Below are 72,089 nucleotides of genomic sequence, written 5' to 3' on the forward strand. Positions count from 1 at the left end.
CTCCACATGTAACCCGCCCCTCTAACTTATATAAGGAGGGGCAGGGCTCCCCAAAGAGGGACAAGACAAGAAACAATCTCTAGGGCAAAACGCTGAGAGCCGGTTCCCGGCGACTCTCACGTGATCATAATGAGACCTAGCTTCAAACAGCATGTAGGGTTGTTGCCGGATGATGTTTCCTGGGGCCCGAAGCTGTCTAAATCCTCGTCTTGTGTTGCGTTTCTCGATTCCGCTCAACCCCTCTCAAGCTACCACATAGATGCGTTGTCCTCGCGACTAAGTCCTGACACTAAGGACATCTGACGTGTTAATTCCACGACAGGAGGGGTGTGGCGTACCGCAAAACGGAGGAAACAGACTTGTGTTGGAGCGCTACGGTCAAAACGGGGGTCCTGTTCATTGCGAGGGGTGTGGTGTACCGTAAAACGGGACTCCACAGGATACTGTTCATCTCCACCATCGACTGCCTCCACGGGCTATTGTTCATCCACCGTCGACTGCCTTCACGGGCTCATGTTCATCCACCGTCGACCTCCTCCAGCCTCCACCTGTGACTGTTCATCCACGGGCTCCTGTTCATCCAGCCTCCACCGCTCCTCCACCGGCTACTGTTCAACCAGCCCTCTCCACGGGGTCCTGTTCAACCACCCCTCCACAGGCTAGTGTTCATCCAGCCCTCCATCAGCTACCGTTCAACCAGCCCTCCACCAGCTACTGTTCAACCAGCCCTCCACGGGGTCCTGTTCATGCAGCCCTCCACGAGGTCCTGTTCATCCACCGGCTCAATCGATCGGGGTCCTGTTCATCCAGCGGCAACGGCCTCTACTACCACGGGGTCCTGTTCATCCAACCCCCCACCGGGAACTGTTCATCCAAACCTCCCAACAATGCTCACTGTTCATCCAGAGGCAGCATCGATCGGCTTCAGTTAGCAGCAGTAGCGAAGGAATCACTCGGGTTCAGTTAACAGCAAGGGATCGATCGATCGCTCGGGTTCAGTAACGCGTAGCCTGCAGTGCAATCGCTAGGGTTTAGTTAGAGCCCAACGCCTCGCTCGGGTTCAGTTAGAGCGCAACACCTCGCACACACGCGCGTACGTACGAGAGAAACGCGCATCGCTCAGCCCCCTACCACCCACCGTAACCGGGAACTCCCCCGATATTTTCCTTGCCCTCGCTTCTACCACGGTTTTTTCTGTCATGGACGCCCCAAAGAATGTCATGCCGCCGCTTCTCCGGCCCGCCCAGGACGAAAAGCCCATTTTCTGTCATGATTTTTTGTCATAGAAGTAGGAGCCCACCACATCTATGATGATACCAGGTTTTGTCACAATTATCGTCATAGAAGTGTCATAAGCATGATAGAAAAAAAACGTTCGGCCCAAAATGTCATGGATGTGTCTTTTTTTTGTAGTGGCACCAACTGACAGCTCCACCATTCATTATAAATACGTATCCGCGATCAGATCGTAGGAACTTTATTTTCTTGTTACGATGATTTTCCACTTCACTCTGAAATTCTATGAACCTTTCAAATGTTTCAGACTTGTGTTTCATTAAGTAGATATACCCATATCTCCTCAAATCATTTATGAAGGTCAAAAAATAACAATACCCGCCGCGAGCATCAACACTCATCGGACTGCATACATCAGTATGTATTATTTCCAATAAGTCAGTGGCTCGCTCCATTGTTCTGGAGAACGGAGTCTTAGTCATCTTGCCCATGAGGCATGGTTCGCAAGCATCAAGTGATTCCAAAAGCCCATCCGCATGGAGTTTCTTCATGCGCTTTACACCAATATGACCTAAACGGCAGTGCCACAAATATGTTGCACTATCATTATTAACTTTGCATCTTTTGGCATCAATATTATGAATATGTGTATCACCACGATCGAGATTCAACAAAAATAGACCACTCATCAAGGGTGCATGACCATAAAAGATATTACTCATATAAATAGAACAACCATTATTCTCTGATTTAAATGAATAAACGTCTCGCATCAAACAAGATCCAGATATAATGTTCATGCTCAATGCTGGCACCAAATAACAATTATTCAGGTCTAAAACTAATCCCGAAGGTAGATGTAGAGGTAGTGTGCCGACGGTGATCACATCGACCTTGGAACCATTTCCGACGCGCATCGTCACCTCGTCCTTAGCCAATCTTTGTTTAATCTGTAGCCCCTGTTTCGAGTTGCAAATATGAGCAACAGAACCAGTATCAAATACCCAAGCGCTACTACGAGCATTAGTAAGGTACACATCAATAACATGTATATCAAATATACCTTTCACTTTGCCATCCTTCTTATCCGTCAAATACTTGGGGCAGTTCCACTTCCAGTGACCAGTCCCTTTGCAGTAGAAGCACTCAGTTTCAGGCTTAGGTCCAGACTTGGGCTTCTTCCCGAGAGCAGCAACTTGCTTGCTATTCTTCTTGAAGTTCCCCATCTTTCCTTTGCCCTTTTTCTTGAAACTAGTGGTCTTGTTAACCATCAGCACTTGATGCTCCTTCTTGATTTCTACCTTCGCAGCCTTGAGCATTGCGAAGAGCTCGGGAATCGTCTTGTTCATCCCTTGCATATTATAGTTCATCACAAAGCCTTTATAGCTTGGTGGCAGTGATTGAAGAACTCTGTCAATGACACTATCATCTGGAAGATTAACTCCCAGCTGAGTCAAGTGACTATGGTACCCAGACATTCTGAGTATGTGTTCACTGACAGAACTGTTCTCCTCCATCTTGCGGCTATAGAACTTGTTGGAGACTTCATATCTCTCAACTCGGGCATTTGCTTGAAATATTAACTTCAACTCCTGGAACATCTCATATGCTCCATGACGTTCAAAACGTCTTTGAAGTCCCGATTCTAAGCCGTAAAGCATGGCACACTGAACTATCGAGTAGTCATCAGATTTAGCTTACCAGACGTTTATAACGTCAGGGGTTGCTCCTGCAGCATGCCTTGCAGCTAGCGGTGCATCAAGGATGTAATTCTTCTGTGTGGCAATGAGGATAATCCTCAAGTTACGGACCCAGTCCGTGTAGTTGCTACCATCATCTTTCAACTTAGCTTTCTCTAGGAACGCATTAAAATTCAAGGGAATGGTAGCACGGGCCATTGATCTACAACATAGATATGCAAAAACTATCAGGACTAAGTTCATGATAATTAAATTCAATTAATCATATTACTTAAGAACTCCCACTTAGATAGACATCCCTCAAGTCATCTAAATGATCACGTGATCCATATCAACTAAACCATGTCCGATCATCACGTGAGATGAAGTAGTTTCCAATGGTGAACATCTCTATGTTGATCATATCTACTATATGGTTCATGTTCGACCTTTCGGTCTCAGTGTTCCAAGGCCATGTCTGTACATGCTAGGCTCGTCAAGTTTAACCCGAGTATTCCGCACGCGCAAAACTGTCTTGCACCCGTTGTATGTGAACATAGAGCTTATCACACCCGATCACGTGGTGTCTCGGCACGACGAACTATCACAACGGTGCATACTCAGGGAGAACGCTTATACCTTGAAATTTTAGTGAGGGAACATCTTATAATGCTACCGCCGTACTAAGCAAAATAAGATGCATAAAAGATAAACATCACATGCAATCAAAATATGTGACATGATGGCCATCATCATCTTGTGCCTTTGATCTCCATCTCCAAAGCACCGTCATGATCTCCATCGTCACCGGCTTGACACCTTGATCTCCATTGTAGCGTCGTTGTCGTCTCGCCAACTATTGCTTCTACAACTATCGCTAACGCATAGTGATAAAGTAAAGCAATTACATGGCGATTGCATTTCATACAATAAAGCAACAACCATAAGGCTCCTGCCAGTTGCTGATAACATTTACAAAACATGATCATCTCATACAATAATGTATATCACATCATGTCTTGACCATATCACATCACAACATGCCCTGCAAAAACAAGTTAGACATCCTCTACTTTGTTGTTGCAAGTTTTACGTGGCTGCTACGGGCTTCTAGTAAGAACCGTTCTTACCTACGCATCAAAACTACAATGATGTTTCGTCAAGTGTGATGTTTTAACCTTCATCAAGGACCGGTCGTAGTCAAATTCAATTCAACTAAAGTTGGAGAAACAGACACCCGCCAGCCACCTTTATGCAAAACAAGTGGCATGTCTGTCGGTGGAACCGGTCTCATGAACGTGGTCATGTAAGGTTGGTCCGGGCCGCTTCATCCAACAATACCGCCGAATCAAAATAAGACGTTGGTGGTAAGCAGTATGACTATAATCGCCCACAACTCTATCTGTTCTACTCGTGCATATCATCTATGCATAGACCTGGCTCGGATGCCACTGTTGGGGAACGTAGCATGCAATTTCAAAAAAATTCCTGCGATCACGCAAGATCTATCTAGGAGATGCATAGCAACGAGAGGGGGAGAGTGTGTCCACGTACCCTCATAGACCGAAAGCGGAAGCGTTAGTTTAACGCGGTTGATGTAGTCGAACGTCTTCGCGATCCAACCGGTCAAGTACCGAACGTACGGCACCTCCGAGTTCAGCACACGTTCAGCTCGATAACATCCCTTGAACTCTTGATCCAGCAAAGTGTCGAGGGAGAGTTTCTTCAGCACAACGGTGTGGTGACGGTGATGGTGATGTGATTCGCGCAGGGCTTCGCCTAAGCACTACAACAATATGACCGGAGGAGTAAACGGTGGAGGGGGGCACCGCACACGGCTAGAAAACAATTGATGTGCTTTGGGGTGCCCCCTGCCCCCGTATATAAAGGAGGGAGAGGGAGGGGGCGGCCTAGGGGGCGCGCCAAGTGGGGGGAATCCCACTTGGACTCCTAGTCCTATTCGCCCCCCCCTTCCTTCTTTCGGAGGGGGAAAGGGGGAAGGAGAGGGAGAGGGAGAAGGAAAGGGGGCCGCGCCCCCTCCCCCTGTCCAATTTGGACTCCCCATGGGGGGCGCGTGCCACCTCCTTGTGGGCTGCCCTCTCTCCCCTATGGCCCATGAGGCCCGTTACTTTCCCGGGGTGTTCCGGTAACCCCTCGGTACTCCGATAAATACCCGAAACACTCCGAAACCATTCCGGTGTCCGAATACTATCGTACAATATATCAATCTTTACCTATCGACCATTTCGAGACTCCTCGTCATGTCCGTGATCTCATCCGGGACTCCGAACAATCTTCGGTCACCAAAACACATATCTCACAATACAAAACATCATCGAACGTTAAGCGTGCGGACCCTACGGGTTCGAGAACTATGTAGACATGACCGAGACATATCTCCGATCAATAACCAACAGCGGAACCTGGATGCTCATATTGGTTCCTACATATTCTACGAAGATCTTTATCGGTCAAACTGTAATGACAACATACATCATTCCCTTTGTCATCGGTATGTTACTTGCCCGAGATTCGATCGTCGGTATCCTCATACCTAGTTCAATCTCGTTACCGGCAAGTCTCTTTACTCGTTCCGTAATGCATCATCCCGCAACTAACTCATTAGTCACATTGCTTGCAAGGCTTATCATGATGTGCATTACCGAGAGGGCCCAGAGATACCTCTCCGATACTTGGAGTGACAAATCCTAATCTCGATCTATGCCAACCCAACAAACACCTTCGGAGACACCTGTAGAGCATCTTTATAATCACCCAGTTACATTGTGATGTTTGATAGCACACAAGGTGTTCCTCCGGTATTCGAGAGTTGCATAATCTCATAGTCAAAGGAATATGTATAAGTCATGAAGAAAGCAATAGCAATAAAACTTAACGATCATTATGCTAAGTTAACGGATGGGTCTTGTCCATCACATCATTCTCCTAATGATGTGATCCCGTTCATCAAATGACGACACATGTCTATGGTCAGGAAACTTAACCATCTTTGATTAACGAGCTAGTCAAGTAGAGGCATACTAGGGACACTTTGTTTTGTCAATGTATTCACACATGTATCAAGTTTCATGTTAATACAATTCTAGCATGAATAATAAACATTTATCATGATATAAGGAAATATAAATAACAATTTTATTATTGCCTCTAGGGCATATTTCCTTCATTTTTTACAATTCTGTGACTGGCACACAAAGTTTCTGTTTTTCAACAAGATCAAATCAACTATCACCCAACATGATCCCAAAGGCTTTGCTTGGCACAAACACTAATTTAAACATAAAAAACACAATCATAACAGTAGCATAATTGTGCAAACACTCAAGAACAGAAAGAAAAAGACAAAAATAAATTTTATTCATTGGGTTCCCTCCCAACAAACGCTATTGTTTTATGCCCCTAGCTAGGCATAATGCAAAGGATCAAGTGTTGTCAACTTTGTTCTTATTTTCCTTAGAGGTGTTTTTGTCGGGAGGCTTTGCAAAAACAATGTAAAACATATTATACATAGAAACTTTAGCACTATTAAGTTGCTTATCATCATAACCCCTTTGATTTTCGGCAACAGTCCAAGAATAATGTTGATTAACATTATTGAAAACTTGCTGGATTATATCTAAAACAGGGACTTCCTTTTTAAGATTCTCATCAAAGATTTGATTATCCCCAAGCAAATGTCTTAAGGCATAATCACTATTATAAATAATTTCATCTTTCACACGGGCTTTTCACGATTCATACCATAAAAATCAAAGATTTCCCTAGCTTCCCATATTATGTAGTCAAATTCATTCATGAGAACAAGAGTGGCCAACTTTTTAGCTTTAGGATTCTTTATAATGGGTAACTCAAAAAACAATCTTTGCAAAGTAGGATGGGTATGGATAAATTTATTTTCAAGTTTCAGAACTAAAGCTGAAATAGCTTCCGCATAGGATTTAGTCCTTATAAGTATAGGAGCATCATCAAGACTTAAATTTCCAACACAATTGAAAAATTCTTGGATATGTTCTTTTTCCGTAACATTCCCTTGCCCCAAAACAAAAGTTTTGGCATCCAGACTGCCAGAACATCCAATTTTAGGAGTTAGGCCATCATCTGTTTCTGCCATAGAGAAATCACTCATTGTTGCAAGCAAAAGATAGATCTGACGAGAAAACGGCAAACGAAAAAGAGGGCGAATAAAACGGCAAATTTTTCTGAAGTGGGGGAGATGAAAACGAGAGGCAAATGACAAATAATGTAAATTGCAAGGACATGAGATTTGTGATTAGGAACCTGGTAGATGTTGATGATGTCTCCCCGGCAACGGCGCCAGAAATTCCTTTTGATTGCGGCTAGAACTACGTCGGTATTTCCCCAAAGAGAAAGGGATGATGCAGCACAGCAGCGGTAGGTATTTTCCTCAGTGATGAGACTAAGGTTATCAAACCAGTAGGAGAACCACGCAACACCACGTAAACAGCTCCTGCACACAAATAACAAATACTTGCAACCCGACGTGTTAAAGGGGTTGTCAATCCCTTTCGGATAACAGCGCCAGAAATTGGAACGTGGACGGGAGAAAGTTGTAATAGATCGATAAATGCAAATAAAAGAAAATAAAATTCACCGAGGTATTTTTTTAAATATAGATCTAAAAATAAAAGATGCAAATAAATAAAAGGCGAATAGCAAAATAGATCTGAAAGTATATGATGAGAAAATAGACCCGGGGGCCGTAGATTTCACTAGTGGTTTCTCTCGAGAAAATAGCATACAATGAGTAAACAAATTACTGTTGGGCAATTGATAGAACTTCAAATAATTATGATGATATCCACGCAATGATCATTATATGGGCATCACGTCCAAGATTAGTAGACCAACTCCTGCCTGCATCTACTACTATTACTCCACACATCGACCGCTATCCAACATGCATCTAGCACTACTGGCATTAGCTAATTTGCCGTCTGCCAAGTCTTTGCCGTCCGCTAGCTGATGACAAAGAAGGTCTTTGCCATCCGCTTGCAGAAAACGGACGGCAAAGAGTAGGCAGATGGCAAAGAACGGTCTTTGCCATCTGCCTACTCTTTGCCGTCAGCTAGCGAACGGCAAAGAATCTTTGCCGTCAGCTAGCAGACGGCAAAGAGGGTGGTGGTCCCCACTAACGAGCTGATTAAAAAAACTTAACGTCCCCCCTCTTTGCCGTCAGCTAGCGGACGGCAAAGAAGAAAAAAAGCAGACGGCAAAGGTTTGGCGGACGGCAAAGAACTAACCTACCTAACGGCGAGACCCACCCCGCCCTGGATCCATCTCTCTGTTTCTCTCCTCTCTCCTCCCCGAGCCACCACGCCGCCGCCCCGCCGCCCGCCGCCGCCCTCACCCTGTGCCGCCGCCCCCGCCACCACCACCTGCCGCCGCCCCCGCCACCCGCCGCCACCCCCACCACCCGCCGCCCCCAACACCCGCCGCCGCCCCCACCCCCTGCCGCCACCCCCACCACCTGCCGCCGCCCCCGCCACCCGCCGCCACCCCCACCACCCGCCGCTCCCGCCACCCGCCGCCGCCCCCACCCCGTGTCGTCGCCCCACCACCCCGCCGCCCCACCACCCCGGCGTCGCCGCCGCCCCCGCCACCCGCCACCGCGGTCCGATGAGTTATTGTTTTCTTTTTTTGCTGTTTAATTGTTAGTGTTAGGTTTAGTGCTAGATATATATGTGTTAGTGTTAGATTTAGTGCATGGGTTTTAGATAATTAGTCATATAATTAAAATAAGTAGAAAAAAGATGAAAAAATAAGAAGAAGAGAAGAAGAAGAATATGTAGAAGGGAAAGAAGAAGAAGAAGAAGAAGAAGAAGAGGGGAGAAGAAGAAGAAGAAGAAGAAAGTGTAGGAGAAGAAGAGGAGGGAGAAGAAGAAGAAGAAGAAGAAGAAGAAGAAGAAAGTGTAGGTGTAGGAGAAGAAGAGGAGGGGAGAAGAAGAAGAAGAAGAAGAAGAAGAAGAAGAAGAAGAAAAGAAGAAAAGAAGAATATGTAGAAGGTGCTCTTTGGACCGCCACCCGCCGCCGCCCCCGCCACCAGCCACCCGCCGCCACCCCCACCACCCGCCGCCACCACCCGCCCATCCACCACCTCTCGCCCCGTCGCCCCGACCACCCGCTGCCCCCTTGCCCCGTCGCCCCACCGCCCGCTGCCGCCCCCTCGCCCCGCACCCCTCCCCTGCGGCGCCCCTTCCACGCCGGCCAGCCGCCTCCTCCCCTCCCCTGCGTGGTTGTACACGGCTCCCATCCGTGCCGGCGACCCGCGAGCAGAGGTGGTTGATTTTCCCTGATGGGGAGAGGTAAGTGCATTTAATCCTTTTGTACCTTCTGCATTCACGTTTCTTCAAATATCTAATGCGTTGGCCTTGTCATGTTGTAGGGGTTGGGACCACCATCATAGTGTCCGCCGGCCCAACTCCGTCCTTGGAGTGCTTTGCCGGCAAAACTTCCCGGGGTTTGTCACGTTGCCTGGTGAGGGTCGGCTTCCAGAGCTTGGATTGAGCTGGGAGCACTACTTGGCTACCCCAGCCCCGCCGGGTGAGATTATCGACGGTGTCTTGTGCGACACGAGGGCAGATGTGGTGATCAGAAAGTTCTGGGTAATTTCTCCTTTACACATTTAAAAATCTTCAACTAGCTAGTTATTAATTGTACTAATCAATATTTTCTCATTTGATTGCAGACATTCTACAGGTGTGAGGAGGGATACGAGGAGGAGGCGGCAAATGTTATCGAGAACGTCTGCAAGCGCCTACTACAGAACTTGCGGCACGAGGCTCGGGTGCAGGCTGTTCGAGACTACTACGCCTTGCGTGGTATCAAGAAGCCCAAGCCGGCGTGCCGCGATAAGTTCCTGAGTAAGGAACAGTACATGAAGGTAATTCTTAAGGCCTTGTACTTACTTCCTTCATTTAGTAATTCATAGCCGTAGCGCTCAAGTTTCTATTTGCTAACTTAGGCGCCTCCGAGATGGTGTGCGGATCGGATGGATTGTTGGGAGGTGTTGGTCAATGAGTGGTGCTCAAAAGAATGGCTAGCCGTCCACAACGCGGCCAAGGACAAACGTGCCCAAATGGAAGGTGTGCCACACCATCAAGGCAGCTCCAACTTATATCAGTTCGGGCGGAACTGGGTATGTGGTTTGCTTCATGATTCATGCAATTCATTCATCATGCTAGCTTGAGCCCTTTAATTACTAATTTACTTTGTTTCTCTCTTTCAGGCACGCTACAATAAGGCGGATAAGGTGCCAGAGGTGTACGACCTGTATGCCATGGCCCACACTGCCTCTTTCAAGAAAGTCAAGGCATTCTCTCCGTCTGACCTCGATGATGCAAACAACTTCACCAACATCTCCTCCCACGACAAGCTCGTGAAATATACAGATGAGGGGAAGGCGAGGAAAGGGGAGGACTTTAACCCGAGCCAGGGTCCCATTGATCTAGAGCTGGTGATGATATCTGGTGGCGGGAGGTCCCATGGCTCCATAGCCATTGGAGATGGACTTATCCGTTGTCCTAGCACTCTCCCGGAGATCAAGGCGCGCCAGTCGAGCTCCGCTCCTAAGATAAGGCCTCGTGAACGGCCAGTCCAACTCGCCATCAAGGTTAGTTATACGTACTCAGTTATATTTCTCCATTACATTGTCTGTGCTTCCATCAATGATTACAAATGGTAACGAGGAGTGGTGTTGCAGGCTGCTATACAGAGTGAGTGAGATAGAACGGAGAAACTTCTGGCGGAGGCGGCGGAGAGGCAGCGGGAGTTGGAGGAGAGGACGACAACGATGTTGGAGGAGGAGAGGGCACGGAATGACATGCAGGCAAGGGCCATGTACGAGCTCCTTGTGGTAAGTTTCTTCTGCAGATTAGCCAAAACATTCATGTAGTGTTTGTCTCATTACTAACTAGTATGACTGAGTCATCAAAACCAAATGTGCAGTCTGTGTGCGAGAAGACCGGTCAGACCGCTCCGCCGATGCCAGTGATTGCTCCTGGGACCACGGTGAGTTTAATTTGCATGGACATTACTTGCTAGTCTTAACATTTGAGTGTCATCATGCTAACGAGACATTGGAAATGATCTTTGGTGCAGCGTAACTCTAGACAAGCATCGCACGATCCTTCTCCAGCTACCGGCACGAGCCTGCCCGCTCCTACACTTCCATGATCATGGTACGTTTCTCTAGTGTTTTGCTTAACAAATGCATAAAGACCTAGACTTAGCCTTATTTCCTCCAAAATGCTTACCACAATGACCTAGACTTAGCTTTATTTCCTCCAAAATGACTTAATAAGCTTACTGACCTCCAAAACCATCCATTTTACCTAAGTTAGCTCTAAAACGATCTATACTTAGCTTTGTTTCCTCCAAAATGACCAAAGTTAGCTCTAATATGCTTAGTTAACTAGGTTTGCTCAATAATGACATGTACTTAGCTTACTTATGTCAAAAATGGCATAATTAGCTTAGTTAGCTCATAAACGATCCATTTTACCTAAGTTAGTTCTAAAATGATCCATTTTACCTTAGTTAGCTCATAAACGATCCATTTTACCCAAGTTAGCTCTAAAATGACCCATTTTACCTTACTTAGCTCATAAATGATCCATTTTACCCAATTTAGCTCTAAAATGACCCATTTTACCTTACTTAGCTCATAAATGATCCATCTTACCTAGGTTAGCTCTAAAATGATGCATTTTACCTAAGTTAGCTCATAAGCGATCCATTTCACCTAGGTTAGCTCATAAACGATCCATTTCACCTAAGTTAGCTCACAAACGATCAATTTCACCTAAATTAGCTCATAAATGTCATATATTCTTCTTCTTCTTCATTTTATTCTTCTTCTTCTTCTAATCTTCTTCTTCTAACTTTCTTATTTCCCATTTTGCAGAATTCATTCGCTTCACAGAAGCTAGCATAGATGGAGTGCTTGTTTGGATGAACTATGTTTCTTTTGTATTGATGAACTATGCATGTATGGTAGGATGACACTATTGTAATATGTATGGTTGGATGCATGTATGTGGAACTTGCTATGTATGGTTGATGGAACTATGCATGTATGATGAAATTATATGTGTTGGATATCTCATATGTTTGCTGTGAACTTGCCATGTGAAAAATATATATGTATCATCTATTTGCTGTGAAAATGGTTGGGTATAAGAAAAAACAGAAAAAAAAGAGGCAATGCAGGCTCTTTGCCATCTGCCACCGACGGCAACGGGCTCTTTGCCGTCCATGGTGGACGGCAAATAAGCCACGTGGCAACCACCTGTGCTTCCTGGCAGCTGACCCATTTGGTCAGTTTGCCTACAGTGGCAGACGGCAAAGGCTTGAGGCTCTTTGCCGTCAGCCACGGACGGCAAAGACTGCCGTTAGCCACCTAACAGACTAACAGCGAATTTATTGCCGTTGGCTTCCTTTGCCGTCCGCCGCTGATGGCAAAGGCCCCTTTGCCGTCCGCTTCAAAAAGCAGACAACAAAGAAGCTCTTTACCGTAGCCTACTTTGCCGGAGCCTTTTGCCGTCCGCGGCAGACGGCAAAGGCCTTTGCCGTCCGCCATCCTTGCCTTTGCCGTCTGCCGTGGTAGACGGCAAAGTAGCTGATTCCTGTAGTGTAGTGTATTAAGTTCATGGAGAAACGGAGTAATGCAATAAGAATGATGACATGATGTAGACAAGATCTATTTATGTAGAAATAGACCCCATCTTGTTATCCTTAATAGCAACGATACGTACGTGTCGGTTCCCCTTTTGTCACTGGGATCAAGCACCGTAAGATCGAACCCATCACAAAGCACCTCTTCCCATGGCAAGAAAAATTGATCTAGTTGGCCTAACTAAACCAAAGATTCGAAGATGAAACACGAGGCTATAAGTAATCATACATATAAGACTCAAATAACTTCCATGGATAAAAGCATAGATCTGATCATAAAATCAAAGTTCATCGGATCCCAAAAAACACACCACAAAAAGAGTTACATTAAATAGATCTCCAAGAGACCATTGTATTGAGAATCAAAAGAGAGAGAGGAAGCCCGCATCATCAGAGAGGCACCAATGGGGATGGTGAACCCCTCCGTGATGGTGTCTAGATTGGATCTGGTGGTTCTGGAACTTGCGGCGGCTGAAATTGATTTTCGCCGACTCCCCTAGGGTTTCTGGAATATTGGGGTATTTATAGAGCAAAGAGGCGGTGCGGGAGGCCATCGAGGTGGGCACAGCCCACCTGTGCGCGCCTGGGGGCCCAGGCGCGCCCTGGTGGGTTGTGCTCCCCTCGGAGCCCCCCTCTGGTACTTCTTTGGCCCAACAGGTGTCTTCTGGTCCAGAAAAAATCTCCAAAAAGTTTCGCTGCATTTGGACCCCGTTTGGTATTCATTTTCTGCGAAGTAAAAAACAAGCAAAAAACAGCAACTGGCACTGGGCGCTATGTCAATAGGTTAGTCCCAAAAAATGATATAAATTTGCTATAAAATGATTGTAAAACATCCAAGAATGATAATATAACAGCATGGAACAATAAAAAATTATAGATACGTTGGAGACGTACCATGGACATTTCATGGTGAGTCTGCCCAACGTGCCAGAGCTAAGATGGTTCATCGTCGCACCCACGAGAGCATGGTACCGGGATGGAAGACATGGTGCAAAACTTTCATGATGCTCGGGATTCGTATGATGAGATGGAGAAATCTACAAAGGCCTTCAATGAAATGTTGGAGTCTTCAAAACGTCCTCTCCACGAGCACACTGAGTTTTGTCAGCTGGATGCCATCTCACAAATAATGGCTCTGAAGGCTCAATTCAACTTGGGCAGAGAATGCTACGACGCGATGATGACATATTTGGACGCTTTCTACCCAAAGGCCATGTAATGCCTGCAAACCTGTACCAGTCACACAAAATCCTCAGTGCTCTTAAGATGCCCTATGAGAAGATACATGCCTGTGAGAAAGGATGTGCCTTATTTAGGCTTGAGTATGCAGACTTGAACTATTATCCCATTTGCAAGTCTTTCAGGAATGTTGTGGTAGACAACGGTATGGGTGAGAAGACGCGGACCAAGATCCCCGTTAATGTTCTTCGGTATATGCCAATCATACCAAGACTTCAACGTCTTTTCATGGTTGAGGAGACAGCCAGACAGATGACATGGCACAAAACGGGCAAAAGAACCGAACTAGATGCAGATGGGAATCTGATGATGGTGCACACATCGGATGGTGAAGCGTGGAAGCGCTTCGATGCATTACATGCGCAAAAAGCGGCAGATCCAAGGCATCCTCGAGTCGCCATCAACACGGATGGGTTCAATGTGTTTGGTCTGACGGCAACCCAATACAGTTGTTGGCCTATATTTTTCATTCCACTCAATCCCCCCCGGACAAATTATGCAAAGAAAGAACATTTCCCTGACATTGATATTTCCAGGGCCGAACTATTCGGGGAAGAATATGAATATGTACATGCAGCCGCTTAAGGATGAATTGCAAGAAGCTTGGGATAATGGGTTCAAGACATACGACGCCTTTAGCAAACGGAACTGCATAATGCGTGTCTGGTACATGTACTTGATGCATGACTTGCCGGCGTATGCGCTATTCGTTGGTTGGTGTGTGCATGGAAGGTTCCCGTGCCCCACATGCAAGGCAGCTCTTGAGTTTTGTTGGCTGCAGGCGGTTCGCAAGTTTTCTTGCTTTGACTTGCATAGACAGTTTCCGGATCCTCGCCATAAGTTCAGGAAAGACAAGAAGAACTTCATCAAAGGTAGAGTTGTCAAAAACTCTGCACCACCTCTGATGACAGGCCAAGAGACCCTGGATCAGTTAAACACTCTCGAGCCAGATCCAGAGCGTCCAAGTATTTCAAGGGGTATAATTCGAAACACGCCTGGACTCACAAGACATGCTTGTGGGATCTGCCTTACTTAAAAGACCTCCTTTGCCCACACAACATCGACGTGATGCACACTGAAAACAATATCGCTGAGGCCCTATTTGGTACATTGTTCGACATAGAGGGGAAGTCAAAGGATAATACTAAGGCTAGAGTCAATCAAGAGGCGCTACGTGATAGACGGTTACAAAACATGAAAGAACCAAAAGGAAAGCAGAACTGGATGTAGCCAAAGGCATGGTTCAATCTTGGAAGGCCAGCTATGAGGGAAATTATCTTGTGGGTGAAAATGCAGTTGATGTTCCCCGATGGGTATGCAGCGAATCTAAAGAGGGGAGCGAGTCTTGAAAAATTGAAAATATTTGGTCTCAAGAGTCATGATTGGCACATATGGGTTGAGCGGGTAATGCCGGTGATGTTGCGTGGCTTTATCCCTGAGGATGAATGGCTAGTACTCGCAGAGCTGAGCTATTTCTTCCGTGATCTTTGTGGGAAAGAACTATCGCCTGCTGTGCTAGAAGAAAGGGAAGAGTTGGCGCCGGAGTTGATCTGCAAGTTACAGAAGATCTTTCCGCCAGGCTTCTTTAATCCAATGCAACACTTGATTTTGCATCTCCTGACCGAGGCAAGATTGGGGGGGCCCGTGCAAAATTGTTGGTGCTACACAACTGAGAGGATCCAGAAGACGCTCCGAGCAAAATGTAAAAATAAATGTAGAATTGAAGCATCGATGGCCGAGGCATTCATTACTTAGGAGGCAGCAAATTTCATGACAACACACTACGAAGCCAAAAATCGCCATTTGCATAATCCGAAGCCTCGGTACAATGCTAGCGACCCTTAAAAAGGTGGATCCAACCTCAGCCTATTCAAAGGGAATCTCGCACCAGTCGGTGCTTCTAAACCAATATCGTTGGATGCCGAAGAATGGTAGACCATTTCGTTGTATATCTTCAACAACCTAACAGAAGTGCGGCCATACATCGAGTAAGTTATGGCGGTACATTGTTTCACAACTTCTAATTCCTTTGAAAATCTCTTATTCCCAGATATTTGATATAGTCGATACATCGCCAAATTCATGGATGGAGCGCGAAAAGGAATCCATCAAAGAGTATGAGCTTCTGGCAAAGCAAGGAGGCGGCTTTCCCGGTTTAATCTCTTGGTTCAAACAAACGGTAATTTCCATTAGACCATTCTCATTTCTTCGTCTAATTTGCGGCTAATGCAACAATCCTTCCGTATTAAACTTGGATGCTAATTCAGAGTCTATGGATGCCGAATTGAGACAAGTCGCTAATGGTTTTGACTATAAGGTCCGTTCATTTGACAAATACGACATCAACGGGTATCGCTTTCGTACCTACGGCAAAGAGCTATCTATGGCCGACCGAAAGTCTACAAATTGTTGTGTCTCTGCTATCGGGGATGGAGGTATCGAGTATTATGGGAGAGTTGAAGCAATTTATGAACTTCTATTCTATGGTGAAAACCCACCGAACGTCGTAGTCTTCAAATGTTATTGGTTCCAGCCGAAGGAGACTAGAAAGACTCATGAACATATAGGGCTAGTTGAAATCAAACAAAGCACCCATTTAGATGTTCCCGATGTCTATATTACGGCTCTACAGGCGACCCAAGTTTTCTATCTACCGTGGGCCTGCCAAACTGATCCAAATCTGAATGGGTGGGATGTCGTTTATGAAGTTCCTCCACATGTTAGACCACCTCCGCCCAATGAAGAGGATTATGAACCTCACATTAACCCAGACACATATGAAGGTGAATTCTTCCAAGAAACACGTCTTTCCAAAAAATTCTTCAAGAAACGCTCTACTTCACCCTAGAACATTGAAGTAGACAGCGACAGTGAATCTGACTTCACCCCTGAGCCGGAACAAGAAGAGGTTACTGTTGTGGATGACTTGTCAATGCTTGACCGATTACATAAAGGTGGCCTTCCACATGTTGATGCTGTTGAACCCGATGAGCACTTCATTCATGATAGTGATGATGATGATGCATTTATTGATCCCGGAGCATTTATTGAACCCGACGATCAAGATTGTTCTTAGGTATTCAATTTTTTTATGTTTTACTTGATTTATATAGTTACTTGTATGATTGTATGATTTATATAGTTACTTGTATAATTTTCTTAATTTGTATGATTGTTTGTTATACATAGTGCCATGGTCTTGATACCCGTCCCCGTCGGCCCTCGCCCGGTTTATGATTCGGATGTGGTATATTATCTTTTATAACTATTTGTTGCATTTCGCATTTATGACAATTATGGCCATCAAGTTGACATGGAGATATTTTTATTTAAGAGGTATGTGAACCGAAAATTGCAACCGACCCTCTTGTCGAGAAGTTAAATTTAGTTGAAAAAGAAAAGGAGTATTTGAAAGAAAAAATGAAAAGAATTGAAGAAGAGAAGATGAAATTGGAGTTGTATGTTGCCGATGTCGTCGATGATCACAAGATGAAGATGGATGCAATGCGCTTGAAGATGGATGCAATGTGCTTGAAGATTAAGAAGATTAGAAAATATGCCATTGATAATGAGGCTTGGTATCATTATGCCGTTGGATCAATTGTTACCTTAGTTGCGATCTTGATCGCATTTGTTGTGATGAGGGTAAGTTTTCTCTAGTATTTTGCTTTAACAAATGCATACTTAGCTTCATACATGCTTGTTAGCCCTACTATGCCACATACTTAGCTTATTTCCCCCAAAAAGACGTACTTAGCTAATTATCCTCCAAAATGACATAACTAGCTTATTTAGTTCATTTATGGCATAAGTAGCTTATTCATTTCAAAAATGGCATAATAACCTTGGTTCTCTTGTAGATGTCATATGCTTAGCTTATTTTCCTCCAAAATGGCATAATTACCTAAGTTAGATAAAAAAATGAGCTATACTTATGTAGGTTGGCTCAAAAATGGCATCATCACCTGGGTTAGCACAAAAATGACCTATACTTACCTCATTTTCCTCCAAACTGACATAATAAGCTTAGTTAGCTAAAAAATGGCATACTTACCTAAGTTCTTCTTCTTCTAGTCTTCTCTTCTTCTTCTTCTTCTTCTTCTTCTTCTTCTTCTTCTAGGCTTCTTCTTCTTCTTATTCTAGTCGTCTTCTTCTTCTTCTTCTAGTCTTCTTCTTCTTCTTCTAACTTTCTTACTCCCATTTTTGCAGGTTTGATTCACTTCATGGAAGCAGCATTGATGGACTGCTAGTGTTTAGTCCTTGTTTTCATTTGTATCGATGAACAATGTGAAACTATGTATGCATATATGGATGAACTCCGTGAAACTATGTATGTATTGGATCTTTTAATACGCTATGTGTTATGTTGCATTGATGGACTGCTAGATGTTTGATACATGGGCTATGTTTGAGGTTGAAACTATATACATCATACATATCTTTTGAAAATGCAGGGATATAACAGAAAATAGAAAAAACATAAACAATGCAGCCTCTTTGATGTCTGCCACCGACGGCAAAGAGGCCTTTGTCGTCTGCCACAGATGGCAAAGAGGCCACGTGGCAGCAACCTGTGCAATCTGGGAGCTGGCCCATTTGGTTACTTTGCCGTCCGTGGCAGACGGCAAAGGCTGTGGGAGTTTGCCGTCTATGGCGGACGACAAAGGCTTGGGGGGCATGACGCTTGGCTGACATCAGATAGCAGACGGTAAAGGGGAGGGCATGTTTGCCGTCTGCTGGCTGACGGCAAAGCCTCTCGTTAGCCACCGTCGGTGGCAGACGACAAAGAGGTTTGCCGTCCGCTTTTGGTACCTTTTCCATCTGCCATGGCGGACGGCAAAGAAGTTGATTCCTGTAGTGATTGGGACGAACTAGCTACCCTTTTGTCACTTACTTGTGTTGGATTTGGATCCTTGTATCTCCTCTTTGTGTACGTGGATTTAGTGTGATTGGATCATGTTCATTTGAGTGTTCATCTTGTGTTTTTCTCTTGTTTGCTCTCTTTCGCCCTCCAAGTGTGAAATATCTCCCTTTAGGGTTCCACCCTACATTAGTAAGTCAAATGATCTCCTCAAAGATCGACAAGTGGTTCAACATTGAACAAACTTCTTGCAACTTATGCGTGAACAGCTTCATCTTCATGTGCATCTTACTGGTCAGATCATTTGACGTGCAGATCGACTCCAGTTCGAGCCAAAGGGTTGTTGTAGCTTTCTCCTCCAACACTTCTTGCAAAATATTCTTAGATAGGTGAAGATGAATCAAAGACATAGCTGAAAGTGCTAGTTATCGACTAGAGGGGGGTGAATAGGCGATTTTTATGAAAGTCTTCAAAACACGAGGTCTTTGAAGACAACAGTAGAAATAAACCTATTGATATGTAGCGAAAGATAAACTACACTAGACAAGCCATAGTCAAGTAAGCAATGTATTGAAAGCACGAAGACTATCAACAGCTAGGTAGTATGGACCAGGATGGAAGACAGTATGAAGCCAAACAGTAAATAGTCTTCACTCAGTGAAGTCAATCAGATCAGACAAGCAGGCAATGACTTCACGAAGACAAACTGTAAAGTAAAGGGAAGTGGAGGATAGAACCAGTTGCTTGGTGAAGACAAGGATTTGGTAGACCAGTTCCAATTGCCGTGACAACTGTACGTCTGGTTAGGGAGGCTGAGATTTAACTCAGAAGACTGTGTCTTCACCTTATTCCCCTTGAGCTAAGGACACCCAGTCCTCGCCCAATCACTCTAGTAAGTCTTCAAGGTAGACTTCCAAACCTTCACAGACTTCGTTCATCGGTGATCCACAATGACTCTTGGATGCTCAGAACGTGATGCCTAATCGGCTTGAGGATTCACAGTCCTCAAGTGTAACAAGTCTTCAGATCACGCGGACAGAAAGACTTCAGTGATGCCTAACACTCTTTGGCTCTGGGTGTTTTGGGCTTTGTCCTCGCAAGGATCTCTCTCAAATGCTTCGGAGGTGGGTTGCTCTCAAACGACAAAAGCCGTGCACTAACTCTGAGCAGCCACCGATTTATGGTGTAGGGGGTGGGCTATTTATAGCCAGGAGGCAACCAACCTGATTTGTCCAAAATGACCCTGGGTCACTAAGGAACCGACACGTGTCCAACGGTCGGATTTCAAACACACGCGGCAGCTTTACTTGGGCTACAAGCCAAGCTGACTCATCCAGCTCTGGATAAGATTTGCTCTCATTGCCTTCGCTCGAAGAGATAGGATTTTGGTTGAGTATCACATCAGTCACTCTAACTTTGTTCACTTGGACCCCACTTAACAGTATGGTGGTTCCTATGACTCAACAAAGAAGAAAAGGAAACTACGAAATAACTATGTCTTCGCACTCCATAGTCTTCAAGTGAATGTCTTCACATGTCATAATCTTCATCGTGAATGTCTTCACGAACCACCATTGTCTTCAATGTCTTCACACATTTTTAGGGGTCATCTCTGGTAGGTAAACCGAATCAATAAGGGACTACTACCTGTGTTATCCTGCAATTCTCACAAACACATTAGTCCCTCAACCAAGTTTGTCGTCAATACTCCAAAACCAACTAGGGGTGGCACTAGATGCACTTACAATAGCCTTACAATCTCTTCGCTTCTCATCATCGGTCCATGCCTTCAGTTCTTTTCCACCAAAGCCATCTAGCGCCTCGTGCAGATCGGGATGCGCCAACACTGCTCGCATCTTCACTTGCCACAAGGAAAACCTCGTGTCGTAGTCCAGCAGCGGAAGATCGAACTTCATTGATGTCGTGTCGTCGAAACCCTAGATAGAAACAAGGCTCTGATGCCACTTGTTAGAGATAAGACGGGCAAAGCAACACGATGAAGAACAAAAACAAGCAGGAGACACAACATTTAACGTCGAAAACCCCTCTAACACGAAGGGAAAATACCATGGGGCGCCAGCCAACAAATCTTCACTATATCGGGGGAGGTCACAAGCGCAGGGGATTTACAACTGATCAACTCATCTTGTGCGGCGACTTACAAAGAATATATATAAAACAGGTGACATAGGTCAATATTGATCGCTTTGGCCCAAGCATACCAGCGACGGCCTCGCTCCGCTCGCTCTTTAGAAGTTAGCCTTTATCTTTATACTTGAATTTGGATCATGACATAACACTCGCGGAAGAAAAAAAACGTGATTTTTTTCGTTTTCAAGAGGCACGGCCATGCCTCTCACGTGAAGCAAATCTGTGCCTCTCGCGGAAGGAAAAAAGACAACGTGTTTTTTCTGTTTCCAAGAGGCATGACTGTGCCTTTCATGGAAGCAAAACCGTGCCTCACTACAGGAATCAGGAACTTTGCCATCTGCCATAGCGGACGGCAAAGGCATGCCTGGCGGACGGCAAAGGCCTTTGCCATCCGCCAGCAGACGGCAACAGGTCCGGCTGAACGAGCTACGGCAAAGGCATCTTTGTCGTCTACTGGCGGACGGCAAAGATGAAATGGTCTTTGCCGTCCGCCAGCAGACGGCAAAGGACCTGGACGGCAGACGTGGCAACTACAGGCCGTTAGTGGGTTAACGGTGTGCTTTGCCGTCTGCTGGCAGACGACAAAGACCTTTGCATATTTGTCGTCGGCTGGCAGACGTCAAAGACCTTTGCATATTTACCGTCTGCCAGCGGACGGCATAGCGGTCCACGTGGTAGCACCTGGGGGCTGGCCTATTTGATATCTCTGCCGTCTGCTGGCTGATGGCAAAGATGCAATGGTCTTTGCCGTCGGCCAGCAAACAGCAAAGCATCCAAATAGCCAACCTATTGCCCCAGGTTGCACAGGTAGCTGACACGTGGCATCTTTGCCGTCTGCTGGCTGATGGCAAAGAGCCTGTATAGCCCCTTTTTCTGATTTTTCTTAAATTCATTCAATTTCACAGAGATATATATATATATACATATACATATGAAAATACTTGCCATATGGATATGATCATCCAACACATATACATACCAAATCATATCCCCGCGATATGGATATGATCATCCAACACATATACATAGCAAATCAAAAGTCCATATGCAACTGAAAGTGCGTTATATCGACTAGAGGGGGTGAATAGGCGATTTTTATGAATTCTTCACTGAGGAATTTGCCAGTGAGGAAATTCCTTAGCGAAGAACTACTTGCAGCGGAATAAGTACTCAAAAGTATGCATAGCATAACACAAGCATGGTCATCATGATGAAATGAAGACAAGCACAGAGTACAGAAAGCGTAAACACAGGATAACACAAGATGAAGACAAACAGACTGAAGAAATTGAACTAAGGAAATTGAGAAAGAGTCTTCAAACACAGATATGAACAAGTGCACAACACAGTTATGAGGAAATGAACGAGTTGAGGAAATATAATCAGTAAGCTCGGTGAAGACAATGATTTGGTAGACCAGTTCCAATTGTTGTCTCAGTTGTACATCTGGTTGGAGCGGCTAGGTATTTAAACCTGAGGACACACAGTCCCGGACACCCAGTCCTGAACACACAGTCCAGGACACCTAGTCCTCACCGTATTCTCCTTGAGCTAAGGTCACACAGACCTCGCCCAATCACTCGTGGTAAGTCTTCAGGTGACTTCCGAACCTTCACAAACTCGGTCACTCGGCGATCCACAATTCCTCTTGGATGCTCTAGACCATGACGCCTAACCGTCTGGAAGAAGCACGGTCTTAAAAGGTAACAAGCGTCGGATCCACGCAGGATCAATCTCTTCAGTGGTGCTCAATCACTTTCGGTTTGTAGGTGTTTGGGTTTGGGTTTTCCTCACTTGATGATTTTCGCTCAAAGTCCTCGGAGGATTGGATGCTCTCAAATGACAAATGTCAGTTTCTCTCGGAGCAGCCAACCAGCTAGTGGTTGTAGGGGGCGGCTATTTATAGCCTAGGGAGCAGTCCATCATGATAAGACATAAATGCCCTTCAATGATATGACCGTTAGTTGGGTAGATATTTTGGGACAGCTGGCGCATAGCACAACAACGGTCGGAAATTTGAGTATCAATTCCTCAGGGCTATCATGTTCCTCACTGTGTAGGCAATCCGCACTGGCGAATTCCTAACTCCTCAGTTAGAACAAATTCCTCAGAGACCAGAAGAACTTAGTCTCTGTCACTGAAGAATGTGACTGGACTGTATGAGATTTCCAATGGCTTCACTCGAAGGGATCGGTAGGTGTAGGATATTGTGTTGAGCATCACCTGGAAATTTTTCCTTAGTATTTCCTCGACCCCCTTTAACAGTACGGTGTTTCCTATGACTCAAGAAAGAGAAAATGAAACTACAAAAACAAAAGTCTTCACGCTTCATGTTCCTCAAACGAATACCAAGTCTTCAAGGTCACACCAATTTCTTCATTCAGAAAGTCTTCAGTCGAAGAACTTCATTTTTAGGGGTCGACTTTCTCTGTAAATATCAAACTCCTCATAGACTTATAGACCTGTGTACACTCATAAACACATTAGTCCCTTAACCTATAAGTCTTCAATACACCAAAATCACTACGGGGCACTAGATGCACTTACAATCTCCCCCTTTTTGGTGATTGATGACAATATAGGTTAAGTTTTCAACGGGGATAGACATATGAAGTGTAAATACTGATATTGAGGAATTTGATTGCAAGATATAGAAGAAATCCTCCTGAATATGTGCATAGTGAGGAATTTGCTTTTGAAGCAATGCACACTTGAAGAGTTGAATCATGGAGATCTCCCCCTATATCTTGTAATTCATACACGCATTTGACATAATATATGAAGAATTTGAAATGCATGATGAAATATGGTGACTGATGTAATTCAGCATGCGTGCAATAACATTAACGAGGAATAAGCATGCAGAAGAAACAGCAAAAGTATCAGGCCACCATAGAGTTTTAAGTTTACAACTCGATCCAACAAAGTCATCAGAAGAACGAGAGTTGTAACTTAGAAACAAAACGCCCATATAAGATAGACCCGCTTGAAGACTAACTCAAATTTCTCCCCCTTTGTCATCGAATGACCAAAAGGTTCGAAAATGAGGACTAACGCCCCTGAAGAATATCAAGTTGATGAAGGAGCGTCAGCGTTGTTGGGGTCGTTTGTTGTAGTAGGGCCTGCCGCAGTGTCGTCCAAGTCTTCATGTTCATCAGTGTCACGTGATGAAGAATAGGAGCTGGCCACCAAGGAAGGAACCTTGACCTTCTTGTACTTCTTCGGAGGAGGTGCAGCCCTGTCAAAATCTTCCTTGAGACCCATTTTCTTCAGATCTTTTGCGCTATAAATGTGCGACAGAACAGCCCAGGTGCGGTTGAGGGTTTCATGAAGGTAGTAGTGGTTTTTCTTCACTGCATTGTGGGTAGCAGTCATGTTGTGAAGAATTGAACCAAACTGACGCTTGACCCATTTGTGATTACGATCAACCTTCTAGTGAAGACCGAGGAGAAGCTCACGGTCAGTCATCACCCTGGGAGCTGTGCCTTGAGGATTTGGCTTGGTTGCGTTGGCGGCAGAGTCATGGGTGGCAGAGTCATCATTGGTGGAGTAGGATGCAGCCTTGCGAAATTGACCATCCAATGGACGAATGCCTTCATCAATGACAGCCGTAGCCTTGCCCTTTTCATCAGCTAAGGAAAATGTCCGTTTGAGGACTTCAATCGGGGGCAAGTAGCTGCAATGGTTCAGTGTATCAGCTTTGTAGTTGAGTGAAGACCTTGTTCTGATGAATCTCATAATCCACGGAGCATAAGGCTTCAACTCAAACGGTGACACTGCGACATTGGCCAGAGTCCTCATGAAGAAATCATGGAAGTTGACAGGAACGCCATGAATGATATTGAAAAGCAGATTCTTCATGATGCCAATGACTTCTTCTTCATTCGAGTCGTGGCCCTTGATAGGACTCAATGTCTTCGTCAGAATGCGATAGACAGTCCGAGGCACATATAACAATTCCATCACAAGGAATTTTGTTCTTGGGGCTTGACCTGGCTTCAAAGGCTTCATCAGCACTTGCATATAGTGATCTGTAAGCTCAGGTTCACTGTAGACGCAACGAGCAGCTTCAAGGGGAGGACTAAGAGGCAAAGCACGAAGCAATTCAGTAGTTGGTGCCTTGTAGTGAGTATTTTCAGACATCCAGTCCAGCACCCATGAATTCACATCTTCAGAGTCTCCGGTGATGTGCAGAGTAGCATAAAATTGAAGAATGAGCTCTTCATTCCAATCACATATATCAGTGCAGAAATTTAATAGTCCCGTGTCGTAAAGAACACTGAGGACTGGCCCGAAGCACGGCAGAGATTCCATATCCACGTGAGGAATGTGCTCATGATCGAAGACTTTGTCTTTGTTGAACAGCACTGAGGAATAAAAATTTGCCTGGCTGGCAGTCCAGAAACGCCTCTTCCTAATGCGAGCAGAGTCATAGGGGTTGTAGTCAGTGAAGAATACGTGCTCGCCGAAGAAATCATTAGCCTTGAATTTTTGCTTCCTTGAGAATGGATCCTTTGGCTTGGGCAGAGGAGTGTCAGTCAGTTGCATGACAACCTCAGGAATCGCAATCTCAGGTTCTTCAGGCTGAGGAATTTCTGGTTCCTCTTCAGTGGCAGTCTGGGTCTTCAATTCTTCATTTTCATTTTCTTCAGCACTAGTGGCTGGAACTTGTTCATGAGCTTCATCAGATCCCATTTGAACTGTTGTTGTCGGGGACTGAGGAATTTGTTGTAATGGAGTGAAGAGTGGAGAGTTGGGGTGCTGACTTTCCCAAAAGTCATCATTCATCACTGGTGTGGTACAACCAATGTCCACATCTTCATCTTCCATTTCTTCAACGCCAGCCTCTTCAGCAGTAAACTGAGGCATAGGCGAGGAAACTGTGGGGGTTGAAGGGATTTTATCCACTTCAATTTCTTCATCCATCTGCTTTGACGAAGCAGCAGAAGGATTTTCTTCATCAGATCCGCCAGGGATCACATATTCTTCATCAAAAGGGACGATTTCCTTTGATGGCATGGACGAAACTGGAACAGCATCAATTGGATTAGCAAATGAGCTTGTCAATTTCTTCATCTTCTTCGATGCTGAAGAATCTGAAGGAGCTGATGCTTTCCTTTTCTTCACTGCTGCACGCTCTGCAGCCTTGGTCTTCTTCACATCTGATACAGATGGAAGAATTGGAGTTGGGGTAGGCGCAGGAGGAGCAGAGGAATGTGGTTGATTTTCTTCAGGCACAACTGACGTAGTTGCCCTGACCTCTTCATTTTCTTCAGGCGCACCACTAGTGGAGCCCTGGCAATTTCATCAGCGGCTGGAATGCAGTCATCAGCCCTGAAACTCACATTTTCTTCAGCAGCTTGAATGTCATCAGCGGTGCTGGCATGTTCTTCAGTTGGCTGAGCAGATGCTTCAGTCTGAGGAATTTCTTGTTGCGATGGGGCTGCAACATTGGAGGTGAACTTCTCAGTCAGTTTAACAAACCTGGCCTTGGCTCCTTTCCAATCAGCATAGTAAGCATTGAAATCATCGCTGAGGGTTTTGATTTCTGATTGGATCTTCACAAGTTCATCAGTTGACATAGAGACAACGTTTCTCCTTCCTGTACTGCGCTTTCTTGAGCTGCCTGGCCTTCTCAAATTTCCATTTCTCTTCTTGGATGAAGGCAGTCAGCATATGACTTTGACCAGGAGTCAGCTTGAAGTCAGGCATAGGAGTGTTTGGGTCCTTGTGCCAGAGATCAATGTAACCGAGGATCAACTTTGGATCCAGAAGCAGAGGCACATTTGTGTCCTTGGCTCTAGCGGCCCTGACTTGCCTATCTCTGATGATTTCAGCAAGTTCTTCATCATCAGCTTCGTCTTCTTCAGACGGCACTTAGAAGGCGACCTACTTCTTGTGAGGACTTGGGCGAGAGCCTCGTCCAGCAGTGGTCTTAGTCTTCAGCAGAGAGGGTCCTGTTGAAGAATTTGGTGCAGCTGAGGAACTAGCTGAAACTCCTGAGGAAATAGAGTAGCCTGTAGTCCTTTGGCACGTGGCAAGATGCACAGGTGCTGAGGATTTGGTCAGAGCAGCTGAGGACTTTGGAGGGGCAGGAGCAGCGTGAGGAATTTGCCGTAAGGACATTGACGGTGAAGCACTTGGCTTACACGTAGGCTTCTTTGCCATGGATTTCTTCGGCTTGACAGCAGAGGCCTCAGCAGAGGCGGCAGCAGCAGCACAGTCCTCGTTGAATTTCCTCACTGCATCTTTTGCTTGTTTGGCCAACTTGGCCTGGCGCTTGGCCCATTCTTCAGGATAATCTTCACCACGCTTGAGGCTGGTGAGGTCAGCTTCTTGGCCAGGTACCAACGGAGATCTTGAGCAGGGAGGATTGAGTGCGAATTTCTTCATGTACTTGGGAGTCACATATCTGTACTCCCTCCACTCTCTTGCCCATCTCCTCTCTATCTTCTGAATGCGCACCTTGCACTGATTTTTATCTTCCTCAGGGGGTGTGCAGTACCCAGCATAGATGTCCTCAGGGATTTCAAAAGCAGTGTTGACCTCAGGCCTCTTTCCTCCTTTCTGTGGCTTCTTACCGTCAGCCATTTTCTTCAGATGAGGAATTTGAACAATGGGATTCTTTGAAGAAGTATGCAACTTTTCTTCGAGGAACGCTGCAAATGAGTTAAGTTGATGAGAACCTAGTGATTCAGCAGCGGACATGAGCACCTGTGAACAGAGTATAATTGCGAGGAATTTGGAGAGGTCATATGCATTCTCAGAAGGTTTTTCAAAAAGAATAAGTTTGAGGAATTTGACCAGATGAGTCTTGAAGAATTTCACTAAGCGTTCTTTGTCTTAGGTTCCAAAGTTGTATAGATCGAAGATCCACACAATTGAGGAATCTTGAAGAAAAATGATGCTTAGAGAAACGAATCAAGAATAGATGACATGTGAGGTGTTTAGTGTGTGTGAAGAATTTGAAGAATAAACACCTTCGAAGATTTTGTAGAAATCATTTGAATCAAAGAGGGCAGTAAAAGTAACTTTTAATTACCCTGAACAAAGAACATGACGAACTGTGAGGTGGAGAAGTGAAGTTCGTTTGTGCAGATCTTCCACGCCCTAACTCGGCGGAGGAAGACGGCTACGGCGGCGGCGGAGTGAAGATTTCCGCAGCCGGCGCGAGTACGGCGGCGACGAGGTCGAGGCAGTAAAGCTCTTCCTCACCGGCGACGATGAAGTAGAGGTGGTGCTAGGGTTTGAGAAGCTCGAGCTGGAGAGAGGTCGAGCGGAGTAAAGGAAGTGAGGAAGGGAAGAGGGGGTATTTATAGCCACGGTGAAAAACTGTTCGCCCGAAGATTTTGGACGAACATGCCCCTGACCCTTCTCATTCGCTTGACATGTGTCACCCACGTACTGAGAAGTGGAGATCGTGTTAGATCGTGGGTGAATAGATAAGTATTTCGTGGGATGCGGAACGATTTGAGCGGCAAAGCCGAAAATTTGGATAAGATAAGTTAAAAGTTCCGTTCGCAAATTCTTCAGCTGACAAGGACACAGTGAAGATTTTGAACGAGTTTCAAATAGAACGCACATGAAGATTTTGTGAATAGATTGGGTTGAGTATAGCATAGAGGGGGAAGGGTCCGATCACATTCACTTAGCAGAAAAACGCAACTTGAAGAATTAGCCATAAGTGAATGTTGTAGAGGACATAAACTCATATATATATAGCCAATGAAGAAAAACGACGGAAACAGTGAAGACAATGCAAAGTTGAAGAAAATGAACAACTGAGGAATTTCACTGAGGAAAAACTCAAATTGAAGATTTTTAACTTTTGGTGGTGGCGTGACCCACCGTATAAGAATGATGATTTCACACACCGCGTACAATTGTCGTAGGGTTCTGAGAATCAAATTCTTCGTTAATTTCTTCACACTTAGAGTGTTATTCTTCATTGATTGAAGAAAAACGTTTCTTCATGTGTTGCACATCTAAGTCATCAATTTTACATAAGTGTTAGGATGAGTGTCCTTTTCAAAGAACATTTGAAGATTCTAGGATATTTAGCTCACACCGCAACTTGCTAAATCTCTTCTCATCCAAGGGCTTAGTGAAGATATCGGCTAGCTGTTCTTCAGTCTTCACATGCTCAATAGAAATGTCGCCCTTCAACACATGATCGCGAAGAAAATGATGACGAATCTGAATGTGCTTTGTCTTCGAGTGCTGAACTGGGTTGTGAGCAATCTTGATGGCACTCTCATTGTCACAGAAGAGAGGCACATTCTTCACGTTGACGCCATAGTCCTTGAGAGTTTGCTTCATCCACAGCAATTGAGCACACAAGAACCAGCAGCAATGTACTCAGCTTCAGCAGTAGACAGTGATACGCAGTTCTATTTCTTCGAGGACCAACAGACCAAAGATCGTCTGAGGAAATGACATGTACCAGATGTTGACTTGCGGTCCACACGATCACCAGCATAGTCAGAGTCAGAATATCCAATGAGATCAAAAGCCGAGCCCTTGGGGTACCATAATCCAAGTGTTGGTGTGTGAGCTAGATATCGAAGAATATGTTTCACAACCTTATGGTGTGATTCCTTCAGTGTAGCTTGAAATCGGGCACACATGCAAACACTAAGCATAATATCTGGCCTAGATGCACATAAATACAATAAAGAACCAATCATGGAGCGGTATACCTTTTGATCAAAGTCAATACCATTTTCATCAGTGCACAGATGGCCATTTGTGGGCATCGGAATTTTGACGCCTTTGCAATCTTGCATGCCGAATTTCCTCAGTACATCCTTGAGGTATTTCTCCTGAGATATGAATATGTCATTTCGCTGTTGACGAATTTGAAGACCTAAGAAGAATTTCAATTCTCCCATCATAGACATTTGATATTCTTCACTCATCATATAGGCAAATTCATCACTATAACGTTGGTCAGTACAGCCAAAGATAATATCATCAACATATATTTGGCACACAAACAATTCACCATCATAAGATTTAGTGAAAAGAGTAGGGTCGAGTGAACCGGGTTTGAAGCCTTTCTTCATGAGGAATTCCTTCAAAGTATCATACCATGCCCGAGGGGCCTGCTTGAGGCCATAGAGGGCCTTATTGAGTCTGAAGACTTTGTCAGGATGCTTTGGATCTTCAAAACCTGCATGACCAAGTCGTCGATGCCATAGCCAGCCTTCTGAAGCTTTTGCAAGTAGGCACACGGCTGGTTGCGGTCCTGTAGAGAAATCAACAATATACAAGTCTCCTCTCCTAAAGCCTTCGAAGACTTTGGAATTGTCAGCTTCCATAACCACAACACAACGATATTTGCCAAAGACAACAACCATATCAAGATCACAAAGCATTGAGACAAACATGAGGTTGTATCCTAAGGACTCGACAAGCATGACTTTGTCCATGTGTCGATCCTTTGTGATCGCAACCTTACCTAGACCCAATACCTGACTTTTGCCTTTGTCAGCGAAGATGATATGCTTCAGATGCGATGGTGATAAGGGAGCATCCATCAATAGATTCTTGTCACCAGTCATGTGATTTGTACATCCACTATCGAGGACCCACTCAGTGGCTTTGGGTTGATCATCCTGCAGATGAATTAGTGCAGCTTACGAACTTCATATACTTCATCAGTGAAGAATATGACATCACAATTCATCAGACCAATTTCATCAAGCAATGCAACAGTTAAAACAATATGAGGACGTGAGAAATGAAAGTTCATTTCTTCATGATTAGCCTGCGTCCTTTCAGGCACTTTTCAGGTCTCCAGCAAATTCTTCAGAGGTTTAAGTACGTCTGGAGACCTGACCCTGCATAAAAGATTAGTTCTTTTTCTTCACCACCCACATCAGAAGGGGTGGCAAAGAGTTCATCACTCTGCGAGCTCCATACGAGAAAGGTGGCATAGAAGCCAATCCATTTCGTTTCACATAAGAGGAGTTAGGGTAAGCATATGAATAAGCAGAGAAATTCTTCGAGGACTTATCAACATAATGATTAGAAGAATAATGCTTATATTCATAGCCCTTAGCTCTTCCCTGCGAAACAGAGTTGTTAGCACGATGATGTTCATATGAGGACTTTGATCCTTTTGAGGAATATGATCCACGTGAGGAATTCGATCCGTATGAGGACTTGGATCCATATGAAGAATTTGATCTGGGGTTCCTATTCTTCACAGGTGGTGTCATGAGGACATTCACCTGAAGACTTTCAAGGCACCTTTTGGGAACCCAGATTTTCTTCATAGGAGAACCGTTCCTGCAGTTAGTGCCAACATATCTAGCAAATACTTCACCATTCTAATTTTTAAACAGTTTATAGTTGGAGTCAAATGACTCATCAGAAGAATGAGAAGATTCACATGTAAAGACAGATAAATTAGATGGATCAACTGGAGGTCCCTTTGCAGCAACCCATGAGGTTTTGGGGTATTGCTCAGGCTTCCAATATGTACCATCAGCATTGAGTTTCCTCTCAAAGGCAATACCATCTTTCCTAGGGTTCCTGTTGAGGATCTGCTTTTTAAGCACATCACAAAGAGTCTGATGCCCTTTGAGGCTTTTGTACATGCCTGTCATGTACAATTCCTTCAGCCCTGCATCGTCAGTGATACTAGCAATGTCCTCAGATGAGGAATTAGTGATAGCAGAGACAGTTGAAGAATTTGTAGCATTAGAAGCATTTGAACATTCAGGTGAAGAATTAGCAGATTCATGTTCAATGCATTTCAAACATGGAGGAACAAATTCTTCCTGAGCAGCGCTGATTTGTTGAGCAAGTAATGAATCACGCTCCTTCTGGAAGATCTTCATAACTCACTCTTAGCTTTTCAAGATCTTGCTTTCTCTGAAGAAATTCATAAGAAAGCTTCTCATGATCAGATAAGAGAGTGTTATGATGACCTTGAAGGTTGTCAAATCTAGACTGAAGTCTCTGAAGATTTTCAGTCAAGGTTTTAGTGTGATCCATTTCTTCACCCAACATATCATCACTTTTATCTAGCATGTTTTGAACCTTTTCCAAGGCCTTTTGTTGTTTAGTGGCAATACAAACAAGCTTGGTATAGCTAGGTCCAAAATCATCATCAGATTCATCATCACTAGACTCGGATGAGGAACATTCGGTTACCTTGGCACCTTTTTCCATGAGGCATGGTGCAGAAGATGATGGTCCAGGTTCGAAAGTCATCGTTTTGAGTGATTCCTTGAAATCCTCAAACCAGAGATCATGACAAGTTCGATGACCTTCATAGACGTCAGAGATTCGGTCCCAGATAAGCTTCGCATTGCAAAGATGCATAATGCGCCTGAATTCATCTCTGGATAGGCAGGAACAGATGATATCCTTCGCCATGATGTCAAGTCGAGTGTACTTGCGAATATCATTAGTGTCTGCCATCTTGCATAGATCGGTAAGACCAATCTCAGTGACGGTCCACAGCTCGCTGTTCATTGCCATGAGGCGTTTCCTCATCATGGCCTTCCACTTGGGATAATCATGACCGTCAAAGATGGGGCATGTCACTTTCTTCATACCTGTGGTCGACATAACTAAAACTCCAGGCGGTTAAACCAAAATCATACAGAACAAGGGAGTACCTTGCTCTGATACCAATTGAAAGTGCATTATATCGACTAGAGGGGGGTGAATAGGCGATTTTTATGAATTCTTCACTGAGGAATTTGCCAGTGAGGAAATTCCTTAGCGAAGAACTACTTGCAGCGGAATAAGTACTCAAAAGTATGCATAGCATGACACAAGCATGGTCATCATGATGAAATGAAGACAAGCACAGAGTACAAAAGCGTAAACATAGGATAACACAAGATGAAGACAAACAGACTGAAGAAATTGAACTGAGGAAATTGAGAAAGTCTTCAGTCAAAGTCTTCAAACACAGATATGAACAAGTGCACAACACAGTTATGAGGAAATGAACGAGTTGAGGAAATATAACCAGTAAGCTCGGTGAAGATAATGATTTGGTAGACCAGTTCCAACTGCTGTCTCAGTTGTACATCTGGTTGGAGCGGCTAGGTATTTAAACCTGAGGACACACAGTCCCGGACACCCAGTCCTGAACACACAGTCCAGGACACCTAGTCCTCACCGTATTCTCCTTGAGCTAAGGTCACACAGACCTCGCCCAATCACTCGTGGTAAGTCTTCAGGTGACTTCCAAACCTTCACAAACTCGGTCACTCGGCGATCCACAATTCCTCTTGGATGCTCTAGACCATGACGCCTAACCGTCTGGAAGAAGCACAGTCTTCAAAGGTAACAAGCGTCGGATCCATGCAGGATCAATATCTTCAGTGATGCTCAATCACTTTGGGTTTGTAGGTGTTTGGGTTTGGGTTTTCCTCACTTGATGATTTTCGCTCAAAGTCCTCGGAGGATGGGATGCTCTCAAATGACAAATGTCAGTTTCTCTCGGAGCAGCCAACCAGCTAGTGGTTGTAGGGGGCGGCTATTATAGCCTAGGGAGCAGCCCATCATGATAAGACATAAATGCCCTTCAATGATATGACCGTTAGTTGGGTAGATATTTTGGGACAGCTGGTGCATAGCACAACAACGGTCGGAAATTTGAGTATCAAATTCCTCAGGGCTATCATGTTCCTCACTGTGTAGGCAATCCGCACTTCTGTTAGGTTGGTGAAGATATACAACGAAATTATCTGCCATTTTTCGAAATCCAACGTTAAGGAATTAGAAGCACCGGCTGGTGCGAGATCCCCTTTGAATAGGTTGAGGCTGGATCCACCCTTTTTAGGTTCGTCAGCATTGTACCAAGGCTTCGGATTATGCAAATGACTATTTTTGGCTTCGTAGTGTGCTATCACGAAGTTTGCCGCCTCCTCAGTAGTGAATGCCTCCGCCATCGATGCTTCAATTCTATGTTTATTTTTACATTTTGCTCGTAGCGTCTTCTGCATCCTCTCAGTGGCGTAGCACCAACGATTTTGCATGGGCCCCCAATCTTGCCTCGGTTGGGAGATGCAAAATCAAGTGCTGCATTGGATTAAAGAAGCCCGGCGGAAAGATCTTCTCTAACTTGCAGATCAACTCCAGTGTCACTCTTCCATTTCTTCTAGCAGGCCAGGCAATAGATCTTTCGCACAATGAACACGGAAGAAATAGCTCAGCTTTGCCAGTACTAGCCATTCATGCTCAGGGATGAAGCCCATCACCGGCATTACCCGCTCAATCCATATGTGCCAATCATGACTCTTGAGACCAAATATCTTCAATTTATCAAGACTTGCTCCCCTCTTTAGATTCGCTGCATACCCATCGGCGAACATCAACTGCTGTTGCACCCACAAGATAATTTCTCTCATAGCTGGCCTTCCAAGATTGAACCATATGCCTTTGGCTTCATCCAGTTCTGCTTTCCTTTCGGTTCTTTCATGTTTTGTAACGATCTATCACATAGCGCCTCCAGATCGACTCTAGCCTTAGTATTATCCTTTGACTTCCCATCTATGCCGAACAGTGTACCAAAAAGTGCCTCGGCGATATTCTTCTCAGCGTGCATCATGTCGATGTTGTGTGGGCAAAGGAGGACTTTGAAGTAAGGCAGATCCCACAAGCATGTCTTGTGAGTCCAGGCGTGTTTCGAATTATACCCCTTGAAATACCCTGGATGCTCTGGATCTGGCTCGAGAGTGTTTAACTGATCCAGGGTCTCTTGGCCTGTCAACGCAGGTGGTGCAGAGTTTTTGACAACTCTACCTCTGATGAAGTTCTTCTTGTCTTTCCTGAACTTATGGCGAGGATCCAGGAACTGTCTATGCATGTCGAAGCAAGAAAACTTGCGACTGGCCTGAAGCCAACGAAACTCAAGAGCTCCCTTGCATGTGGGGCACGGGAACCTTCAATGCACACACCAACCAACGAAATAGAGCATACGCCAGCAAGTCATGCGTTAAGTACATGTACCAGCCACGCATTATGAAGTTTCGTTTGCTAAAGGCGTCGTATGTCTTGAACCCATTATCCCAGGCTTCTTGCAATTCGTCCTTCAGCGGCTGCATGTACACATTCATATTCTTCCCCGGATAGTTGGGCCTTGGAATTATCAACGTCAGGAAAATGTTCTTTCTTTGCATAATCTGTCCGGGGGGGGGGGGGGGGAGATTGAGTGGAAAGACAAATACGGGCCAACAACTGTATTGGGATGCCGTCAGACCAAACACATTGAACCCATCTGTGCTGATGCCGACTCGAGGATGCCTCAGATCTGCCGCTTTGTCATCATGTAATGCATCAAAGCTCTTCCATGCTTCAACGTCCGATGTGTGCACCATCATCAGCTTCCCATCTGCATCTAGTTGGGTTCTTTTGCCTGTTTTATGCCATGTCATCTGTCTAGCCGTCTCTTCGACCATGAAAAGACGTTGAAGTCTTGGTACGATTGGCATATACCGAAGAACATTAACGGGGATTTTGGTCTGCGTCTTCTCACCCATACCGTTGTCTGCCACAACATACCTGGATGACTTGCAAATGGGACAATAATTCAAGTCCGCACACTGAAGCCTAAATAAGGCACATCCTTTCTCACATGCATGTATCTTTCCATAGGGCATATTAAGAGCATGGAGGATTTTGTCTGACTGGTACAAGTTTGTAGGTAGTACATGGCCTTTGGGTAGAAAATGTCCAAATACTGTCATCATTGCGTCGTAGCATTCTCTGCCAAGTTGAATTGAGCCTTCAGAGCCATTATTTTTGAGATGGCATCCAGCTGACGAAGCTCAGCGTGCTCGTGGAGAGGACGTTTGAAGACTCCAACATTTCATTGAAGGCCTTTGCAGATTCCTCCATCTCATTGTCCGAGTCCTGAGTATCATCAAAGTCTTGCACCATGTCTTGCATCCCGGTACCATGCTCGTCGGTGCGACGACGAAGCACCTTAGCTCTTGCACGTTGGGCAGACTCGCCAAGAAATGTCCACACTGTATAATCTGGCGTAACCCCTCTTCTGCAGGTGTTTGCCCATTTCAGCCTCTGTCCTCTTGTGCCAATTGTTGCACCCGGCACCATGTTGTCCTCTAGCCATTTGCAAATGCAGCTCTCAAAAACCCCTTGGTTTTTGTTAACCATTCAATTTTCATGTCTTCCTGACTAGTGTGACCGGTGTACATCCATGCACGATCAATCATCTTGCCTAGCTACTAGACACATAAGATATATATTCATCGGTTAATGGAGTTTGTCACTTTTATCACGTCCATGCAACCTAGACGCTAACAGGTAAAGATAGGTCCTAATCCCACCCGAGTATGTGTAGATTGGATTCGTTTTCCCATGCTCTGCTCCGGATCCGACGCAAAATTTTGGCAGCACCTCCCCGCTGTTCTCCTGATACACGTCTCGGCAATAAGCAGAGAGGATGTGTACCCGGAGAACAACAGGGAGGCACTGAGGAAATTCTGCATCGGATCCGGAGCAGAGCATATGGGAAAACAAACCCAATCTACACATACTCGGGCTGTCCATGGATAACGTTGGACAATTCGAAAGAATCACGGGTATAAATATGTAAATGCATGCATATTTATAGATGTAACCCTTTCGAACAAGAGACGCATAGTGGTCACACATACTGATGATTGAAGACACCTATAGCTAGCAAGTTTCATCGGCACGAAGACCGGAACAGAGCAAATGAAGGGGGGACGAGATGTTGACCTAACTAAATATTTACAACAGGACGAGCGGGTTAGGGGGTTCCTTGGCGTCGATGGTACCCTAAATAGCAAGTATCATCGATGCGAGATACATGTGGCGCTCGGCGTTGAACACTAGATCCACATCCTACAAGTGAAGCTGGCACCCGGCGTCCCACAACAATAGTTCTGGTGGCTGATGACGGTCGAACACCTTGGCGAATTTATCTGGCAGCTTTTGCGATGAGGATTAAAGCCAAGTTTTGAAAGTTCAAACAACCTAACCGACTTGAGTCAGTTTGGGTGTTTCAAGTTTCAACACTTGCCTTTTAATCGTCATCGCAGAGGTTGCAAGACAAATTCGCAATGGTGTTCGACCGCCATCGACGCCGAGAACTATTGCTGCGGGACGCCGGACGCCAGCGTCACTTGTGGGACGTGGATGTAGTGTTCGACACCAACGGCCACATGTATCTCGTACCGGTGATACTTGCTATTTAGGGTTCCATCGACACCGAGGAACCCCCTAACCCGCTCGACCCCGGGCGCCCCTTTTCCTATTTCTTTTTTTCATCTTCTACTTCTACTTCTTTGTTTATCATCTTCTTTTTCTACTACTTATTATTGTTGTTTTTCTTTTTTTTTCATCTTTCTTGATTATTCTTAAGAAACAGAAAAAACCCTAAACCAAACTATAAACTAAATGTAATCTAAAATAAACTAAATTAACCTAAACTAAACTAAACTAACCTAACCTAAACTAAACAAATATAAACTAAATCTAAAAAAACAGAAAAAAAACTCACCAGGACGAGGGGCGGGGCGGGGCCGGGCGGTGCGGTGCGGCCGAGCGGCGGCGGCTCAGGACGGGGGCGGGGCGGTGCGGGGGTGACCGGCGACTCGGGACGGGGGCGGCGCGGCCGGGCGGCTCGGGACGGGGGCGGCGCGGCTGGGGCGGAGCGATTAGGGGCGGGGCAGGGCGGCCGGCGACAGGGGTGGCGCGGGGCAGCGGCGGCTCGGGCACGGGGGCGGTGCGGGGAGGCGCGGTGCGGGGTGGCCGGCGACTGGGGTGGCGGCGCGGGTTAAGGGCGGCGGCGGCTCGGGCACGGGGGCGGGGCGGCGCGGTGTGGGGCGGCCGACGACTGGGGTGGCGGCGCGGGTTAAGGGCGGCGGCGGGGGTGAGGGGCGGCGGCTCAGGCAGGGGAGAGAGAGGGGCGGGGCGGGGCGCTGGCCGCTTTTTAGGTAGGTCACATCTCTTTGTTGTTTGCTAGCAGACGACAAAGAGCCTAGCTAACGGACGTTAGGTTGGCCACTTTCTTTTCCGTCAGCTAGCGGACGGCCGTCTGCTAGCGGACGACAAAGAAAGTGGCAGTTAGGTGGTTCTCGCTAGTGGGTCACCCTCCCTCTTTGCCGTCTGCTTTTATGCCGTCCGCTAGCTGACGGCAAAGTTCTGGCTGGCGGCAACCATGTTCTTTGCCGTCCGCTTCTTCTTTGACGTCAGTTTTCTTTAACCTGATGGCAAAGAGCTGGCTGACGGCAAAGATCCTGATTCAAGTAGTGCCTCTCACAGAAGGAAAAGAAAAAGAAAATGTGTTTTTTCCGTTTCCGAGAGGCACGACTCTGGCATCATAGTTAAAAACAATTTTCGAAGGAAGCGCCCAGAGTCTAATGCCCAAAAGCTAAGAAAGACCAGTGAAAAACAGAAAACCCCAAAAAAACCCTATCTAAAAAGTTAAAAACACGTGCGAAAAATAAAAATAAAAATCGAAGGAAGCACCCAGAGTCTGACACGTGGCTGACGCGCTTTCAGCCCACCTCAAGTGACCCTTGAGGAGGCTCCCGAAACAAGCGCTCCTCAATTAGTTACTGTCGATATAGGTGCCCCCTCTTTTTTAGGGCACCTTTTTTTTTTCTGAATCTGGGCACTTTTTTTTTTAGGGTGGCACTTTTCTTTTCTTGTTAGCTTGTTCAGGGTTGAACCCTAGGATTTGCAGTGGGCCTTGCCGGCAACCGAAGCCCACGAGGCCGAGCTTCCCAGAGGTACCAGAAGAGGTATCGCCCCCTCACCACTCACCGGCCTCGCGCACGCACGAAGAACCACCAACAGAGTAGCGCACCTGACGAGGGGGAGGGGAAGAGAAAACCCTATGCCCTAGCGGCCGGCGGCGACCTCTCACCCTCACCGACCTCACGCACGCGCGAGGAGCAAGAGGGGCGAAAAGCCCTAGGCCCTAGCGTCCGGCGGCTACGGGCGAGGCGCGCGCGGAGGCGGGGCGGGCCGTTCTCCTGGCCCCCGTCGCGGCGGCTGCAGGTTCGGTCGCCACTAACTCGCTCACTCGCAGAATCTTAGTCCGAGAGAGGTAGCGGCGTTGCCACCGTACTGACCTTTTCTCCCCCGGATTCTCTCCTCTTTCCGGTAGCCATGATGATGATGTCCGACGACGACGATGACTCGGACCCGCAGTTCAATGTGGTGGCTGATTACTTCTTCGTTGACGCGGAGAAGAACCCCATCTGTCTCTCAGCCTTGCCGATTCGGTTCGAGCAAGGCACGGATGAGGCCACTCAATGCAAACAGAACATCGTCTTGCGGGGAGTCGCTGACTCTGGCATCACAGTTTACACGCATGTGGTTGCCTGGAAGCTGGGGCTTGAAGGCAAGCAGCCCGTGATCGCCGTGCTGTCCGTGGAAGGCAGCTGGATAAATCTCGCCAAGCCCAGGAACAGCTACGAAGAAGAGTTCCGAACAATTTTCATCACAGTGCGGATGCTTCACTTCCTCAGAAGAAAACCTGAGGAGCCTGAGAAGAACTTGTGGAGTCATCTTCGCAAAGTTTTTGAGTAATCCACCCATGCACTCTCTGCTCTTTTCTCTCAAATGATAAAACTATGATATTTACAGAGCCCTTGCCATATTTTCAGCAAGTTTGACCTTAGACCCTCCAAGGACGATTTCAGGAACCACCGTTCCCTATTGAAGCTGTTTGCTGAGAAAGATTTGAACTTAGCAAAATCACAGGTACAGATTTTCTGCTCCATCATATGTACTCCCTCCGTTTTTATTTAGTCCGTGTATTAGCTTTGGTCAAAGTCAAGCTTTGTAAACTTTGACAAAGTTTATAAACAAAAATATTAACATATACAATAACAAATCAATACCATCAGATTTATTATTGAATGTACTTTCACATCATATAGATTTGTTATGGTAAATGTTTATATTCTTTTCTATAAACTTGGTCAAATTTTACGAAATTTGACTTCAGTCAACTCTACTATGCAGAGTAAATAAAAACGGAGAGAGTACAACTGTGCTTGATAACTGATAAGAATAAGATTGTCCACAATACACCATAAATGTCCATAGGTTTAAATCCATCAAATCTGAGGGCTTCACTACAGATCAACCTTTTGGTGTTTGAGCTGCCTTATGTTGCAATACTTCTCCAATTCGAAATAAAGGCTCTGTTCATTTTTCTTTTTGAATTGAATGCTTCATTCTTCTTGATCATTACTACTCCCTCCGTTTCTAATTATAAGATGTTTTAGATATTGCAATATGGACTACATACGGATTAAAATGAGTGAATATACACACAAACGCTTCTAGATGCATACGAATCTGAGTAAATGGAGAAAAGCTAAAACATCTTATATTTAGGAACGGAGGTCTCTTTTTGAACTCATGAGCCTGTTTAGCCACCTGTTTCTCTTTCAATTTGTTATATTGCTCCAGGAATCCCTTTATGTAAAAACCAATTTTATTTTATTTTGATTAGCAATTAAGCATACCAGTTGGGTCATAGATATGTGAATGGAGTGGTATGAGTGAATGGTAGTGATCTTTCTGTCTGTTCTGGGAAAAAAGGTGAACAGAGTGCAAATCTGGAACAGAAATGGATTATTTGTGGTACGGAGCAGTGTTTTCCGGCAGGACACCCTCGGAACTAAAATTTTAGTAACCGTAAATGCAGAAATTTCTGTATGTGTAGCCCACTTCGATAGCTCATAGATTTGGCCCAACATACTATGGCCAGGTTGTTGATTCGGCTATAGGCTGTAGCTGCTGCTTGATGCTTAGTTTTTTTTCTTCTTTGGCATGGTTCAGGGGGGGGGGGGGGGGGTTTGTGTTCCGGGAGACATGCACGGATGCACCTTTGTATCTATGTCCGCATCATACTCGCCTGAATTAATTTCTGACACTATTTGCTTCTTCCGTATTTGCTTCTGCTTCTGCTAAAAAAGTACGGAAACAGATGTGATAGCAGTCAATTCCATCAGTTTCTGCTTCATTTTCATACGTAGTCCTAGCTGTATTCCTTGTCAACTCTAAATAACTTTACTGATTGTAATAACTCTTGGCTGGCTCTAATAAACAAAATAGAACTCCTGAGTGCCGCGATTCTTATATCTCTTATGATGAATGTTATCACAGGTTTTGCGAGCATTTATTGAAGATGGATCTAAGAAGCAAACAAGCGAGGTATGTGTGGGACTATGAATTCTCTCAATTTTTTTGGCAGAAAACTGATCATGAAGTTAACCGTTTTTCTTATTATCATTTCAACTAGGTTGAGTCAGATAATATTGAAATGAAGCAGTCATTTATTGCCTCCGATGAGGAGATAGAGGATATGGTTTCTGATGGAAGTTCTGAATCTGATGGAAATTCTGAATCTGATGAAGAGGAGGATGATCTGTTTGATTTTACTTGTGCCATATGTGACAATGGAGGAGATTTGTTAGGGTAGGTGCAAATCTTCTATAGGATGAGTTGGTGACCTAAAATTCCCTATCCATAGTCAGCTTGAAGTTTAATTAGTATTTAGTTGCTCATGTCTTCAGTTGAACTTACACGAGCAAGATATTTGACTGCATGTATTAGCCCATTAGCTCTTAGATTTATGAATATTTGGTTGTATCATGCCCAGGAACTGAAATGGGCTGGAATGACTATATATGATAGCTAAAATTGTAAAAGTTCAACTATATCTGAAGCTACAGAAATCCGGGTAGATGAACAGGATTTGGTGCTATCACAACAATTGATTTATTAAGTGGTACACACAGTGAAACTAACCATGACAAATACCCATGGTTAGAATTTTTAGCTATAGCAAGTTAGCAACTAAGTATTTATTTTAGTAATAACCTGACAAAGACTAATTAATACCCGTGGTTAGAATCCTGAGGGCACATTGCAAGATAATTTACTAATTACCATGCCGGCTTAACTTTTGTTGATATAAGTTAAGTATAAGATTTGATTGCACAACAAGTTCCTATTTTATAATTAATTTTGTATATTTATTTAGAGACAAAAGTGTCAAACATTACATCGGCGGTTGTGACATTTGAGCCATGACCAAGGAGTTGTGTTAAGACTATTAGGCAACTAGGCTACTGGACTGTAGGCCATGGACTTAACAGGTTACTTTTTATAAGCCATCACCTCCAATAAGCTGTAAACTTCTTTAAAGATAAAACTACATTCCCTTGTTAAATGGTAGACACGTAGCTCATCCAGATGCTAGGCGACACCATCACACCTCGCCTGCATGTAGTGTGTGCCCCATGATGTTTATATCAAATCCAGGTCATGAGCATAGCATGTGTGCCACTATGTTTTCCCTTCTTAAGACTGCAACCTTTGCCCAAGAACATTTTCAGTTATTGTTTCTTCTCATTTCATCACTGTCGTGTAGAAGTTTCTATGGTCATCTGTAAGTATCCATTTTGTGCCAATATTCTAATACTTCTCTGTATTCTGTTTGCTGTATTATTCTATTGTAGGTGTGATGGCCCATGTATGAGGTCCTTCCATGCCAAAATAGGAACTGGCGAGGACTCCTATTGTGATACCCTTGGGTTCACTGAGGCAGAAGTTGAGGTAGCTTTTGAAATTCTGAGTGGTAAAGATAGCATGAAATTCAAACTTCTGTTTTCTTTATTGAGTTTTCTCTTTCAATGTGTTTTAGGCAATGAAAACTTTTCTGTGCAAGAACTGTGAGTATAAGCAACACCAGTGTTTTATTTGTGGAGTATTAGAGCCTTCGGATGGACCAACTGCTAAGGTACATTGTCATTGTTTTAGCTTTTTCACTCTGGTTTCATTGTTCATTAACAATAAAGTGATTTTCGGTGCTTATCGGCAACGTTTAATTACTTATTATGCATTAATCTTGCTGTTACTTGGACTTAAAAGCGGCAATCATTATTTGCAGTTTTAGGTTTTCAACCACTATACAGCCAGCATTACCTAGGAATACAGAACTAGAAGTAGTACTATGAAAGAGCATCTAGTTGACATTTCATAAAGTAGACATTCTGAATGTTATGAGATAGTTTAGTTGTTCTAGCAGTTATGTAGTAGGGGCATTTAGTACCATTTTATCTGTAAATTTTGGCTATTGCAATAAGCCAATAACTAACGATTAGGTAATTAAATTGTTACTATGACCGTATTTCAGCGCTATGAATGGAGTAATTGCATTGTTCTAGCTGTTAGAAAGTGCATCTACTTAAGTATCAATGTGAATCATATTTTATTCAGTGCTTTATAGTTATGTAGTTTTGCTAATTATGATATCATTCTTTAGGTGTTTCTTTGTAACAATGCTACATGTGGGTACTTTTACCACCCCAAATGTGTTGCAAGAAAACTTCATCCTAACAACAAGATTGAAGCCTTAGAAAAAGAGAACAAGATAATAGGTGGATCTTCATTTACGTGCCCCATTCATTGGTGTTTTCACTGTAAAGGCTTGGAGGATAGATCACAAGAACAATTGCAGTTTGCTGTTTGCAGACGCTGTCCAAAGTCATATCATAGAAAATGTTTGCCGAGGTGCTGCTACCATTCTCTTTTTAAATTTCTTAATCCATATATGGTCTCTTCTGTTCTTCTCATACTCGAGATATTTCAGAGAAATACCCTTTGAAGATAGCAATGAGGACATTGTTACACGAGCCTGGGACCTTTCAAAAAGAATTTTGATCTATTGCTTGTATGTAGTAACTTCTTCCCTTATATTTGTTAAATGCTGTCTACATTGTTCATATACTGAGTTGTCGTAAACTGTTCAGGGACCATGAGATAGATAGTGACATTGAGACACCTGTCAGAAATCATATAAAGTTTCCGGGTATTCCAAAAATTGTAAAACCAGCAGATTACCTAAAGAGAAAAAACAAGGTGTTGATTAACAAGAGAAAGAGAGATTTTGATGAATCATTTCTTGAACAATCTTCAAATAAAGCTGCAAAGGTGCCAGTCAAGGTTCGGGTGCAAGAAGATGAACACGCCAGAAAATTTGCTGTGAAGAGTTCATCAGAGCAATTTGTTGACAAGCCTGAGAAGAAAAAACCAAAGGTCAAAGATACTTCTGCAAGCAGTTCAAGACCTGCAAATGAGCAGGAAAAATACTTGGCGACTTCACCCTCATCTACTATGGGGAACTTGCCCCAGAGTTCATTTCCTAGGGTGGACAGTGAAACAGAGAAGAGGTTAGTCACTTGATATAATTACTTGAGGACTCCAGTCACTACACACCCATACATGACCATGTGCTAATTGTACTACGTACTATAAGTGTATGCTTGGTTTGTGTCCAAAATGTACCCTACATATTTTTTTCAATGACCAAAAAAATGGCCTTTGTTTTGGATGCTTGCACTTTTCTGGCGTGCCCACTTCTACTTTCGTGCAGTTTCTTTTGGTAATATTGGCCAAGCCATAGGCAAGAAAAACCTTGGCCAAAGTTTTGGCTAGCCAAATCTTTGGTAAGGTAGACTTGGCTCATACAAAACACTAAGGAAACTTACCAGAATGCCTGACTCTAAAACCAAACATACACGGAAATGTAGTTCTCCTGGACCCGACCAGGGCCTAAAAGCTTACTTGTTTATCTTGCTACAGTTTTCTTCTTGCGTCCTGTGTTTAGCCTTTTTCGTTCAGTTTTATTGACACGGATGTGCAAAGTATAAGTTGATCAAACATTATTTACATTTTAGACTTTAGAGTCCTCATGGAGTCATGGTACTACCTGATATATTCTCAATCTTACTTGCAGGGTAATTGCTTTGGTAGAGAAAGAAGGCTCTTCCTTGACACTAAAAGATATATCAAGCAGGTGCCTTGTGCCATCAACTCATGTATACGCTGGCAGGCAAACTGATAAGATTGTTGCGACGGGCAAGCTTGAGCGTTCTGTTCAGGTCCATTCACTGTTCAGTATTTCCAGCAGGAAATGCAACTTTTCATACTAGTTATTATTTGTTCAGCATTTTCTGAATGATGGGCTTTTTAGGCTGTAGGAGCAGCTCTAAAAGCGCTGGGTAATGGAGGTAATGTTAATGAGGCGAAAGCAGTATGTGAACCTCAAGTTTTGAAGCAGCTAACAAAGTGGCATGTATGTATATTCTAATCATATATTCATCTTTTCATATACTGTTGTTTTTGTAGAAACTTGCATAAATATATCATTCCTATGAGATTTATGGCACGCTCTTTCCGTGCGCGAAGAAGATTCACTGTTAGTATACTTTGATAATTATGATGTATCTGTTCATAATTATGCTTCAAGTGGTACTTCAATAGTTTTTGTTAATGCCGTTATAATATTGTTTTGGTGTTATCCTCTGAAGTCAGTATACTTTGTTTTAGTCCCGTCAGTTCCAATACTTGAGTTAACCCATTGTTGGTTATAGTAAGAAGATGTCAATCTTCTCATGATCTATGAAAGCCGCAATGGCACTTTTACCCCGTCTTCATCTTAGTGTTTCTCCTGAAATTGTTGTTGGCGGGAATGAGCCATTTATTTCCTGAGCGTACTATGATGTTGGGCGGAACATTTGCCTTGCAATGTTATGGTAGTCAATCGATTTCTAACTTTAGATTGTTTTTCTCGTTCCAGACTAGGCTCAGAGTATATATTTCACCATTCATTTATGGGTCACGCTACAGTTCTTTTGGTCGACATTTCACAAAGGTGGATAAGCTTGTTGAGGTATATTCTTATTCAGAAATTATGTTGACACAGCATGAAACATTAACGAGTTGTATATAAAGCCTTAGGGCAAGGTTGTCAGAATCGCAATTCTATTGAATGATTCTACGACTTTACGATCCAAACTAACCACTCTGATTCTACGATCTTGGTTAGTAGAATCTATGTTTTTACGATTCTGCGATTTGCGATCCTACCATTGGAGCTCCGATCCAATTCTGAAAAATCACGGTTCTGACAACCTTGCTTAGGGGCTGTTTGTTTCTAGGCCTAGCAATGCCACACTTTGCCACACATTTCTTCTCAAACTATCCCAAGGTTAGTTCAATAAAATTGGAGCCACAAGTTGGCAAGCCTTAGGGAATCTTGCCACACTAAGTGTGTATGATGTGGGGCCCTGGTGTGGCAAAAAGCATCTTACCTAAGGTATGGCTTGAACAAAACACACCTAAATTAGTTAAACTTGCCTCATCTTAGGTGTGGCAACCTTTGGCAAAGTTAGTCTCAAACCAAACAACTTTAAATATCTTTAGAGAGACGAGGAAGTTTCTAGTTTCCACTGTTAGAAAGATATTTGTATTTGTACTAGGTCCCACGTATTTCCTTCTGTATTTTCAGATTCCTACTTTATACATAGATTAAGTTGCTATTCTTCTTAACATGGTATCTTAGATCGTTTCACCCCCCCCCCCCCCCCTCTCCACCGCGTGCCAGCAACCCACACCCCCCCTCCCCGTACGCATTGATCTTTTCCCCTATCACACGCTAAAATTTAGGCCGAAGACCAAGCTCCAATTTAATTTTCATTTTGTGGTGCCTGCTGGAAACTGATGTTATGGTCTGTTTTTTTAATCTTGGCTTACTTTGTGGTATTTCTGCCCACTTGTCAATTTGACCTTTTGGTTGACAATAATATCCTCTCTCTTGAAATTCTTACTTGAATGCACTTCACTGAGAAACTCTTCTGCCAATTTTTTTGCCTATAGACCAGGGATCAAGAAACCAGCATCAGGAACTGTTTTTTCACCCTCTTTGGTTTTATAGAACAAAAAAAGGGCTAGCTCCATGGTCTAATTGTCACCTTTTGATCTCCCCTTTATATTGGAACAGACATATTTCTTGTGCATGATCCAAATGTTTCTCTCGTGAGTTAGAACCAGAAAAGGTTGGCCAGCTGGAAATCACCTTGGGAAATTTCTGGCCAAGAGCTATTAAAGGATCATGAATATTTTTGGAAAGGAAATCATAGAATCTGACTGATTGCTCCCATTCATTGCCTGCTGAGTGCTTCAAACTACCTATTTGTTTGTTATTTCTCTTTTTTTACCTGATGTTTGTTATTTCTCTCTATTGAATATTTTACTTAGAATTCTATACAATTACACCTCATTAGCAGATTGTTGACAAGCTTCATTGATATGGTACAGATTGTTGATAAACTTCATTGGTATGTGGAACCTGGTGACACGGTATATTCTCTCTCTAGTACATGAGGCACATACTTGTGTCATTGATTATGCCCTCTATTGAAGCAGTGTTCTAGTTATTTTAAAAAGGTTAAATATGTGTAACCCACCATTGCATATGCTATCTCTGCCGAGTGCTCACTAATGAACGATAATCAGAATGATGTTTTACAGCATGTTACATACTGTGGGTCTGCTCAGTGCTCACTAATGAATGATAATGAAAACGATGTTTTACAACATGTTACATACTATGGGTCTCTGCTCAGTGCTCACTAATGACGGTAAAGAAAATTTATGATAACGTTTGCTGCGATAACCAATCTCAATAAATAGTACAAACAAGAGCTTAACTACCTGTAGTAGAATCGAGGTTTTGTACTACTAAGTTACAGCCTATTGTTGAGCTGTATGAAGTACCCATTTTTCTAATCGTGGCAGGTTATTTTAGTTTAGTTTTCAGGAGGGCTTCTGGCTTTTATCTGTCTTTGTTTAGCTTTGGATTATGTGGATCTATTGCATATTAATATGATTTTACCAGTAGGGATCTCCCGTACTGTCCTTGTAAAATGCTATTTTCATTTTATCATAGCCGCCACACAGTATCACCGATTCATTGTATTTGCATCATGCCTTGATATCTTGAATTCTGTTGAACTTGAAGATAGTGGATTTCTGCTGTGGCGCAAATGATTTCAGTCGATTGATGAAAGAAAAACTTGATGAAGTTGACAAGAAGTGTCATTTCAAGAATTATGATCTTATCCAACCACAGGTAAACTACCGAGTCCTTTTGAGTTGATAGCGCAGTCATTGTTTATCTTGTTTAATTTTCTTCGGGAACATAAAGTCCTTGTTTTATTTATCCTCTGGTACTTTGTTGCTTTGTTCCCGATAATTGGATTAAAATTAGACAACTAGTCTTTGTTTAATCTATGATCGGCAAATCGTAACCTGGGCCAGTGGCCCACTTGACTAGAAGGGGTACTGCACGACCGGGTGACTAGTCGACGATTTGCGGTGGCTAATTGAATCTGCCTGGTAGTGCGACTTAAGCCCACTGCCAGTTTTTGAGATATATGGACTATATGTTGAGAGGCAGTTTGAGGCCACTACACCACACGCTGCCAGGCGAATAGAGGGATGAGCATCACACTAACCACACAGCCGTGTCATGGCCACTGGTTATCGCCCCAGCTCATTGGAACTGTCAGCCCATCTCCGCCTTCGGCCTTTGCAGGTGACTCCTCTGTTCTTTCCTTTCATCTCCTCTTCCATCTTCCGTCATGCTCTGTTCTGTAGGCTATGCTCTGGTCTGCTGCTTTGTTAGCTAGAGTAGTACCTGCTTTCATTCCTAATGCGTGTACTAGCATTGTACCACTGATTTCTTTTAGAGTTAAGACTGTTTGTTGATGTTTACAACACTACTACTGGTTTTAGCATGTGACATACTTGGATAATTAGATCTGCAGATGTTGTACACTAGCAACTATTCCCGTGCTTCTTTGGTTCTACCAACTACCAAATATCAACTAATGCAATACTATGTAACATTGTTTTCTGCAGGTCCCGTGGCTCAGCTACACGGAAGTGATGCAATTGCAGCCATAGCCGCTGGCTCAGGCACCCACGGATCCCGCACAGTATCAAGTTATTTTGGTGCAGTATTGTATATAGTCTAGTATTTGTAGCTGATGGTAGGACTATTCACGACTAACCTTAACTAGTACTCCCTCCGTAAACAAATATAAGATGTTCTAACTTTTTTCTGATTCAGATGTGTATAGACGCATTTTAGTGTATTTGTTCACTCATTTCAGTCCGTATGTAGTCCATACTCCATACTGAAATATCTAAAACGTCTTATACTCCCTCCGTTCCTAAATACAAGTCTTTGTAGAGATTTCAGTATGAACTACATACGGATGTATATAGACATATTTTAGAGTGTAGATTCACTCATTTTGCTCCGTATGTAGTTCATATTGGAATCTCTTGAAAGACTTATATTTAGGAACGGAGGGAGTATTTGTTAACTGAGGGAGTAGCAACTTGTCGGTACCCCAATAGTCAAGATTTAACGACTTGTAAACCTTCCCATCAAATAGAGCTCCTGAAGTAAATGCATTAGGGCTTACCTATTGTGATCTGTTTATTCCATGGCCTGAAAGTGCCCTTACTGGAGTTCCAATTGCTTTCCCACTTTCATGCTTACTCCCAATATTTATGCCCTTCCCAGAATAGCTTTTGCTTTGAAAGGAGGGATTGGATGACTGTGCAGCCAGACGAACTGCCTGGCGGAAGGCAACTGGTATACTTTATGCGATGCAGATACTAGTTCTATACAAAATAATTCCTACTGCTGGTTAACATCTATTAATACTTGATTAGATAATGGGGCTTAATCCTCCTTTTGGAGTCAAAGCAGCTCTGGCGAACAAATTTATCGACAAAGCATTGTCTTTTAAGCCCAAGCTTGTTATACTAATTGTCCCAAAAGAAACTAAAAGGTAACCACCATATTCCTTTCAGTTAACCTTTGTGTTGAATTGTTAAGACTGTTATTGACATCTCTTTTTCACACTTACTTTGGACTCTGTTCATGCTCTTCTCATTTTCTGGTATTGCCAGGTTAGATCAAAAGAAGACACCTTATGATTTGGTTTGGGAGGATAGTAACTGTCTTGCTGGGAAGGTAAAGGGCTTATGAACTTCAATAAATCTTATTGACCTTTGAGCGTAGTTTATTCCTTTGTTGTTTTGCCTAATATATTTCTTTGAATTTGCAGTCGTTTTATTTGCCTGGTTCTCTCGATGTGAATGACAAAATAGTTCAAGGGTGGAATGCATCTGCACCACCCCTCTATTTGTGGAGTCGTTCTGATTGGACAAAAAAGCATAAGGAAGTAGCCAAGGCGCATAATCACACAAGTGTGGGGAAAATCTCTCGCCGTGTTGAACAGGGTAATTTGTCAGATGATGGCCCTGCGAAGAAAGAAGCTGAATCTTCTGATGTGCATAATTCAAGACCAGGGAAAGAAAAGGAGAATATAAGAAATACCTCATGCCACCCAAGAGAGGTCAATCTATCAAATAATTTACCTGCACGGAGAAAAGCTGAACCTAAGAGTAAGCAAAATGCTAGATCAGGAAAAGCAAAAGAGACTAGAGAGAAGGCTACATGTGATTTCAGAGAGGATAGTCCATCAGGAAAAGCAGAAGAGAAAAGGCATAAGGCGGCATGCTCTGTCAGAGAGGTTAGTCCATCAGATGACCACCTTGTGAAGAAACAAGATAGACCTGGAGAAGAGAAAGCAGCCAGAAAGGCAAACTTCACGGTAAAGAAGCAAGCTAGGCCTAGAGAAGACGAAGAAGCTAATCTATCAGGTAACCGCCCCCTGAAGAAACAAGCTGAAGCTACCTCTCAACAAATTTCCCGACCAGGGAAACAGAATAGCAGGGATGAAAGCGAAAGCTCTGATGACAGGAGAAGGAAAAGGATCCCTGACGAGGCAGACAGCCTCCCTCCAGAAAAGCAAGTGGAAGTTGCCTATGAGGAGACGAGAGCTATTCCAAGTAAAAGGGGTATGCACCAAGGACAGAGCAATGGAACTAATGCTCGTGTAAAGGAATCGAAAGGGAGTTCAGACATGAGTATGTCATCATCCCTTGAAAACAGCACTGCTCGTCACAGATCCAGAAGCAATTCCCCTTTTATACCAAATGAACAACCCTCTGGTTATACGACAGCGCACCGCGATAGTAATATGAAGTATCATGTGAAAGAACCTCGCGTCTCTACATTCAACAGCGCTACTACTTATCAGGCAAGTTATTTGGCAAACAGTGATGGGCGCAAGGATGCAATCGGAGAGAGGAATGACCCCACTTTTTACATGGGTGCTGATGATAGGTCAAGTGCGTACAACTCCAGCATTGAAGAGATGACCAAAAGGTATGCTCCTGGCCGAGCTGGGGACGTGTGCAGTCCGCAAGGTCAGGGAAATGGTGGCAGCTTCTCCAGGAGGCAGGATGATCACCTTCAGACCAGTCTTTACTCCCTTGGTTCTTCAGGTGCTAGATATGACCAGATTGGTTCTTCAGGTGCTAGATATGACCAGATTGTTTCTTCAGGTGCAAGATATGACCCGCGATCTTTAACTTCGCCGTCTTATGGGCTGTTGAGTACAACTCCACGGAGCTCAGTCATAGACAAGTACAGTCCAGGGTTCTCGGGTTCAAGTGGATCTGGACCGTCAGTCATGGACAGCTACGCTCCTGGTTACTTGGGCGCAAATGCACCAGGAAGAAGCTTGGTAATGGACAGATATGCTCCACCCCTCGATGAAACGAACTACGCAATGCGAGGTGTTCATGATGTGCCTGGATATGGAAGGGACATGCCTCCACAGTACCCCTACAGAGGGCCAGATCCTTCTGGCAGAGGGCCGCCTCATATTTGATTACTGAAGCTTCTCCAAGTTACCCTAGCCATGCAGTTTTTCTTCTTTCTGACCCGACCTGTTCAAAGTGACTTCTGTAATTAGGTTGTCACGAATGAATGGGTATGCAGATGATGACTCGCTGTTTAGTCCTTGCCAATGCTGTGATACCTGTTATGTGAAAATCTCTACCATGCTTTTCTATGTTTTTTGCACCATGTTTCATGGAAAAAGCTTCCAATCAACCGGCCGATCTTTCTCGCTGCATCCATCGCTCGCAGTCGTTAGCTCGCGACCCATTTGGTCCATTGGATCGTGAGGGCGCGTGACTCGCATGAAGACTTGGTGCACGTGCTTGGCCCTTACTACCTGGGCCAACCCTATTTAGTGCAAATAAATTCCGCAATGTTGCAAAACTTGCTCCTTTCTGGAACATCACCATAGTGGCAAAGTTTTCTGCAACAATACCATTGTTGCAAAAGTTACATCACGTCTTTGCATAAAGTCTCTGTTTCAGCAACAACCAACTTGTTGCAATTCGTGAAATCGCACGATATAGCATATATGGTTAGAACCGTGTGCGGGTATTTCATGGCACCCTGGCTCTTTGGATAACTAACATCTTAGGTGGATATGGGAGGCCTAGACGTGTCCTCTATGTGGAGTTTGATGGATGGGACCCACGAGTAAACATGTAGAAACCCATCCGTCCGATGGGAGCTGAGCAGTGTGCATCCATGTGGCCGCCCCGGTGCACAGCCCGAGGGCCAAACCGCCAGATGGCGAGCCTTGACCCTACCATCTTCATTTTCATCCCTTTCGTCCGCGCCGCCACCATGACCCGGTCTACGTCTTATTGTTTAAGCTCCAAGCTTGATGTTGTTGTTTAAGCTCCAAGCTTGATGTTGTTGTTTAAGCTCCAAGCTTGATGTTGTTGTTTAAGCTCCAAGCTTGATGTCGATCGGTAGCCATGGTCTGGCAAAAGGTTACCTACTACAAGATGCTGGCCATGTTCTCGCAAAAAAAGAAGAGCTGACCCGATAGAGATCCTAGTGAAGATGGAGGCATGACACGTCGCTCGCATTGCAACCGGACGAGGAGGGGACGCATCAGAGTTTTATTCCACTACCAGTGAACACGAGGCCGACGGCTCCGGCAAGAATGTCCTTGACATATCTAATGGCAAGTAGATCCTTTGCTTATTTTTAGCTATGTACGTACATGAATTTTATGTTGTACTATGTGCTAGTATGGATTGAGGATCCGAAAATGAAGACTATGATTGCAATGTCTAAAATTGAGGGGTGATACTATGGACACGTCCGAGATGTATAGGGGTCTAAATTTGTGCAGTCCGGTATACATATCTACTCCCTCCGTTCCATAATACATGCCTTTCATTTGTCAAAATATAGATGTATCTAGATATGTTTTAGTATATAGGTACATCCATTTTTAGACAAATGAAAATCAAGTATTTTGAAACGAAAGGAGTAATACCCAACCTCTGTAGCGATTCCTTGTAGAAATAAATATCAGAGGCCTCCATAAACTGAAGAAGTAAGGTGGAGCTGCACTCAAGTCCTCATTTGGTGCTCGAGATCTGCAACATCTGGAGCCGGTGGACATTTTATTCCAAGCGTCACAACACAACATAACCAAGCCTCTATATCTGGGAGAGTTTTCGCTCTATTATTGTTCCACTTGGATGAAAAAGACGTCTTGGTAAATTTGAATGGGGCACGTGTATTTGTTTGGTACACGGGTGTGTAGAAATGCGTTGTGGATTCGGTTTTTTGTTTCAAATTTTTTGAACTGGTGTCGCGGTTTGTTTGGTTGCTTTAGCATTTTCGTACTGCATGTGGGGCAGGCTGTCACTATGAAAATTGCGCCCTGACACCTTTTTCTGCTTCGATGCTTCTTCGTATCTTGGTTGGTCGTCGGTTTGCGTCTCGGCCGTTGCTGCCCAATCGATATGTCGCTTTCGGTTCCTGCCGCTGTTGGTGAGACGTTGTGTCGCTTTCGGTTCCGGCCGCTGTTGCCTGTTGGTTATCCTTGGTGCCGCTTTGGCCGTGCTTTCCAGAGTGTGCTGGTGTGTTTGCATCGGTGCCCATTTGGCTATAAATAGCTCCACCACCCCTCCTCACCTCCGTCCCCCAGCCGCCCCCGTACGCGCCGCCCTGTTGGTGGAGCTCACCTGCGCCGCCATGGATCTCGGCGGTGTTGGAGGACCGTTCTGCAATGTTGGCCTCCCCAAGGTCCTGCTGGTGACCTGGACGCTCGCCGGCGCTGCTCCGGTTTCTCATGCCGGTGTGATTTAAGAACCAACCGGCGGGTGCTTCTATTTTGCATGGTGTCCGTCCACGTGCGGCGGTGTGGTAGCTAGAGAGAGGAGCGGCGACGAGGTGTGTGTTAAGAAAGCAAGAAAAAAAGGGGGAGAAGGGGGTTAACACCGCGGTCAAATCCCTCGACGGCGGCGCGCTCACCGCAGAGGGAGGACGCACGACCAGCGAGGAGGATGGCCACGGCGCAGAGTTGCCGCACTCCTCTTCCTCCCTCTCACGCGGAAAAGAAAAAGGAGGACACGACGAGCGCCTCTCTGTCTCTCTCTCCCGCACGGAAACGAAGATGGGAGAGGGAAGGGGCTGCCTTGCCGGTGCCGCCCTGGCTTGCCGCTCCGCCCTGGCTCGCCGCGCCAGCGGTGGCTCGCGCACCGGAACCGAGCGGGCGGGTGAGAGAGGAACGGACGAGCGAGAGAGGCGCTGGGGGTGGAATGGCGTTAGGGTTTCTGATGGATCGATCGGATCAGAGCTTTGATCTGGCGAAAACGGCGCCGAACCGTCGGATTGAAATGGACGGTCGGGATCCTAACCCTAATGCGTTGTGGGCCGCTGGGCCGAAAGAAAATGAGGCCGGCTGCGGCGGGGGGCAGCCACGCGCGTTGGGCCGAGCCCAGCAGCTGCGGGCGCTGCCGCGCGGCTGGGCCGCGCTGAGCCAAGGGCAGCTGGGCTGCGGTAGGCCGAGGCCAGCAGCTTCGCGCGCCGGGCGAGCTGCATTTTTTTTTAAGTTTTTTGTTATTTGTCCAGTTTTTGGGCAGATTTCAAATAAGTTTTTCTATACAATTTTTCCAACGAAATTTTGTTTTAGAAGCATCTAAATTTTGTTTGATTCCACATATGTTGATTCCTTTTCTTGTATGAGTGATTTCCTCAATTCCAATTCTGGTTGGTATGCTTTTGATCCTTTGTGCAGTTCCGGAAGGGTTTAAAATTCTTAATTGAAGATGAGAATGGAGAACATTCGCCAATCACAAGGAACGTAGTCTATGAAGAAATCGTTCGTCGTTTATAGTTTCGTTCTTACATGGTTAGTTCTTTCAAATTTGGTATTGCTTACTGATTTATGCTAGGTTTATTATAGATTTTACGAATTTTTTTATTGGGTTAAAACTGACATAAAATGTGGAAAGGTGTTAATCTTCTAGGTGCATGGTTACATACTGCACTTCCTACCTACTGATAAATTAACATGTAAACTTTTCTATTGACCAATTTACAGCTTATGGTTCCTCATGTGCACAACGAAAACCAACCTTCGGCATTCAAGGAGTGCTTCGCTGCCGTAGATTCCAGCATGACACGTCTGATGCCGTGGGAGGAACCAGTGAAGCCTACGATTGCTAATGCCATCTTGGAGGATTATGCTGAACGGTTAGAGATGTCCAAGCCGACGGACGGAGAAGGGGTGTTAACAATCTGAAGCTTGCCGAAATTAAAATCGATGATGGTGCGGCATCAAGCAAGTCCAACAAGATTGCTTAGATGTTGTCGTTGCATCGAGGAGATCAGGTCGTATTTCGTAGTTTTTCATGTGTAAAAATATCTGTCTTTGTAATTCTATGTCATGTATGTTTGCTGAGGTCTACTAACTAAGGTCATGTGTGTTTCCTTTTATGTGTTTGATTTTGTATTTATTTATTGCCTGTGCAGTTCGATTTCATTTTACTTTTTTGCTGTTGAAAAAAAACATGTGCAGCTTTTACCTATGTACAATTTGTGAAACACCAAGTTCTAATCCGCCGCATATGCAAACGATTTACTGACTATTAAACAATTATTGGTTCACCTTGGTGTGCTATCTATCGGTCATGCTCTCCAAAAAGTATATAATCAAACGATTTACCGACTATTAAACAATTATTGGTTCACCTTGGTGTGCTATCTATCGGTCATGCTTTCCAAAAAGTATATAACTGCCAAGGAAAACAACAACAGATCTATATTGCATAATACCTTTAACATGTGACAAGGTCAACAAGCACAAAGAAGAAAAACCATGAAACCGGCAAGATGAGACCACCCAAAGAAGGAATAAAAATAAAAATAAATGAAGGAGAACAATATGATATCTCCTTGGTAGCGCAGGTAGAACACTACCAAGCATATCTGCCTCTAGTGGCGAAAGGCCAAAAAAATGAAGGAGAGCAATATGATATCTCCTACGTAGCTCAGATAGAGCACTACCAAGCATATTTCCCTCCATTGGCAGGGCCACCAGTGCCTCGGAGAGCCACCGCTCGGGCAACAGCGTCATGGCGATCATCTAGGATCATTGCACACAGAAGCATAGAGAAGCCAAGCAATGCTGCTAGCAGCCTAGCTATGAGAACTAGGATCAACTCTGAGATCACGTCCTCCATTGGGGGCCTCCTCTCGATCTTTTGTCACCGGAGGAAGAAAAAAGGTGAAAATTAGGGAGAAGGAATGAGGCACGTTGTGGGGATGGAGAAAGAGAAGAGAGTCTGTGGTTATTTTTATAGCTCGAACTCGGTGTACGATGGGCGAAGTTCACCAGCACCGCTCGCCGCTCGATCGCCGGTGTTCAGGAGGCGAATCTACGAGCAGTGCCAAAAAGGTACTGGTCCGTGAGGTGACTGCTCGCTGCATCGGTAGCGAGCACGCCCCACACTACCACGGTATTGCCCTAGATGCTCTACGCGCTAGATGGCACAAGTGGGAGACGTGCGGGAAAGCGCGCGAGGGAGAAGTAGATGAGACCTGGTGAAGAAGTTCATCGCCCCTTGAAATCTGAAATTTATTTACAGTCAGCATTAAAAAGACTTGTGCCTGACCCTATTCTTTTCTGAACTTTACTATGTGAGATTGTTATAGCTATTTATACTAAACTTTAATACTTATTTGTATGTATTTTGCCAAATCACGACCATAGATATCATATTGTGGGCAATTCAAATTGTTTTTGTAATAAAATTTGTTTTTTTAAACATACATCTTAAAACATATTTAAACCGAACTCATTGAAATGCGAGAAAATAAGAAACGGGAAAATCCATGTTTACTTGGATTATATGGTGACAGTGCTTTAATGGTGTATTTGTATATGTGTATCCTTAAATATATTGGTATAGATCTGTATAGTATATGGCATACAAAATATCTTCATAGTGGTGTCTTCATAATTACGTATACAAACTAGAAAGATGTAGAGTGTACAAGATGTTTAGGAGGAAGATTCGCTTTAATTTTTAGATCATTTGAACGCCTAAGCAATTCTCAGCAAAACAAGACAAATCGAATCAGAACGGTGCATAGTAATAAGTTTTTCGGTGCTCGATCGTCGGTGCTCATAGGCGAATCTGCAAGCATTGCCGAAAAGGTGTCAGTCCGTGAGGTGAGTGCTCACTGCACCTAGCACGTCTTGTGCTATCGCGGTACTGCTCTAGATGCTCTACGTGCTACATGCGACGAGTGGGGGACTTGTGGGAAAGTTCGCGAGAGAGAAATAGATGAGGGTTGGTGAAAACTTGTGCTTGACCCAATTCATTTATGAATTTTGACCTGTGTAATTGTTATAGGTATGTATCTTTCTGATTTATGAGTTGATCATCAGAGGGGGCGGTGCGTAGTAATAGGTTTTCCGGTGCTCGATCATTGGTGTTCAGCAGGCGAACCTATGAGAAATGCAGCGAAGACGCCTCACACTACCGTGGTACTGCCTTAGATGCTCTATGCGTTAGACGCCACAAGTGGGGGACCTGCCGAAAGCGTGCCACAAAGAAAAAAGATCAGACAGGAGAAAGAAGAAGCGACTGACAGTAAGTCTTGGGTCCACCCTATCAGCCCAAAGGAGAGCTGCTCAGTGGAGCGTAGCAACCAAAGATTTAGAATCTGAAAAAAAATCGCTCTTTAGTTACCCTGTGCGATTGCTGCAACCCAAGATTGCTCTCTAATTAACGTATTACAAATGAAGTGAATGCATAAAATAAACCAGGATGTACAATATAAGCTGTAGACGGGCGCGGCGTGCCGCCGCGCGAGGTTCGCTACTCAAAATTTATAATGGGGTTCGACGAACCTGGTCTACTTCCCGGGCCATGAGTTCTATACCCCTCGGTCGTTCTACATGAAATCAAGTCGGACTCCGGCACTAATTGTATCCTATCCACACTCACACATACTCCCTCCGTTCCAAATTACTCGTCGCAGAAATGGATGTATCTAGAATTAAAATACATCTAGATACATCCATACCCGCGACAAGTATTTCGGAACGGTGGGAGTAATATTCAACACAAACTTAAATTGACGAATGTTCTTCACCATCTTAAATTTGTCGGTGTGTTGAACTTTCATGTACTTCGGTCTTGGGTGGCCTCCTTCGTAGATTATCGAGAGCTATACGACGAGTCTGACTTGGCCCTAACCCATTGTCTCCATGGTACCTTGCTGCTACTCCTACAATTCCAGGCTATGTGGATCCACCTACAAGTGCATCTTTGCAACTTGTAAAGATGCAAAGCCGTCCTCTCATCGACAGAGCCATGTGCAATCCAGCAGGGGCTGCCGCCAAGTTTTTGCCCCCCCTTGGTTTTCTCTTGCACCCAAGGTCCGCCAATGCGTGCTCTCTCCCATCATTATGGTCACCTCATCCTTCATGATTCTCATGGTCCTCGTCATAATGGAAGAGCATACCACCATCATGAAGAATTCCAAGCAAAATTATATTCCCTATTAGCCCTGGCACATGCCTGACTCTCAAAGCACTCGCTTAACTCCGTCAAACAACTTGATTTTGATGTTACCTAATTCAACAATACGACTAGCCAATGCCATCAAGCATATAGGCTAACCAAACTCACTAGATTTGGACGAAGAGAACCACTCCCGGTTGGGAGCCACATAAAAAGTGCTAGCTGAATCCAACATCCATGTTTCACCTTTAGTCCACGTGCCTGATACTACGAGGACACTATGAGGACATCACTACGGATATCTGAGTCATCACCAAAAGCTGCGTGTTAGCACTTATGGTTGAGATCTGGACAGTCCTTCCACATATGCACCCGCTGCTTACACTTGTGACTCGACACCTTCTTTTTCTTTTCTTGTCCTTCCCTACCCCATGTCCTTTCCTCCCTAGCTCACACTTGAGCAGAAAACCTTCACCATGAGAGACTTCTACTGTGTTCTTCTTACTCATATCATAAGATACTGAACTATGATATTTTTCAAGCTTGGTGCATTTACAAACTTTTAACCAATATAACAGAAAGTATGCCCAATCTGTATTTATTTCCACATGCAGTGCATACAAATATGAGAAGTGGCAAAGGAACCGAAAACAAATTCACGGACAGGCAGTGATAGGTTGAGGTATTTCTTTAAAATTTTCAAGTCCGAAAGCTTGATTTCGTTTGTACTTACAGTCAAAATAACTACACAGCATGCTACTGACCCAAATGATCTCACATAATTCAGGGGAAACAACTTAGAAAATATAATAAACCAGAGTCTTTTTTGTTGCCAGGAACTGCACATCTACAAAACATCATATGACTAGTGAAGAACGAAAAGTTTAGCGATGTTTGCATTCTCACAGGTAGCACACACACAGAGTTTCAGTCATTCTCCAATCTTGCAATGTACTCATCGTAGAACTTGCCTGCCTTCTCGAGCTCACCAACTTCGGTGTAGCAATCGGCTATTGCCCCATATGCCTCAGTGACACCTGAATCCTCTCCAGTCATCTTGGAGATGCTGAGAACCATGGAGTGGTACTTTATTGCTTCCTTGTAATTTCCTTGTCTTTGCAATGACGCTCCTGATGAACGCAAAGGACTTCCGTCAGTTGGATTTCACAAAAAAATAAATAAAAATGGGCACCACAATGCTTGCAATTAGCATTGCTACTCTGTTTATACGATTCAGTTTGTTATGGTCAAATTGTATTTACATTATCATGTTCAAACTACCATTGGCATGTTCAGGAGGGCGCAAATTCTGCTGAGCTCTCTAGGCAACGAAGGACGCATCAAAGCACAATCAGTTTCAAATGTGCGTCCGAGCAAATGATAAATGAAATTCATGCCAAACAATGACGGACCTAATCCTCGTGCCGCCTTCTTCTCTTCAACATGATCACCCAAAGATTGTGCAAGATCAAGAGCTGCCTTAAACTCGGAAAATGCCTTGTCTGGAGCTTGGTTTCTCAGGTAGTTCTTCCCAGTCCTCAGATATGTGAGCAGGCGCTGTTTGTGAGGATCAACAATGACTTCTGATTCTGGTATCTTACTAGCAGCCGGTGCATAGCTCAAAGCAGGAGCATAAGATTCGATCTTGGCTTGTCTTCTCAGTGAAGCATTTATCTGACGTAGCTGATCGTTAAGCTTTTTAAGTTCCCCTTTCCTTTGTCTCGCAAGGAGCCCTGCATGGTTTCTGAATTGTTCAATCTAAAGTAGGAAATGTTACACCTCCAGAGAGGCAAACATATTACGAAACTTACAGAATAACCAAGGGAAAATAAGTAGTACATGAAGTAACTACTGAATATGTCATTTTCTGTACAAACAAGAGCATGATGGAAAATGGACATCACAAAAGAAACTGTCACTGGCGGAAATAGTCATATAGGCAAAAGCTAACTGCACCATGCTTGAACAGGCTGAAAGAATTCGTCTTCCAAGGATACATGCACATTTTTTTCATGTAATAAATAACAAGCAAAAAGACAAACGTGAATGTGTGTTTGTCTTTGGTTTTCTTGAGTTGTACTTGCGCCATGTCTTTGGTTTCCTTGAGTTGTACTTTGTGCCTTCTCGGTGCTCTCCTTCTAATACAATATGACACACACTTTGGGGCGCTTTTGGAGAAGAAAAAAAACGGTATAAGGCTGTAGATTAGATTTCTACGCCTCCCTGAAGTTGTAAGCAGTTCAAGTTTTGCATATTTTTTTAATGTTCCAGATATTCATAATTGCTCAAGACGTTGAGGAAGTATCAGAAAAAAACATACTATATAAGGAAAAACAATTGTGTATTGTTGGGCAGAACCTTAAAGCTACTTTGCTAGCCACAAACACTTTCCTATGTGCTAAGATCCTGTTAGCTCACAATGTGATATTACCTCCAACAGTAGCACCAACCATGGCTATCGCAAACAGCAGCGGCATGTTAGGAAGAGAGTACCCCGGGTCACATTCTTCTGCCAAGCAACTGGGCGGCATCACAAGCATGACAGCACTGCTGGTCACCAATGCTTTCCCGAAACAAGAAGATACAGCTTCCTGCAAAGAGATACGAGTCGTATAACGTTATAGCTGAGACAACAACATGACTGCATCTGCAAGCAGTTCAAATGGAGCTCTACTGAGAATTGAAATAATACTATACTATCTGTTGAAAACACATTCGAGGCAACTAAGGCATATTTCAGCTTTATGCTCAACCAAAGGTCCGGTCCATCTTGATTATACGGTGATACAACGCTAAAAATAGACCGAGGGACTCACCATCATACCTGAAGATCAGATGTAGACTTGATAAGGAAATGGCCATGCCCATTAGCTATATCAAAGTTGTCGCTCCTAGGACGCACCGGATCAGTCGACGACGAGGCATGTCTAGCTACAAGAAACATTCGCTCTGCGGGACAGAATTTCATAACATGTCAGATATCATTAAATGGCATGTACTCCTTCCGTTCCAAAATAGATGACTCAACTTTGTACTAACTTTAGTACAAAGTTGGGTCATCTATTTTAGAACGGAGGGAGTAGTACTTAGTAGAATAAGAAACAGTCGATGCAGTAATAGATTGTGCCAATGACAAGGTTTTTGACCAAACATTTTGCATCTAGCATTTTTAAGAAGTTGATGAATTATGACAAGCATACCGAAGTCGAACATAATAAAAAAATATGCATCTCCAATCTAACGCTGGAAAGCATTAGAGGCATGAAGGTCAAGGGGACAGTCGCCATCGCTCAGGGATGCCCCAACATTACGGATTACGGTAACGAGAGATACAAGCAATACTGCAATAATGTAGGCGGATGGGAGGCGATGAACACTCACCTGAGGTCTTGGGGAGTACGGCGTTTAATCTCGTGGTAGAACCTCCGTGGCTTCGCCGGTACGGCGGCAACGGCGCCGCCGCCGGTGGGGAGAGACGCATGAGAAGCGGCATCAGGAGGATAAGGAAAATCTCCTCCCCTGTGCCTCGTTGGGTGTCGCTTCGGGAAGATGATAAAGTGCCTCGGTTGTTATTTTGCACATAAGACCCGAAAACATTAAAATAATACATCTTGGTTTGAATCCTCGGTACGCTGATTTTACGCAAATAAGCTTTCACATTCAGGTGTCGCTTCTGGAAGATGATAAAGTAGGGAAGGACACGGCCCCGACGACCATCACCGAGCAACTGCTACACGTAAACTGGGCTGGAATTTTTCCGAAGAGGAGGGGTAAAGCAGTATAATAAAGATAAGTATTTTTCTCAGCGAAAATTAAAATTATCGAACCAGTAGAAGAATCAAACAAACTTCCTTAAGCAGCATCTACGTACAAAAGCAAATACTTGCACCCAACGAGGGCAAGAGGGTTGTCAATTCCCTTAAACTCGTTACTTGAAATTATTATTAATAATAATAATAATAGAAGTAAATAAATTATAGCAAAGTATATTTGAATTTTTAGCAATATGATAAAATAGAGCCCGGGGCCATAGTTTTCAGTAGAGGCTTCTCTCTCGAACACATATCATACGGTGGATGAACATCGCATAGTTATGACGTATTCACGACAATGATCATGTATATAGACATTATGTCCGTGACAATTAGACCGACTCCGACCTTCATATACTTCTATTACTCTACCAATCGACCGCTATCCAGCATGCATCTATCGAACACATATCATACGATGGACGAACAAATTACTGTTGGGGAACGTAGTAATAATTTTAAAAAAAATCCTACGTGTCACCAAGATCAATCTAGGAGAAGCTAGCAACGAGATAGAGGGAGTGCATCTTCATACCCTTGAAGATCGCTAAGCGGAAGCGTTACAAGAACGCGGTTGATGGAGTCGTACTCGCGGCGATTCAAATCGCGGAAGATCCGATCCAAGCGCCGAACGGACGGCGCCTCCGCGTTCAACACACGTACAGCCCGGGGACGTCTCCTCCTTCTTGATCCAGCAAGGGGAGAGGAGAAGTTGAGGGAGAACTCCGGCAACACGACGACGTGGTGGTGGAGCTCGTGGTTCTCCAGCAGAGCTTCGCCAAGCGCTATGGAGGAGGAGGAGGTGTAGGAGGGGGAAGGGCTGCGCCAGGGGCAAGGGGTCCAGCTCCCATGCACCTCCCCACTATATATAGGGGGTGGAGGGGGCTGGTTTCTTGCCCTCCCAGTCCATTGGGGCGCTGGCAAAGGTGGGAGGAAAGAAATCCCATCCTTTCCCTTCCCCACCGATTGTTATCCCCCTTTTTACGGATCTTGATCTTATCCCTTCGGGATATGACCTTATTCCTTCTAAGGGGGGATCTTGGTGCGCCTTGACCAGGGGTGTGGGGACTTACCCCCACTACCCACATTCATGTGGGCCCCACTCCGGAACCTTCTAGAACCTTCCCGGTACAATACCTAAAAAACCCAAAACATTTTCCGGTGGCCAAAATAGGCCTTCCCATATATAAATCTTTACCTCCGGACCATTCCGGAACTCCTCATGACGTCCGGGATCTCATCCGAGACTCCGAACAACTTTCGGTAACCACATACAATTCCCATTACAACTCTAGCGTCACCGAACCTTAAGTGTGTAGACCCTACGGGTTCGGGAACCATGCAGACATGACCGAGACATCTCTCCGGCCAATAAACAATAGCGGGATCTGGATACCCATATTGGCTCCCACATGTTCCACGATGATCTCATCAGATGAACCACGATGTCGGGGATTCAATCAATCCCGTATACAATTCCCTTTGTCCATCGGTATGTTACTTGCCCGAGATTCGATCGTCGGTATCCCCATACCTCGTTCAATCTCGTTACCAGCAAGTCTCTTTACTCGTTCCGTAACACATGATCCCGTGACTAACTCCTTAGTCACATTGAGCTCATTATGATGATGCATTACCGAGTGGGCCCAGAGATACCTCTCCGTCATATGGAGTGACAAATCCCAGTCTCGATTCGTGCCAACCCAACAGACACTTTTGGAGATACCTGTAGTGCACCTTTATAGACATCCAGTTACGTTGTGACGTTTGATACACCCAAAGAATTCCTACGACATCTGGCAGTTGCACAATCTCATGGTCTAAGGAAATGATACTTGACATTAGAAAAGCTCTAGCAAACGAACTACATGATCTTGTGCTATGCTTAGGATTGGGTCTTGTCCATCACATCATTCTCCTAATGATGTGATCCCGTTATCAACGACATCCAATGTCCATGGTCAGGAAACCACAACCATCTATTGTTCAACGAGCTAGTCAACTAGAGGCTCACTAGGGACATGTTGTGGTCTATGTATTCACACATGTATTACGATTTTCGGTTAATACAATTATAGCATGAACAATAGACAATTATCATGAACAAGGAAATATAATAATAACCATTTTATTATTGCCTCTAGGGCATATTTCCAACAGTCTCCCACTTGCACTAGAGTCAATAATCTAGTTACATTGTGATGAATCGAACACCCATAGAGTTCTGGTGTTGATCATGTTTTGCTTGTGGGAGAGGTTTAGTCAACGGATCTGCGACATTCCAATCCGTATGTACTTTACAAATATCTATATGTAGATGCCGCCACGACGCTTTGCTTGCAACTGCACCAGCTGACTGCCCCACCATTCAAAATATACACGTATCCGGTTTGTGACTTGGAGTCATCTGGATCTGTGTCAGAAGCTAGCATCGACGTAACCCTTTACGACGAGCTCTTCGACACCTCCATAAACGAGAAACATATCCTTACTCCTTTTCAGGTACTTCAGGATATTCTTGACCGCTGTCCATTGTTCCATTCCGGGATCACTTTTGTACCTCCCTACCAAACTTATGGCAAGGTTCACATCATGTCTGGTACACAGCATGGCATACACAATAGAGCCTATGGCACAGGCATAGGGGATGACACTCATCTTTTCTCTTTCTGCTGCCGAGGTCGGGCGTTGAGCTGTGATCAATCTCACACCTTGCAATACAGGCAAGAACCCCTTCTTGGACTGATCCATATTGAACTTCTTCAATATCTTGTCAAGGTATGTGCTTTGTGAAATACTAATGAGGCGTCTCGATCTATCTCTATAGATCTTGATGCCTAATATGTAAGCAGCTTCTCCAAGGTCCTTCATTGAAAAACACTTATTCAAGTAGGCCTTTATGCTTTCCAAAAGTTCTATATCATTTCCCATCAACAGTATGCATCCACTTATAATATGAGAAATGCTACAGAGCTCCCACTCACTTTCTTGTAAATACAGGCTTCTCCATAAATCTGTATAAACCCAAACACTTTGATCATTTCATCAAAGCGAATGTTCCAACTCCGAGATGCTTGCACCAGTCCATAGATGGAGCGCTGGAGCTTGCATTCTTAGGATCGACAAAACCTTCTGGCTGCATCATATACAATTCTTCCTTAAGGAAACCATTAAGGAATGCCGTTTTGACTTCCATTTGCCATATCTCATAATCATAGAATGCGGCAATTCCTAACATGATTCGGACAGACTTCAGCTTCGCTACGGGTGAGAAGGTCTCATCGTAGTCAACTCCTTGAACTTGTTGATAACCCTTAGTGACAAGCCGAGCTTTATAGATGGTCACATTACCATCCGCGTCAGTCTTCTTCTTAAAGATCCACTTATTCTCTATGGCTCGTTGATCATCGGGCAAGTCCACCAAAGTCCATACTTTGTTCTCATACATGGATCCTATCTTGGATTTCATGGCTTCAAGCCATTTGTTGGAATCCGGGCCCGCCATCGCTTCTTCATAGTTCGAAGGTTCACCGTTGTCTAACGACATGATTTCCAGGACAGGGTTGCCGTACCACTCTGGTGCGGAACGTGTCCTCGTGGACATACGAAGTTCAGTAGCAACTTGACCCGAAGTTTCATGATCATCATCATTAACTTCCTCTCTAGTCGGTGCAGGCACCACAGAAACATTTTCCTGAGCTGCGCTACTCTTTGGTTCAAGAGGGGGTACCTCATCAAGTTCTACTTTCCTCCCACTTACTTCTTTCGAGAGAAACTCTTTCTCCAGAAAGGATCCATTCTTGGCAACAAAGATCTTGCCCTCGGATCTGAGGTAGAAGGTATACCCAATAGTTTCCTTAGGGTATCCTATGAAGACGCATTTTTCCGATTTGGGTTCAAGGTTTTCAGGTTGAAGTTTCTTGACATAAGCTTCGCATCCCCAAACTTTCAGAAACGACAGCTTAGGTTTCTTGCCAAACCATAATTCATACAGTGTCGTCTCAACCGATTTAGACGGTTCCCTATTTAAAGTGAATGCGATAGTCTCTAAAGCATAACCCCAAAATGATAACGGTAGATCGGTAAGAGACATCATAGATCGCACCATATCCAATAGAGTGCGATTACGATGTTCGGACACACCATTACGCTGAGGTGTTCCAGGCGGCGTGAGTTGTGAAACAATTCCACATTTTCTTAAGTGCGTGCCAAACTCGTGACTCAAATATTCTCCTCCACGATCTGATCGTAAGAACTTTATTTTCCTGTCACGTTGATTCTCTACATCGCTCTGAAATTCCTTGAACCTTTCAAAGGTCTCAGACTTGTGTTTCATTAAGTAGACATGCCCATATCTACTTAAGTCATCAGTGAGGGTGAGAACATAACGATATCCACCGCGAGACTCAATGCTCATTAGACCGCATACATTAGTATGTATTATTTCCAACAAGTTGGTTGCTCGCTCCATTGTTCCGGAGAACGGAGTCTTGGTCATTTTTCCCATGAGGCATGGTTCGCACATGTCAAATGATTCGTAATCAAGAGACTCCAAAAGTCCATCTGCATGGAGTTTCTTCATGCGTTTGACACCAATGTGACCAAGGCAGCAGTGCCACAAGTATGTGGGACTATCATTATCAACCTTACATCTTTTGGCATTCACACTATGAATATGTGTAACATCACGTTCGAGATTCAATAAAAATAAACCATTGACCAGTGGGGCATGACCATAAAACATATCTCTCATATAAATAGAACAACCATTATTCTCGGATTTAAATGAGTAGCCATCTCGCATCAAACGAGATCCAGATACAATGTTCATGCTCAAAGCTGGCATTAAATAACAATTATTGAGGTTTAAAACTAATCCCGAAGGTAGAAGTAGAGGTAGCGTGCCGACGGCGATCACATCGACCTTGGAACCATTCCCGACGTGCATCATCACCTCGTCCTTCGCCAGTCTCCGCTTATTCCGCAGCTCCTGTTTTGAGTTACAAATGTGAGCAACCGCACCGGTATCAAATACCCAGGAGCTACTACGAGCACTGGTAAGGTACACATCAATAACATGTATATCGTATATACCTTTGGCGTTGTCGGCCTTCTTATCCGCTAAGTACTTGGGGCAGTTCCGCTTCCAGCAGTGAGCATTTCCCTTTTAATAAAAGCACTCAGTCTAGGGCTTGGGTCCATTCTTTGGCTTCTTCCCAGCAACTGATTTACCGGGCGCGGCAACTCCCTTCTGTCCTTCTTGAAGTTCTTCTTACCCTTGCCTTTCTTGAAACCAGTGGTCTTATTCACCATCAACACTTGATGTTCCTTTTTGATCTCCACCTCCGCTGATTTCAGCATTGAATATAACTCAGGAATGGACTTCTCCATCCCTTGCATATTGTAATTCATCACAAAGCTCTTGTAGCTAGGTGGAAGCGACTGGAGGATTCTGTCAATGACCGAGTCATCTAGAAGATTAACTCCCAACTGGGACAAGCAGCTGTGCAACCCAGACATTTTGAGTATATGCTCGCTGACAGAACTGTTTTCCTCCATCTTACAACTGTAGAATTTGTCGGAGACTTCATATCTCTCGACCCGGGCATGTGCTTGGAAAACCATTTTCAGCTCTTGGAACATCTCATATGCTCCGTGTTCCTCAAAACGCTTTTGGAGCCCCGATTCTAAGCTGTAAAGCATGCCGCACTGAACCAGGAAGTAATCATCACTACGCGACTGCCAGGCATTCATAACGTCTTGAGTTGCTGGGAAAATGGGTGTGTCACCTAGCGGTGCTTCAAGGACATATGCTTTCTTGGCAGCTATGAGGATGACCCTCAAGTTACGGACCCAATCCGTATAGTTGCTTCCATCATCTTTTAGCTTGGTTTTCTCTAGGAACGCATTGAAGTTGAGGGCAACATTAGCGTGGGCCATTGGGTCCACAAGATAGATTGTAAAGACAATTTTAGACTAAGTTCATCTAATCAAATTATTTAACGAACTCCCACTCAGATATACATCCCTCTAGTCATCTAAGTGATACATGATCCGAATCGACTAGGCCGTGTCCGATCATCACGTGAGACGGACTAGTCATCAACGATGAACATCTCCATGTTGATCGCATCTACTATACGACTCATGTTCGACCTTTCGGTCTCTCGTGTTCCGAGGCCATGTCTGTACATGCTATGCTCGTCAAGTCAACCTAAGTGTTTCACATGTGCAAATCTGGCTTACACCCATTGTATGCGAACGTTAGAATCTATCACACTCGATCATCACGTGGTGCTTCGAAACAACGAACCTTCGCAACGGTGCACAGTTAGGGGGAACACATTTCTTGAAATTTTAGTGAGGGATCATCTTATTTATGGTACCGTCGTTCTAAGCAAATAAGATGTAAACATGACAAACATCACATGCAAATCATAAAGTGACATGATATGGCCAATATCATCTTGCGTCTTTGATCTCCATCTTCGAGGCGCGGCATGATCACCATCATCGTCACCGGCATGACACCATGATCTCCATCACCGTGTCTTCATGAAGTTGTCTCGCCAACTATTACTTCTATTACTATGGCTAACGGTTAGCAATAAAGTAAAGTAATTACATGGCGTTTTCATTGACACGCATGTCATACAATAAATTAAGACAACTCCTATGGCTCCTGCCGGTTGTCATACTCATCAACATGCAAGTCGTGATTCCTATTACAAGAACATGATCAATCTCATACATCACATATACAATTCATCACATCCTTTTGGCCATATCACATCACATAGCATACCCTGCAAAAACAAGTTAGACGTCCTCTAACTGTTGTTGCATGTTTTACGTGGCTGCTAAGGGTTTCTAGCAAGAACGTTTCTTACCTACGCAAAAGCCACAATGGTGATATGCCAATCGCTATTTACCCTTCATAAGGACCCTCTTCATCGAATCCGATCCGACTAAAGTGGGAGAGACAGACGCCCGCTAGCCACCTTATGCAACAAGTGCATGTCGGTCGATGGAACCTGTCTCACGTAAGCGTACGTGTAAGGTCGGTCCGGGCCGCTTCATCCCACAATGCCTCCGAATCAAGATAGGACTATTAATGGTAAGCAAATTGAACAAATCATCGCCCACAACTACTTGTGTTCTACTCGTGCATAGAATCTACGCATAGACCTAGCTCTGATACCACTGTTGGGGACGTAGTAATAATTCAAAAAAAATTCCTACGTGTCACCAAGATCAATCTAGGAGAAGCTAGCAACAAGAGAGAGGGAGTGCATCTTGATACCCTTGAAGATCGCTAAGCGGAAGCGTTACAAGAACGCGGTTGATGGAGTCGTACTCGCTGCGATTCAAATCGCGGAAGATCCGATCCAAGCGCCGAACGGATGGCGCCTCCGCGTACAACACACATACAGCCCGGGGACGTCTCCTCCTTCTTGATCCAGCAAGGGGAGAGGAGAAGTTGAGGGAGAACTCCGGCAGCACAATAGCGTGGTGTTGGAGCTCGTGGTTCTCCAACAGAGCTTCGCCAAGCACTACGGAGGAGGAGGAGGTGTAGGAGGGGGAAGGGCTGCGCCAGGGGCAAGGGGTCCAGCTCCCATGCACCTCCCCATTATATATAGGGGTGGAGGGGGCTGGTTTCTTGCCCTCCAAGTCCATTGGGGCGTTGGCAAAGGTGGGAGGAAAGAAATCCCATCCTTTCCCTTCCCCACCGATTGTTATCCCCTTTTTAGGGATCTTGATCTTATCCCTTCGGGATATGATCTTATTCCTTCTAAGGGGGGGGGGTCTTGGTGCGCCTTGACCAGGGGTGTGGGGCCTTGCCCCCACTACCCATGTTCATGTGGGTCCCCCATGCAGGTGGGCCCTGTCGGTGTCAAAACCGGCGGATCTCGGGTAGGGGGTCCCGAACTGTGCGTCTAAGGTCGATGGTAACAGGAGACAGGGGAGACGATGTTTACCCAGGTTCGGGCCCTCTCTATGGAGGTAATACCCTACTTCCTGCTTGATTGATCTTGATGAATATGAGTATTATAAGAGTTGATCTACCACGAGATCGTAATGGCTAAAACCCTAGAATTCTAGGCTGTATGATTATGATTATCTCCCCCTCTACGGACTAAGCCCTCCGGTTTATATAGACACCGGAGGGGACTAGGGTTGTACAAAGTCGGTTACAGAGAAAGGAATCTTCATATCGGGGTGCCAAGCTTGCCTTCCACATCAAGGAGAGTCCCATCCGGACACGGGAGAGAGTCTTTGATCTTGTATCTTCATAGCCCATCAGTCCGGCCCACGTACCATAGTTCGGACGCCCGAGGACCCCTTAATCTAGGACTCCCTCAGTAGCCCCTAAACCAGGCTTCAATGACGAGGTGTCCGGCGCGCAGATTGTCTTCGACATTGTAAGGCGGGTTCCTTCTCCGAATACTCCAACATAGTCTTCGAACACAACGAACGTGTCCGGCTCTGCAAAACAAGTACCACACACCACCGCAGAGAGTATAATATTTCACGAGTCCAATCCGCTGACAGCTTTTTTGTAGCGTGAGATCACGTCATCACCCGGTTATTATTTCGAACCGTTTTTTAGCCTGTCGCTCCACGTATCGAGACGCGATTTTATTGGCACATCTTGTCGAAGCAGAGATCGTGTCCCCTTATTGCGGGATTCTCATCAACACGGGCGTGGGTAACCCAACCGTTCTATTGGCATGATTCCTTAGGAATAGGCAGGTTTTAAGGCTTAAGAGGAGGCGTTCGATATTCATCGCCTTTATAAAGGGGTTAAGACCCGTCTTGCCCCTTCATGCCAACCCTTTCCTCAACCTCTCCAACCTCGAGTTCCAGCACCCAAGGTTCAATTTAACTGCTTCAAGCTTCCCAGTTATGTCCGGACCCAGCCCTCAAGGTCGGTGGGTGGCTTCCTCTGTCACAGAGGAGGATATTGCGAAGCTCCGGGCGGCAAGATACCTGACCGCGGAAATCCCCCACAGGCTTCCTGCTCCAGGGCAGGTTATTCCTACTCCCAGATTCGGCGAGAGGGTCGTATTCATCTCCCACTTCCTCCGAGGGCTAGGGTTCGCTCTTCACCCCTTTGTTCGAGGGCTCATGTTCTATTACGGGCTAGATTTTCATGATCTAGCTTCGGACTCCTTTCTTCATGTCTCGGCGTTCATCGTCATGTGCGAGGCCTTTCTCCGTATTCCCCCACACTTCGGCTTATGGCTCAAGACCTTTAATGTGAAGCCGAAGGTGACCGAGGGGAAGCAAGCGGAGTGCGGTGGTGCCATGGTGAGCAAGCTCACCAACGCTCTTTGGCTAAAAGGATCCTTCGCAGAATCTTCCAACTTATGGCAGTGGGAGTGGTTTTACATCACTGAACCCCGTGGTACCAAGTGGGCAGCTACACCTGCGTTCCGATCTGGCCCTCCAATTCAGCTCGCATCATGGATCAATAAGGGGTTGGACTGGGGATCAATCGACGAAGTGCAGACTCTACAGAGCCGCATCCGGAGTCTCCTCGAGAAGGACACCGATCTCATCGACGTGATTCAAGTAATGTTAGTCCGCTGGGTCCTCCCGTGCCAGCGATGGCCTCTCCGTATGTGGGAGTTTAATCCGGAAGGACCACGAACCCTTCAGCACTTCTTCGGCATGACACACAGAGGAATGTGGAAGTTATTCTTCGAGACACGAAAACAGTGGCCGGACACCACCGAGGACATCGGCCTCGACTGCAACCATCCGGATACCTCG

General features: G+C 44.6%; 2 protein-coding genes across 3 annotated transcripts; one reads left to right on the forward strand and one right to left on the reverse strand.

Moving 5' to 3' along the window:
* The first annotated feature begins 38,635 nt into the window (after positions 1-38,635).
* LOC109754697 (protein ENHANCED DOWNY MILDEW 2) lies at positions 38,636-51,694 on the forward strand. Its single transcript, XM_020313605.4, has 19 exons — positions 38,636-38,904; positions 39,014-39,434; positions 39,516-39,612; positions 41,029-41,076; positions 41,165-41,340; positions 42,387-42,483; positions 42,572-42,667; positions 43,193-43,440; positions 43,520-43,600; positions 43,680-44,099; positions 44,666-44,810; positions 44,903-45,004; positions 45,509-45,601; positions 47,029-47,070; positions 47,732-47,842; positions 49,307-49,378; positions 49,459-49,577; positions 49,699-49,762; positions 49,857-51,694. Exons 2-19 carry the CDS (start codon positions 39,016-39,018, stop codon positions 51,528-51,530), a joined length of 4,104 nt encoding a protein of 1,367 aa, XP_020169194.1. The 5' UTR covers positions 38,636-38,904; positions 39,014-39,015; the 3' UTR covers positions 51,531-51,694.
* Positions 51,695-59,170: 7,476 nt separating this feature from the next.
* LOC109754705 (protein FLUORESCENT IN BLUE LIGHT, chloroplastic) lies at positions 59,171-62,054 on the reverse strand. Of its 2 annotated transcripts, none has more exons than XM_020313613.4 (5): positions 61,882-62,054; positions 61,325-61,449; positions 60,932-61,091; positions 59,913-60,233; positions 59,171-59,630 (listed from the first exon to the last, which is right to left on the reverse strand). In XM_020313613.4, the coding sequence occupies exons 1-5, from the start codon at positions 61,991-61,993 to the stop codon at positions 59,428-59,430; spliced, it is 921 nt and encodes a 306-aa protein (XP_020169202.3). In that variant the 5' UTR covers positions 61,994-62,054; the 3' UTR covers positions 59,171-59,427. The 2 variants fall into 2 exon arrangements, with proteins under 2 accessions (XP_020169202.3, XP_020169203.1); XM_020313614.4 differs by having other exon boundaries at positions 61,317-61,449; positions 61,882-62,031.
* Positions 62,055-72,089: the final 10,035 nt, after the last annotated feature.

Source organism: Aegilops tauschii, chromosome 5 (assembly GCF_002575655.3).
Source record: "Aegilops tauschii subsp. strangulata cultivar AL8/78 chromosome 5, Aet v6.0, whole genome shotgun sequence".
NCBI lineage: Eukaryota > Viridiplantae > Streptophyta > Magnoliopsida > Poales > Poaceae > Aegilops > Aegilops tauschii.

Bases quoted from the DNA above. Each gene is read 5' to 3' on its own strand.
- LOC109754705 (XM_020313613.4), bottom strand. From the start codon at position 61,993: ATGCCGCTTCTCATGCGTCTCTCCCCACCGGCGGCGGCGCCGTTGCCG. The intron at 61,092-61,324 runs GTATGATGGTGA...ATCTCTTTGCAG, and splicing joins AGTCTACATCTGATCTTCAG to GAAGCTGTATCTTCTTGTTT. The intron at 59,631-59,912 runs GTCCGTCATTGT...TGCGTTCATCAG, and splicing joins GAAGGCGGCACGAGGATTAG to GAGCGTCATTGCAAAGACAA.
- LOC109754697 (XM_020313605.4), top strand. From the start codon at position 39,016: ATGATGATGATGTCCGACGACGACGATGACTCGGACCCGCAGTTCAAT. The intron at 44,811-44,902 runs GTCCATTCACTG...TGGGCTTTTTAG, and splicing joins AGCTTGAGCGTTCTGTTCAG to GCTGTAGGAGCAGCTCTAAA. The intron at 47,071-47,731 runs GTATATTCTCTC...TTGAACTTGAAG, and splicing joins ATGTGGAACCTGGTGACACG to ATAGTGGATTTCTGCTGTGG.